General features: G+C 45.0%; 2 protein-coding genes and 1 pseudogene across 2 annotated transcripts; all 3 read left to right on the top strand.

The window, feature by feature from the left end:
• Positions 1 to 19,814: 19,814 nt before the first annotated feature.
• Positions 19,815 to 23,835, top strand: LOC146184253 (RING finger protein 151-like). The gene is made up of 2 exons (XM_084608521.1): positions 19,815 to 20,051; positions 23,584 to 23,835. Exons 1-2 carry the CDS (start codon positions 19,815 to 19,817, stop codon positions 23,833 to 23,835), a joined length of 489 nt encoding a protein of 162 aa, XP_084464647.1.
• A 23,253-nt stretch (positions 23,836 to 47,088) lies between these two features.
• Positions 47,089 to 51,324, top strand: LOC146184252 (RING finger protein 151-like). Its single transcript, XM_084608520.1, has 2 exons — positions 47,089 to 47,554; positions 51,103 to 51,324. The coding sequence occupies exons 1-2, from the start codon at positions 47,318 to 47,320 to the stop codon at positions 51,322 to 51,324; spliced, it is 459 nt and encodes a 152-aa protein (XP_084464646.1). The 5' UTR covers positions 47,089 to 47,317.
• Positions 51,325 to 62,852: 11,528 nt separating this feature from the next.
• On the top strand, positions 62,853 to 66,358 carry LOC146184251 (uncharacterized; annotated as a pseudogene).
• The last annotated feature ends 5,731 nt before the right edge of the window (positions 66,359 to 72,089 follow it).

The raw sequence follows: 72,089 nt of genomic DNA, 5'->3' as shown, positions 1-72,089 counted from the left end.
TAGTAATAGTTTGAACTCAGAAGTTCTCAAAAACTTGTTTCCAAAACCTATTACTTGACTTTATGTCGGGTGAAGAATGTGATTACTTAGAAAATAAAATAAAAAGACAACAGCAGCATGGAAATGTAAAATGTTTTTGGAATTTGTATAACAAAGGAATGCTAAATACATTTAATTTATTTAAAAGCTCTGCCCGACGTTGAGAAGTGAATTGTAAAGGGCACACAAGGAAGCAATTAAAACACCCTTCAGGTCTTTGCTGTAAGCTTAGATTGGCAGCTAATTTCTTTTGTTCTAATTTTGCCATTCTTCAAGCTTTTATCGGCGCCTCTACGTCACAGTGTATCTAGACTTGCACGTTTCTTCTGCTGTTGCTTTTTTATTTTCCATGTCACTCAACCACGGGTTCTCATTAATGAAATATCATCACCAAGAAAACATTCCTTCATTTTTTTGCCGTGCTCGTCTGCCCTCGACCATATTTCTTCCTTTTGAGGCAAAACGTACAAAAACCAAGCCAGTGATGGTTGTCATGCCCAGCTAAACAGGTATCATGTCTAATCGTTAGCTTGTGAACTGACGCTCACTTTGTAACATTGTTCGCTTTTCTTTGATACTGTGCACTAAATTCTACTGATCGTTCTACTTGATCAACATAATTCTAATTATTTCAATCTGCTATTCACAAAACCCGTGCACATTTGTTACCTCTCATTGTAAGTGCTTCAGCAGCCGCTAACAAAAGATAATTCTGAGCAGATGTGGGGGAGTGTAAACATTAAACACTATACCTCTCGCTATCCAAGTAATGTCGTCGGTGGAAACGTTTGTCTAGCATGTACAAGAGCTCTTGTAATGCAGTTTAATAATGCCTGAGACTGAATCAGTATTCTTGTCCCCAGCACAATAACCAACTGCAGGGTGATTGCAAACCTGAGCCAAGCACGTTTGGCTCTCTGTTAGGTGATGTCGAGCAGCAACCAAGAAAATCATCCCAGAAAGAAGCTGGGCACTCATACCGGGCAGCGACTTCGAGCAGTGCAGCCGTCAAATAGCTCAACCACCAGGCACATTGCACACCCCTTTTGAGACTCGCTGTCGAGGAGAAAAGCAATCAAATAGGTCGAAGCACGGTGAAGAATACGAGGAACGATGTTTCAGTTACATGTATGTTGAACATGAAACCTTTAGAATTTAACGGGAACGTTGTTACACATATTCAGTTTACTTTTATCTGAAACACTGCCTCACAAATATACGCGGAACGTTTAAAAAAATCCGCCTACTAACTGAAACGGTTTGTGGAACCTGATTAAGGATGTTCTCAAGTGAATTCAGTGGAACCACTCAAATCAAATAAAATTAAATTTTATTTTCCAACTAGTGGTATGGTCGCCTGGGCTAAAAGCTGTACAAACAGCTTGACAAAGGCCCAGCAAACCCGCACACAACATAGCAGGAGCAAACAGCAAATTTCAGAGGTTCATTAAAATACGATCATGACATACAAAATTGTTATACCAAGCATACGTCATTGCAGCACGATATGAAAACAAAAAAAAGTTGATCAATAATAAAATCAATGGAAAAAGCTAAACAAGATAAACAGTTCGTAAAGGCGAGTATAATATTTAAAGTAAAAATACATATACGGATAGTTCATATTTGCACTAAGTAGGTTCTAAACTGCTTAAGACTAAACCAACAGTATCTCTATTTGCTGAGAAAAACGGGAACATTATGAGCCAGGGATTGTAACTTGCAGTCTGTTCTAAAATGTCTTAGAAACCACGTGTCAGTGCATCTGGTGTGTACTATTGCAATGCGGTGTTCAAGAGATGCAAGTTTTACCAAGAAATTTCCCATACGTGTCGAACCGAAATATGTTAATTGCAACAAGCGATATTCATAAATATTATCCACTCGGATAATATTTCGTGATTAGTATGAACTTCCTACAAACCTCTCTCTTCGTCCCTGGGAAGTTTTGGGCATGGACCTCGTTCACCACAACTCTCAAACACTCTTGATGGTAGTGGACTACTACTCCCGGTTCCTAGAGGTGGTGACACTGAAAAGTAAAACAGCTGCAGTGATCACTGAGGTGCTCAAAAGCCTGTTCGCCCATCATGAGATACCGAAACAGGTATCCGCCCTTTGTTTAACGCGAATTAGAGACTTTCGCTGCATCTTATGTTTTCGACCCCATTGCCAGTAGCCCCCATTACCCACAGTCTAATGGAGAGGGATAACTAATATTCCGGACTGTGAAACACATCTTCCGTTAGGAAAACTATAATTTCAGGGCCCTTCTCAAATATAGGGATACACCAGGTGTGAGTGGCTTCAGCCCAGCTCAGCTCAGCATGGGGAGGCGACTGAGAACTCGAGTCCCAAAGCCGGATAAAAAGCTTCGTCCACACTGGCCCGAAAGTGAGGAGGTAGTCCCCAGACATGACTCTTTCAAGAAAAGGACTGAAAGGGAATTCAACCGACGTCATCACGTCAGCGATCGCCATTACATCATTACGGTGAACAGGTCTGGGTTCAAACCGACTAGGTGCGTGCTACAGTTCTGAGCAAGGCACAGCGTCCAATGTCCTTCGTTTTCGAAACGGAGCAAGGAATGATTTTGCAGCGGAATTGTTGACACCTTGTACCTTTGTGCTGAGGGTAGCAGATTCCGCACTTCTCCAGCCTCACCCTCGAACTCAAGAGGCTGCACACCTCATCTGCCGCCTGTTACAGCGGTACCTTCACATCCTGGTGATGGTGTTGTGTCTGCCCGTAGCGGCCGCCATGTAGTACCATCAGACCGCTGGAACTTGTGACTGAGGAAGATGATGTTGGGGTCGCCACCTATGAACCCAAAAGTGGCGCTCGTTAAGCTGAAGCCCAGCCAGGTTTGATTGGAATAAATCAGTTTTTGTTTGGTTCTGGAGCGGCGTGGTTGCCTGGTTCTCTCTCTCGGCCTCCCGGCACGACAGCACGGGAACGGCCACACCACAATTTCTGTGTCAGTCTTCCAAGCCCAACCATCTCTCTTGAGTGTTAATTATGAACTTAGAACTAGGCTGGTCTAAATACTCTAGCAGTTGAGATGTCGAGAGCACTTGAGGTTGTTTTAAAGATTTTTGCTTATTCCTTAAAACTGTTAACAAATATTTTTCTAAACTTTCCTAGACTTAAAAGGAATGGTTTCCTTGAACTGTTTATGAAGTCATCTCATCTCTCGCTTTACGTCAGCCGTTGTTTCTCCTCTCTGCATAGAATATCAATGTGCCTGGAAGCTTCGAAATATTTCTCAATGGCCCTCTTAAGCAATCGATCCCCCTAGCTGTCGGGTTTTTACTTTCTTTCCCCCTTTCTGTTGACTCATATATTAGCTAGCTGTAGATCAAACAGTCGTGTGAACTTCCTGTGAGTCCACACTATTATAGCAACCTCGAAAACGGCTGCCTGTTCCTACTTTATTGTTGCTTCAAGTAAAATATTTATTCTGGTTGTTCATTATCTCCCGTTCCTACATTAGTTACTTCTCTGGAACTGAATGTAATACGCTATTGATCACTGGTTAAAGTTCTGGAGCCATATTTATTTATTGTAAAGACTCATAAACTATACATACTATGTGGCTTTAGCGCACAGTATATCAACAAATGTAGACTCATTACCTTCCTCTCGAATTTGTCTTTACGCTTTAATTCTTTTTCATAACTCCTGTTTAAGTATTTGTCACTTCATAGGCTTAGGGATAAATACATCATCTTCTCTCACTTATGCTACCCTTAGTACTGTTGTAATATTGGCATACACACACTTACCACTGCGAGTTTGCTCCTTATCTCTAAGATCTGTGTTCACAAAATCATCATTAATAAAAATATGCCGTATTCAAGGAAGCCCGATCTTAAAAGAACAGCGATGGTCAAAATTGGTCCGATTTGCCAGTAACAAATTGAAACCACGCCAAGAGTGGCTTTCCTGTTTCCTGTACAGCGCTGATTAGTAGATACCAGGGGAAAGAGTGGACAGGATGAAGAAATAATGGACACGAATATGTTGTGTTCTGTCTGCTCTTGAACCTGTTATCTACTAGTCTTGCATCAATAAGGCCAACAATATATTCTTATTTACAGCGCTGATACCGATGAGATCGCATTGTTCATTACCGACTTCTTTTGTAGAGTCATCAGATCTTGTGGTACAGCTTCATATCAGTTAGTCGGTTATAGAAGAAAAGCTTGTTACGCGAATGTCATCAGCATTAATAAAGAAACACTCAAGGGCACAACTATAACACAGCGGTGATCTCCGAAATAGGCAGTCTGAGCCACAGTAGGCTACACACTGCACGAAGTAGCTAGAAGAAACACTCTATCGCTTCATACCGGCCAAATGTAATGAGCACTGCAATAGGTGTAACAGCTGGTGAAGCATGCAGTACGGAAATGATAAAAAGTTAGGTATTGTTCGATCGTAGCCGAACCTGTTTATACAGCGTTAGCTCTGTTTGTCGTCGCCGCAGGGGTCGAAGGCAATCGCATAGCGTACTTTCCTTGAAGCCCAGTATCATCCATAGCGAAGAAGGTACGATTCAATCGAGAGCAACAAGATCCAGCGATATTAACTGCTCGGTATAAACACCGTGTCAGCGTGCAATAGTTTCCATTTTCTCGTTCGGAGCTTAGTTAAGCCACATCAGGTGGGGGGCGTGCGCATTTCCATTTGCCTGGAATTGTACCCGTTTGCCAATTGTGTTGCTATGCGGCCTCTCACGGTCAAAGCAAGGCTAAGCATATGCACAACCTGAAGACCGACATGAAGACCGAGTAAAGCTTAAAAGCTGCTAAAGAAATGCAGCGTGTTCTGCACACTATGTTCCGTATTCTTCTCTGTGGCCGTTTTAGATGTGAACCAGAACATAAACGAAAACCGAACAAGGATTGAGGTGGAGCGTAGGTTGGCAGGCCAAAGCTTCGAGAAGAGGACTGCCTTTGACTGGCAAGATGAAGACAAGTTCTGTTCGCCCAACTCTGGCTTGCAAACGGAGGCTCTGCTTCTGCCTTGCCTCGTCTTTCGTTTACTGTGTGTACATATCTTCTTCGTCTCTTTGTACCATATCCGTTATAAAACTAGGCCAAAAATATGACGATTGATGAATTTGGATAATAATAAACGTTTCTCGCATAAAGGAATACGTAATAACGATGTGAGGCATTTAAGGCACGTTTTAGCCATCAAAATGGTTCAGCATGCTTAGAGGCCAATGGATTAACTAGGAACGGGATTTCTACAATTGTGAAAAGTATGCTGAGTGCGAAAGACCACTGGACAAGGAGACGTACGACATCGTCTCGGAATTCTTGACATAGGGCAGTTTTTGGCGCATTCCGATGGGCGTGCAGAAAATAGTGGTGTGAATTTCTGTGCGGACGCACTGCTTCTCCTTTATTCTTTTCTATTTTTCCTAAAAGTAGCCGTGTCATTTCTGAACTTGTTTCTAATCCGTATGCTTTTGAGCATATCGTCCTAAGCTGTGAAGTTATGTAAAAGTCCGCAAAATGTACATATAAAGACCCGCTTTACAAAGACGTACTAACGTGCCTGCGTCACCTAGAAGCAGTCGGTATAATTTGGAATTGATGGAAGGGTCCTGTAAGCTCGAATCCACTACCCCTTCATGCCCTTTGAGGTGAGGGACCACAGTTTGCAGCTCCTGCCAAATGGGCTGTGTTACGTGGGCGCTTGACGAAGCATCACCTTACGACGAATAGATGCATAGCCGTACGTGTCAGTTAGGTGCAAGCTACAATCCTGCCAGAGCCATGTCCGCGAGACTTCACTTGCAACACCGACAACGCGTTTCTGCAGAACGTGACTATTAGCTCTTCCACGGGAAAAACAGATTCCCAGAGTCGGCCTTTCCACCCCCTTTCATAGGAAAGATTGACGTCTTTATTCGAGGCAAGGCAAAATTATAGGCCACACCTTTCTTTTCCTGCAAGAAAAAATTCAACCATTAATAAACAATGAAGTGATAAAGATTTCCTAAGTAATAATATCGTTCTCTGGTCCCATAACATACCTAGACACAAGTTTTTTTCTGAAGTTTTATTTTTTTTCCGGTAAATTTCTTTCAGTATTAAACACTTGGGTTAAAATTGTTTCACGTTTCTTCGGCCTTTAACATTAATTTTATGCATTACCAAAAACAGCGAGAGAAATGTATTTAACAAAACAGACGATGGAGAGGACGGCGGGTGGCAAAGAGACCCCGACCTGCAACTGTTTTTCACAGAGCCATTTGGGCGCTCTACAATTGCTGCAATTGCTCGCTCCTGCGGACTCAAGCCACGATCATCACCACGTAAGCCGAGATTTTGAGAACTGTTCTTTGTTTTCTTCCACCTCCCTTATTGTCATCTGATCGGTGCTAGCTGGCGCTTCGCGTAGACGATGTAGCGCGCGCCGGAATGGTTGGTTGGTTGGTTTGTGGGGTTTAACGTCCCAAAGCAACTCAGGCTATGAGAGACGCCGTAGTGGAGGACTCCGGAAATTTCGACCACCTGGGGTTCTTTAACGTGCACTGCATCGCACAGCACACGTGCGCCTTGCTTTTCGCCTCTATCGAAAAGCGGCCGCCGAGGCCGGGATTCGATCCCGCGTCCTTGGGAACAGTAGTCGAGCGCCGTAACCACTGCGCCACCCCGGCGGTGTCGCGCGCCGGAATTCTTTCTCTCGATACAACTTTGCACTGATGGCTCATTACTCTCAGATAACTATGCACAGACAAGAGAGGTCCCCCAGGGCTCTGTGCTCTCTTCACTCCTTTTTAAAATAATAATGTGCGATGTTCCAGTTCATCCTGATGTCACTATATAAGTATATACAGATGACATAAAATTCGTCGCCTCCGCAAAACATATTAAAGCCCTCTATCGTCCACTACAGGCTTGCCTAAATGCACTTGAGGCCTGGTTTTGACAAAATTAAGTTGGCTTTAAATGAGTGCAAAAATAGTGTGCTGGTATTTAAAACCGTAGCCCCCTTAAATGTTTTGTTAAACTACATCTCGGACGTCACACCTCAAGAGGAATCTTTGAGGTATTTAAGCATTACGTATGATACTAGTATAGCTTTCAGGCCTCACGTCAAGTTTGATGTTCCGAAAGGTGAGCATGCACTTAGTAGGCTCATATTGGTAACAGGAAATTTCGAATGCATCGAGATACTTTTCGGCTTCTGCACAAAGCCTATGTGAGACGGATGCTGGAATTTGGCCGCATTATTTTTTCTGCTTGTCCGAAATATAAGCTGCATCCTTTGCTGCTTTTAGAGCGACGTGCTCTGCGCCTCTGCCAAGGGCTTCCACAAAAAGTCTCCAGCACTGTTCCATATTTGAGGCCCGCGTTCCGGACCTTATCTCCAGTTTCCGCCTCCTAGCTGTCAGAACATTCTTGCGGTCGAGCCTACTCCCAGGATGGCTATACCTATTTTTGCGTCAAACCCGGCCCCTTTACTCACTCACCAGTGGTCAAGGTTCCGCTTGCCCCAAGTTGTTTTCACGCAAAGCAGTTTAGCAAACAGAGTGCGTACATCGGTACTATAACTCCTATTGGTTGCTCAACGTCCATTGTCGATATCAATTTTTATTCTTTACTTTCATCTTATGTGAAGCGCTTACCTTCAAGTCTAATATACAGTCTCCTATCTGATCACCTTGAGAAGTTCGCTGAACACACTGTAATCGCCACTGATGCATCTGTGACTGCGTAAAAAGGAGCAATTGCAATCTTTTCAGGCTCTTTCCTGGAGATTTTCGCTGTGCGTCCCGGATTACACAGCGATCTTTTTAGCGGAGTTTATGGCAATCGGGCTTCCACTATTAAAAATTCCTCGCAAAACGTCAAACATAATATTTCTACCAGACTCTTTCTGTTTTATTGTCGCTGGTGTTAGCACGGGACGCTGTTTTCAGGCGCTCACTAAAGTATTTCATATAAGGATGGGTGAAACAGATACGCTGCATCTGGGTCATTGGTCGCTTCGGCATTTTTTCAAAACGAGGCGGCAGACTTTTTGGCTAAAGCAGCTCTTGATGCCCCTGCTCCAAGCACCATTCCTAATATCATTGTGTTTGTTATGTCCCATTTACCGCATTATCAATACATAGCCGGCTCATGCAATGATCCCTTGCTATCTACAGCAGAATACAAACATCTCACATACTTATGGAAAGTTCATTGAAATCACGGCCGTGTGACGTAACGCTGCCTCTCATGAGATGCAGGATTCCCCGTCTAAATCTTCACTTATGCAGATGCGGGTTCAGCCCCACAAACCTTTGTGGGACTAGCGGCGAGATTGAAAAAATTGAACATTTCTTTCTCGCTTGGAGAAGGATTTGACATGAGAGGAGGGCGCATTCAGAAATTCCAGTAGCCCCATTGGGATTTACGTTGTCGGTCCCGCTTCTACTCTCCTTCGGTGCGAGTGCGAACGGATTTGCGTTGCCTCAAATTTGTCAGTATTTAAATAACTACATTTTAGCTACGGACAGTTTCTTGCGTATTGTACTCCAAATTTTCAAACTTTCACATTTTTAGTTGCGTATTTTTGTTCCTTTATTTAAGTTTTGTGATCTCATTTCTTGGGTTTTTGTTTAGTTGATAATTAATTTATTACACTAAATCAGTATCTGTAGGACACTTGGAAGTCCACACGGAATACTGGTCAATCCCTGTTCGTGAGTATGGGCCATTTATCAAGGAAGAAGAAGAAGAACTCGCTGCCTACAGACTGTCGATCGTCAATGCTCTTGATCCGAAATCGGTTTTTGTCACGCTGATTATTCTCTCAAGCCTGGGTCACTCCAAGCAAGGTGCGTGTGCTGCCTCCGGGTACCGCTTTTATGATTTGGATTCGCACCTATATCAGAGACAGGCTACTGGCCGCGCTGACGTTCCCTTCGCGTAATGGCTCTGCTATGGTATCTGAGTATCTGATAGGACCTTCATGTCTTCGAATGATGAGTTGCAGTTCTTCGCATATCAGCAATGGTGGCAGCATCGGTATTGGCATGTGCGGTTCAATATGCTGAAGCGGCTCAGGCTATGAAGGGAGGAATGCGAGATAACTTGACTAGCTGTGTTGTTTAGCTTGGCCTGGCATCGCGCAGTAAATGGGAGGAACTTCAGGGTTTTGCCGCCATTGAAAAGCGACGTGACGGCCAAGTTCGAATGCAGATGTCTTGGCTCTGTAATCGAGCACTCAGCTACTGAGCCACCACGGCGCGTTCTCTTCGGAGCTACGGTCGCAGTGAATAAGCGCGGCAGTTTCCTAGAACGCGACTCCCTCAACACAATTTATGTATGGATGTGGGGCCTTATTATAATGTAGGCCCAAATTTTTCTCCGGAACCAGGTCCGCTGACCGGGATTCGATCCCGCGTCCTTGGGCACAGTAGTCGAGCGCCGTAACCACTGCACCACCCCGGCGGGGCCGGACGAAATGGGGCTGAACGATTGGCGTGCATGCCTACTACCCATATCGGTCTCCAATGTAATACTTGAAGGCACCTGCTACAGTAAGCTGTGCTCTAACTGCGAAAACATCATCGAGGTCAACGCAGGCTACTGACACACATTTGCTGAAGTTCCTATATCTGTTTAGCGCTCATGGAAGCACAGTCACGTGTCCGCACGCTGCCTATACGTAGGAATAGTTATGTATATGACGTCTGAAACAACCTGGATGCGGGTTCATTAAAGTAAACGTAGCACTGGAGAAAATGGAGCTGCATATTTATGCCACCTTTCGATTCTACACTAGGCATATCAGAGCTCAACACCCTGACAAGTGTATATAATGCTGTCCGTGCATTCTCGCTGTTGGTTATTTGTAATTGAAATTACTCTTAATTACTGTTATAATTGATTTGTGTTCCAATTGTGCGCAAGCTAAGTTTATTAAAAAAATTTCATTACTTTGGTCATCGCGCTCAAGTAAAGTTTGCAAATATTACCAGAACATCGAATGGCGTATACCTCCTTAATAGCTCGCCTTGAAAAGCATGTAACTTGATGTAAAACAACAGTACGAACAATTCCTTACGTCAAGTCTGTTAAACGAATAAATAAAGGTGATGTGTAGAAATATTTGCAGGATACGTTCTTTTCATGGCCGCGCAAAGACCGATTTATAACTCTTGCCATTCGTCTTGGTTTCCCACTGTGCCCTCTGTCTTTGTCCTGGCATTGCATTCTTCGAAGCATTTCTTCGTGAATGCAGATCTGCAAGGTATGCTGATGCCAGGCAGCGGCAGTGTGCGTGTCACTGCATATTCTGATGGCATCAAGCTGCAGGTTCGAGAAGAAAAGTCAGCTTAAAGTCTTTTTTATGTCCAGGATGTATACCTTTTTGCCTGGAGTTGCTGAGAATAGCTCTAAAAGCAGCTACTTCTCTTAGGGTTCAAGCTAAAGCGCATACCCGAAGATATTTTTTCTGTTTGGAAGGAATGAGCATTTTAGTTATAATTCTTGACTGCTTCTGTGTCTTGGAAGGAATGTGGACTTCATTTGCGGAGGGTATCGAGGCTGGCGCCCGATTGGCCCAATCTTGATTTAGTTTTGCGTTAGCGACGGTATTTTGGCTATTCAATTATGCTGGATACAATTTGGCACCTGTGCCGCATTTCAAACCACCATTAGGAGATATGAGTAATGTGGAGATCTGGTGGTCGCGTATTTTTGGCCCGGGGTAACAGAGTCGTTGTAAATGTGCTTGGAGAGCCAAGTTAATGCGGGAGGTATCCATTTCCAAACCTTTCATTCGCCTAATTTCTAGCGCTTTTCTGGGGGAATGGAATCAATGGAAAGCGGTAAACGTAATCCTAATACCAAAACCGAGCAAGCCCCTTAAACTGGAGAAACTAATACACATTCCTTAACCTTGCGTGTTGGAAATTAATGGAGCACGTGGCACAAACGAGTCAAGCACGTTTCATGGAGCAAAAGAACCTGTGGGCGGACGAGATGGTTGTTTTCCGGCCAGGCGTGGACACAGAGGACGTGATATTGTGATTAAAACACCACATATTAGACTAACGATCTAGGGACGTCAAAGTACTTTTGGGACTAGACCTAACGAAATCCTTCGACAACGTCAGGCGAGCGGCGATTCTCAGTGGTCTCCAGAAGATCGGAGTTGGATTCAGAATATATAACTACATAACAGACTTCTTAACAGATAGAACAGCCTGCGTTAATTTCCAAGACATTGAGTCTCCCACATTGCAGCTCGGAAGTAGGGGCACACCGCAGGCATCGGTTTTCTCGCAATTCCCCTTCAACGTGGCGATGAGGAGTCTCCCAAAAGCGCTGAGTAACATCGAGGGGCTCAAATTTAGAATGTAAACGGATGACATCAATCTTTGGAAAAACCAGGGGTGTAATTGGAGCATTGAGACTTGACTGAAGGCAGCGGCAGACACAGTAGTGGACAACGCGGCTAGTAGGGGGCTTTCGTGGTCACCGCAGAAATCGTAACTACTAGTCGACAACCCAAAATCATTGAGGTGGAAACTAATCGGAGAAATCGATATCAATGTGGAAGTAATGTACGTACCAAAGGTTAACTAAATACGAATCCTAAGGCTATACATTCAAGAGAATGAATACAACGACAGGATACTCAAGATATCAAGGAGAGTAGCCGGGCCGCTAGATACATGATCACTAAAGAAAGAACGCACTTTCGACAGGACTCAGGGAGTAAGACAGCACATCATTTGAAAATAAATAAAATATATTTCAAATATATTTTAGCACGTCAATACGCGAACGCTTTCTTAAAGTACAAAAATATTGCTGAAAAAAAAACTTTCCAGAAGTGGCAGTGTGAATGAAGCGCATAATAGTTTAATCACACCGCAAGAAATGCATACAGTGCTCTCTGCTGGAAAGCAGACTGCACCAGGGTGTGAGTCCCGATGCACTGGCTGAAAAACCTATGGTGGGATCGGGGATTGCTCGTGTTCTAGGCGTCTTCCGAGCCTTTTTGCTCCTGTTTTATTAGTGTCTTATCCTCCCTGAATACTCTTCCCTTCTTCTCATCTTCCGAAGCCCAGAGAAACTCGTTGAGATGTGTATGGCTTGTACATGCGTTGTAGTGACTAGCGACAATTACGCGAAATTCGCCGTTGACTATCCTCTTGTTGCTTTGGCTACAAAAAAGATAGGTGCCTCCACAAAGGGTTCTTGGTGCCGAGCAAGTTAGAGGGGCATGTAGAGAGCGCATTTGCTGCCTATGGCTTATTAACCTGTGTTTTAGATGTGCACTGATGTTACAGCAATAACGTTTTTGAAATAAATTTTACCTAAACAAGAAGAGTAAAAAAAATGATTTCGTACTGAAACATGGTGTTAAAGTTGACTAACGTCTGCTCTTAAGGCAAAACTTGAGCGTTTTTTAATTTTCATTTAGGAAATATTTTTTACTCCCAGAAAGAAGCGTCGAAAAATTTTATTATGATTTGAATCATTGGCACATAGTTGCGAGTAACAGAATCCACTGACTAGGCCATGAAGAGCGACCTTTTATTGGCCTGTTTCCTAACATTCATAGGTAGAAAATAAGAGGGGGTTTATGTAGATGCATGTTAGGTGTTCTTTCACGTAATGGGACACTTTATGTCCGCATGCTGCTGACAACTGTTTTTAATTTCAAACTGGCGATAGGCTGAAAACAAACTCTTTTATCAGAGCTTAAGTCTGATTGTTTCAAGCAATTTTGTATAAATATCAGACAGTAGTGTTGAAGGTCTACACATAAACATTCTTCTTGCTTGATTGTTCTAAATAAGCGTGAAAAAAGAAAATTATTGTGGAGGCCGCATCGTCTGCTGATATATCCAGTACCTATTGAGCTGCGACAAGTGCTGAAGGCGCTAACTGTACAGGGAATAGAAACAGAATACTGCAGATTTGCATATTTAATCAAATGCGAAGTAGGTGTGTAGCACTCCTTATCCCTGCTGTACTTTTCATGCATTTTACACTTTGTTATGAGGTTCTTGTGCCGTTTAATTAGTAGAATGACGTTCCCGCTTTATTCGTAACCGTTGTACTTCAGCCCGTCAAACCTGCACCGCAGTGGACGACGGACAGGCGTCATCCACTGCGACGCGAAGAAACGCGCGGCCCAGCCGCGTCCTGAACTTTTCCTGCGCCATCTTCAGAAATGAGCGAAAACAGGCAGCCCCGCCGCTGTGGTGCAGTGGTAAGACGCTCGGCTATTGGGCAGGTTTACCCGAATTCGATCCCGACCGCGGCGGCGGCGTTTCGATGGAGGCGAAACGAAGAGGAATCACGGGGCTGTGCGATGTCAGCGCATGTTAGATCCCCAGGTGATCGAAATTACTCCGCAGCCTTTCACTACGGCTCCTCTTTCTCTCATTTTACTTTCACTTCCCCCTGCCTCCCTCCCTTACGGCGCGGGTCAGGTGTCCACAGAGCAAGTGTGACAAATACTGTGCCTTTCCCTTCCTGTGAGCCGTTATTAATAATAATAATATTATTATTATTACAACCACAACGTATCTCTTTACAATATGGTGCCGAAAGGTCGGGGCTGGGATCATGGGGGGAGAGAAAGAGAGAGAGAAAGGCGCTTGAATGTGAGCTCCAGTTGACGCGCGGAGGTGATCACAAGCTTCTTCACGACGCCGCGAGCAACTCAGAGCTGATTTCCAGGGAGCACCGCGCGTGATCATCGGCTATCTGTGAAGGCTGGGGAGCAATTGATGTGAAAGGAGATGCCGAAGTTGAGGACGTGTAACACACGACTGCTCACTCCGGAGTAGAGTGAACTATACTCCGGAGCAACACACGCTTGTTCAACACTGTCCAGTTACGGTCGCCACGCCCTCAACAGACGCGTCACTCTCTCACTGTCTTACTCCCTCTATGGGGGCATCTATTCGGCCGCTCCGCTCAGTCAGTGTTAAGACGCGTGATGGAGGCGTCGCCACATTCCGTTCCTTCTTCTCTTTCTCCACTTCATGTTCACGAAAATAGAGAGAGTGAACGGCTTCGGACAGACAAAGGCGAAATCAGTGATTGCGGCTAGTAGTACTACGCACTAAAAGGATACTAAGTGTAAGAAAGATCTTCCCGCTTTGTTTGTAAATCGACACAGTTTTTTTTATATTGCATATTCAGGGCCTCCCGAAGACGAGTTTTTCAATATCCGCCCTTCCAGCGGAAAAGAGAAGGTGAAAACGCTTATGGACTCGTGCCTTGTTGCATTGTTGCTTGTAACACCTGCCCTTGCGAGATGATGGCTTTAGTTTGGCTATGCCACTGACTACTTTAGCAGGTAAGACTCCCCCTCCTTGTCCTTCTCGGAGAACACATGGATATTAGCTCCTATATCCCTCACCAGCGTTCTGCCCATTAGGCGACAGTAGTCTGCACTGCATTACAGGGTTTTGTCAGCAAGAGGTACGGAAGAGGAACCATCTGACGGAATTTGCCCACCCTGAGCGCATTCGGGTTGGCTGATTCTGCGAGCTAAAAAGCTCAGAAGAATGGCCCATCCGACTCCGTCTCCCTCAACATCACGTAAGCAGTGAAGCAATTTGTGGGGGTTATGCTTTTCGCAATGTCGGCATCTAGGCTGTTTTATGTGGTCGGTTATGTAATAAGCAATAAAGATACCTATTTATAACATCTTTGAAAATATGCATACACAAGAGTTTTCCGGAAGATAGATTATGTTGCAAATATATAACAATTTGTCAGAGCTTACATTATGAGTGATGTTTCCCGGTAGAGCTATTTGGTGTTGCATCTACGCTATTTCTCTCTAGCAATATTTCTTTTTTGCGATATCAGCACTGGATAGCTTTGCTCTCCTAAGGCATTGGTAGAGTTTCCTGGCTGATAACTAGGAAGTGCCTTTCAAATTGTGGAGAACACTTGAAGGCTAGTGTTAGGTAAAAGTGTTTTCCATTGCGTATTTTCGTGTTATTTAAATATGCCTAATGAGTTCGACGCTGGCAGTACAAATGGTACGCAATTTAGTCTTGCTGGACAACATTTCATGAATGCTTTTAAGCAATAGCTGTCGCAATCGACACGATTACCAGCAAATTTCGGGCTCACCTTACGATGAACACTGTTTCGGCTCGTAGACGAAATGTGCTCTTGAGTGTGATAGAGTTCAGCTTGTGCGTGCATGAAAACAGCGCTGCGTATGTCTAGTGCTGCAACATCCTGTTTCTTATTTTTCCTTCTACGCATGCCTTTAAAAAGCTTCCTTTTTATGTCACTAATCTGCCTTTGATTCCGCACAACCTAACCTCATACCTTCACCTTCCACGTGAGCTGCTATCTCAAACGACGATGTTAGGTGTGGTTGCCTCCATTTAAAGGTTATAACGTTACATATATTAGTACGGCTAAATATATTGTACATGACTTGAATATTCAATGGTTTTCTGAAAACAATTTTATATTCTAGCCGCACTACGTAATTTTTTTACTCATGTGCAGGGTATACTTGAGCCAAATGCTTCTTGTCTCCTTATAATAGATATTGATTATAACCTATCTTCTACATGAACAATGCCTTTCACCTTCCATATCAGCCAAAGATGCCAGAAGTGTGCAGTGTAAATTTGGCAAAAGTGGAATCAAGGCATTTCTTTCTTTGCATTCATATTTTAGGCTACAAAAATCGACTTCACTTGCCTTGAAGTATTCATAAAGAGTTTTGAAAAAATTTCTTTCTGCCTGTTTTTTCTTCAGAGCTTCTATTCAGAACAAGCAAGCTCACTCAGTAATGTCATGAGGATAGTCATAGTAAGAACTGTTGTATGAAGTCATGACAAGCCCAAATGTTTATAGGTAGAGAAAAAAGCGTGAAGATGCACCATAATATTTCAACCGGGGTGGTCGTGAAAAAAACAACAACGAGAGACTTTAAGTACTAAAGTTCTGAAAGCCGAAAGCATGATAAGTTTCATCTTGTCTAGCGTTCCTGCCACTTGCAATCCCACACTTGAACGCGCGCCAAAGAAAGCCACGCGAGAGCCGCCACAAGAGCGGGGCACACTCTGTCCACGACAGTATGAGCCATTGAAGGGTTTCGCCCTAATAATTAGCTTGGAGCTCTCATATTTTGTCTACATCTTATTTACTGAAGCACCTGAGCACCCAAGCCGACATTAATCATCCCGCATTTTTTTTGCTAACGCGTTTTTCGATTCGTTTTTAGTAAGGACACGTCTAATGGACAATGTATTTTCAGGAGTATTTTTTTCATACCAACTATACAATATACGCGCCAGTCTATTGAATACTGTCCTTTATGTCGGATTTCTGTATAGAATATAATTATCACGTTGTTACCTTACTTTCTGAACCCCACAGTTATTTTTAAGGAAAAACTATACTAAACCGGAAACATTTTGCCGAGGTACTTCAAATGAGTACTTTTTAAATATTCATGTCTTAAGCCTTTTCAGTTTCCCTGGGAATATGGCCAATGATGGTAATATTACCGAACCACTTCCCTACTCAAGATATTATGCCATTTCGCACTGGAAGAGCATAAAAGAGCATCAGTTGAAACTCCACATAATACAGCATTATCATACAGTATTGTCATTGTTAAGATTGAATAATAGGACGAGTTATATTATTGAAATATATGAATGACAGCCATGTAAATGCATTATAAAGGAGAGCAAGTACTTTTTCCTGATGACGTGAAGTATTTTGGAGTTAAAAATGGATTGCTTTCTCTCCTGACTCTCTAAACACTGCTCTTAGGAATGCGGTAATGTAAAGGCCCAATATCGCCTGGAATTTATTTTCCTGGAATGTACGATTAATCGTTTTATACAAGCATCATGAATTGAAAACGGTAACACATAGCTGCTTCGATCTGCTATATGTTCGCATATATGCTTGCGAAGGACCACATCGATTTTAATAAACCTCCATGTAATTACATCATCACACATGAAACTTTTCTGAGAAGTATTTTAATATTAAAATAAAACATAACATAGACATAATTTCAAGATGATATTCTAATTGATAAAACGTGAAACAAATTAAGATATTTCGTTACCTCCAAAGGCGCACAACACCTGATCAGCAATCATGCATTGCAGTTTATCCGAATCGTGATGTGAATTTTACTTTTCCTCTCCTTTTATGATAGACAAATCTGTAAATTTAGGTGGAACGGACATCACTAGTAGGAAACTGCGCCATGTTATTACAGGTTACAGACTAAAGCATTGCGTTAATACAAGCACAACATGAATAATTGCTTTAAGTGTGGAAAGGTGTTCAATCTTTCGTTGTACCTTTGGCAAATGGGCGGAAACCCTTGGCAAGTTTTAACGTTTTGTTGTAATAATTTTAAGCACACATTATAGCTGGAAGGCATGGTAATGATTTCAAGAGCGGCGGCTCATACAAGTGCAGGCTAATGTAAAACCTGTTGGTACATCCTATCTGAATAGATTGAGGCCACCCGTCATTTTGAACTCCTTATCATATTATTCTTCGGACTAAAGGTTACAAAACCGGTGCTTACGTATCTGCAGAACGGCAGCTAACGATGGTACACTTCAGGTAAAGAGAAAAGGTTGATTTAGCTTCAAGCCATCGTGGCAATATGTGCGATCCACAAGATTATGCGTAGTCTCTTTAATGACAAGGATCGGATTAGTGCGCACCCCTTTGGCGCCCGTTCTGACGTTTTGTGTCGTCACCGTCGGCGTTGCCTGGTCCCTAGTAAGCAGCGGTGTAAATAAATAAATAAAATAAATAAATAAATAAATCCTGTTTCCACCGGGCATCGATTCTCCATCCCTTGGAACCCCAAGTCGAGCAATTTTGCCGCACACGGAATTTTTAAAATCTTTATTGCCTTTGAGGCTGTAAGATACAATATAACAGAACGCTACAGTACAATACTAAACAATGTAGTATACAACAGAACATAGCACTATAATATACAATGAAATATAATACAATAGGTATATAGTAGTTTGCAATAATTGCCTGTAAAACAGCGTCATGCAACATACATCATAAATCTCCTTGTCCATCGTGAGGATGATAGCAGCGATGACAATGACGTTGCAATTAGTAAAAATGACAACCATGACATTAGCAATTACAATGACGCTGCACTTGCGATAATGAACATGAGAACAAGGGTGATGCACCTTATGCGCCAGCAACGTTTAACCTTTCGCATTTCTGCACTGTTGATTCCGCAGTGCTTTCGAAATTTTAGAGCTAAGCTCTTAGGCGCCCGTTCCTGTGTTTCGCAGTAAGCAGTAACATAATCGCCGGCGCAAATACTGTCTTTCGTAACAGCCCCCGCTCTGATCTATGGTACCACATGATAGAGCGTCAAAGAAAGATGTGCAAGTGACAAAAGCTCTGATGTGGTTTAAATAGGTAACAAATCAGGGGGAATAATAGTATAAATAGTTAACAGAACAAGAAAGGCGCAATATCCATCACACTCTGTGAACACTTTAACCACGCCGTAAAGGTAGGGAAATACTGGAAGTAGTAGGCGAATATGTCTACTTAGGACAGGTAGTAACCGCAGACCAGGACCACGAAAAGGAAATAACAAGAAGAATACGATTGGGATGGAGCGCATTTGGCAAGCACTCGCAGATTATGACTAGCAGCTTACCGGTATCGCTCAAGAGGAAAGTATACAACAGTTGCATCTTGCCTGTACTCACCTATGGGGCTGAAACGTGGAGGCTAACCAAGAGAGTTCTACTTAAGTTGAGGACAACCCAGAGGGCTATGGAACGAAAAATGGTAGGGGTAACATTAAGACATAGAAAGCGTGCAGAGTGGGTCAGAGAAATAACTCAAGTTACCCGCATTCTAGTAGAAATTAGGAAGAAGAAATGGACATGGGCAGGACATGTAGTGCGAAGAGAGGATAACCGATGGTCGCTGAGGGTAACAAACTGGATTCCAAGGGAAGGAAAGCGTAGCAGGGGGGGCGGCAGAAAGTTAGGTGGGCGGATGAGATTAAGAAGTTCGCAGGGGTCAAGTGGATGCAGCTAGCACAGAACCGGGTTAAGTGGAGAAATATGGGAGAGGCCTTCGCCCTGCAGTGGGTATAATCAGGCTGATTATGATGATGATGAAAGGTAGGGAGGCAGATGAGAGTGAAAGCGAGATGAGTGAAAGGGGTGCAGTAGCTGAGGGCTCCGTATTGCCCGTATGAGACGGACGTCCCATCGTTTTGCCCCTATCGAAACTTAGAGCCATTAAATTAGTTTACAGAAAAGGAAAGGCCCAATTTCGGTAACTCGCGGAAGAGAACGTAGTTGGCATAAAATATGTACGAAAAAAAAATGTCTGTAATTGGACATGCGTGACTTGCTCTAATTCTTTGCCTCGATCTATCGAAAAGCTCAAACAGCTAATGAGCTACGCTCAAATTTCGCATTAGAAATTATCGTAATCTCGGCATCTTTTTTTATGGTATGTCGTTTTCTGTTGTGTATATTCTCTTATAGACTTTGGTATATTTCGTATTCTTCCGTTTTAAGAAGCTGAGGTTTCAGCAAATGTGTTTTTCTGAATTTATTGAAGATGTTTCCGTTGTTTTCCCTTTTGTGTCTTCTTTATCGAGTGTGCTAAACCAAAGACTTGCTCTCCTTCTGGCATTTATAATGTGACAAGTTTTGTAGAAATATTTCATAACACTGCACCCGATTCTACTCACTAGCCTCTAACTGGACCCCAATGGCGGAACGGACTCTGGAAGATTACGACCCGATGCCCGACGACCACCTCATCTGCGCCATCTGCCGCTCGGTGCTGTGGGAGCCGGTGGAGCGCCACTGCCGGCATATCTTCTGCCGCCAGTGCATCGAGAAATGTGTTCGCACAGACAACAGCTGCCCCGTGTGCCGCGAGCGGGACATCGGAGTCTTCAATCCCGATCTTCCACTCATCCAGAATAGGCTGAACAACCTAAAGGTAAGTGCACCTGCTGCACCCAAGCTTGCTAAAGTACATTTTATTGTAAATATGTAGCTGGCTTAACACTGCAAGAATGGCGCAAATGCCGTTTTTAAAGCGGATATTTATCGGGCATTTATTCCTACTTAAGTATTCTAGATGTTTAGTTTAAAACAAATGCACAATAATGAAATGAATGCTCGGTACATGATTGGAAGCTGAGCGTATCATGCCAGATGAACATGAAACTTTTCTTTTATCGCTCTTGACCTTTCCAAACGATTTTCAAATGTCTCTGGATCTTCCTTTACATGTGCTTTGCGCTCCCGAGTTAAAAGAAGCAAAGCAATCAATGGCTACGTTTGTGCGTGAGCCAGATCCTCGAACGAGCGAAATAAATTACAATATGAGGTTAAACATTTTCAGGTCGCTCCAACTTTCCTGTGCCGAAGTGAAACTAATTCACCTGAATGAAATTTTGATTGCCATTGTTATGTGCTGGAGCATCTTTGTTTCTCGACCCCGCCGGGCCCTCGCCTACTGTGCCCAAGGAAGCGGGATCGAATCCCGGCCTCGGCTGTTGCGTTTAGAGGGACGCAAAAGGGAGTGGCGTCCGCGTGCTGTGCGATGTCAGCGCACGTTAAAGAACGCTAGGTGGTCGAAATTTCCGGAGTCCTCCACTACGGCGTCTCTCATAGCCTGAGTCTCTTTGGGAGGTTAAACCCCACAAACCAACCAGAAATTTTGATTGCCATTGTTGGAGTGGGAATTGAACGTGTGGCTGCAATACTTCCATGCATCCAATAGACCATTGGCGTCGGTTGACTTATAGGAATCAGTGTGAACCAAGTGAATCTATGATGCGAACTCAGTTGACCCACTAGAAGATTTGCGTGCAAATTGTGAACAAACATAGATATAGAGACAAGATATGGTACATGCACTTAGTTTGTAAAAGGGCGCAATATGCTCCTAAATGACAAATTAGAGGCTCCTTCAAATCTCTTATATCAATCAATTTACAACAAATGGGATGCCTTTTTTTGTGACGTATTCATCGTTCCTTTCGAGGAGGTGCTTGTAGCCTTCTTGAACCGTTTTCCTGTCTGCAGTTACCCTACTTGAATTGGAGGTGTTCGGTTTCTTGGTTTACGATTGCATTTTCGCCTTGTACACTCGCCCTGTGCAAAGAATAACCATATGTACGATTGCACGTTCAGATGTGGTTCTACTATAAAACGTGACTAAATTGAATGTTTAAAGAAAAAATAAGCAACTAATGCTGTCTGGAGACGGCGATTAGAGGGAGAATCGTATGCGCTATTTGATACCTGCTCACTGCTGCCCCGTGAGTGCTGATGAGAGTGGTAACAAGCATCGCATAAAGAGTTCTTTGCAGGCATATCTTTTCAGCGCCAGTTGCTTTCGTGTGCAAGCTGTCAAAATTATCGCAACTAATATGCACTACTGCCGTGGCTTAACATAAATGGGCCATTGATTAGATGAAACCTTTCTTGGCTATTAGTGAAAGCCGTCACTGCTGAAAAACAAATCAAAGAGTTAGTACTCTGATCTATTAAAGTTTTATTTTATATAACAGTCATGCATTATGGTGTACAGCCGTAATCAAGAGCGCGTTAATTTCTTGCGCTTTGATGCTTGTGAAAAACAATACGATATCTATACAATGGAGTAAAACTTAACTTGAGATCAGAAGGCTAAGCAAAATTTTAAGTCACCCAAGCAGCACTAATAAGCTGAAAAATATTGGTAGTGTGTTGACAATTTCTAGCCATACATGAGTCCAGTAAACTACCAGCTTAAACTAATATTTACGGGAAAGGCGTGCTGCAGGATGCAATGTTTCCAGCGGTTCCATGTTTTCGATATCTGCATGCTTTCGAATAACGTGTGTGTGTATATGCTTTATATATGCTTCAGTACTCATGATACCTATTTATATTGTAAATATGCGCGAGAGTAAAGTGCACAGAATTGTTAAGTGATAGTCGTTCGAAGACATAAATTGGAATGAAAAATTATAATAAATTATACAAACAAGATATTTATATATTTTAATAAAATGAAATTAGAATGAGGTCTTAGCGTTACTAGACACGGAACTATGTTCATATTCCCGCAAGGAAGCCTCATGTGCTCCGTTTGATTCTTTTTTTTGAGATATCAATGCAGACAATACGGCAGAGTATTTCGGCGCTGATTATGGCCTTCAGACACTCGAAAATAATATAGGTGAATATTTTTGGTCCACTAAACTAGACTAGTTCAGAAGTGTGGTTGGTGGCACCCCATTCTGGTACCCCGCACTCAGTGGGTAAGTAGGGCCGGGCTATCAAAAGGGTATATTATTTCCTAGGACCTGATGTTCTCCTCGGCTGAGGTTAAAGGCTTAGGAAATAACTGGCCTATTTGGTTTATGATGTTTTATGTCGCAAAGAGACTTAGGCTCTTAGAGATGCTGTAGTAGAGGGCTGCGGAAATTTCTACCGCACTGGTTCTTACCACCCACTGGCATCGCACACTATACGAGTGCCACTCTATTCGGCTCTGTCTAAAAGCTGCCGGCATTCTATCATGCGCCATTGGGTTGAGCAGTCCAGATGCCGAAGAACTGAGGCACTGCAGAGGGGACTTGGGAAAATTGTGTCGAATGAACTCGTTTTGCTTCCGGCTCAGTGATTCTTTTCATTCTAAGACACTCCTAAATACAGCTCGTGCGACAAAATGCACATATGTTGCCCTCTTTAAATCGAAGTGATGGCTATGTAGTATAGCATCCGCTTCGCATTCCGGAGTCACCAGCTTCCTACCTAGGCGCCGCTGGTTAGTTACCAGATCTCCAATCGGTTCAATATCCTTAGTCCTGATAATGTGCTTCTCAGAATGCTTGGTGAAAGGGTTCTGGACAAATTCGTCGCGATGAGGAATCCCGTAACGCGTTCCTTTATCAACTTCAAGTGTGTAAAATGCACAAGCAGCCATTTTGTGAACTGAAGCGTTGCCCCTGTATCGGCTAAAAAGGCACAAATATATGGTGGTCTGTGGATGGAGCGTACGCCTCGTATTCTGGATGTACCAGTTGTGGTTGCTTGTACTGCCGGAGATTCAACGTTCTTTCAATGACCACAAGATGTCCAGCAGCCTGTTGCGAGGCCTTTATAAGGTGAAACACTTGCGAACGAGCTCAGTACAAATCGCCAATATCTTGCTCTTGCAAACTTTGAGAGTTTGTTATATCTTTTAGATTTTGCTGATTGCAAACTAGGAGCAAACTATCAGTACTATTAAGCAAATTGTCAACATGTAATACACAAACAAACGACGGAATTTCATACCTTACATGGTTCAAACATGTGAACAAACGTCGACTGGTGGTGTCCGTTAACAAAGAAAGGCGAAGAGGTAGAAATTACGCTTAACTTTTCTGATTGGTTCTCGATTAAGGCCACCCTCCTTTTCGCTTTCAAATGAGAAACTAGTGCAGATGCACCACTGCACGCACTGAAATAATCTCTATCGATAATCGCAGGTCAAGTGCCGCAACGCCAGTTGCACTGCCCGCGTACCTGCGGACACCTACGCCAGCCATGCCAGGCTGTGCGAGTACCGCGAGCTGGGCTCTCCCAAAGAGGCACGTCAACTGAGGACCCCATCCGAGGCAGCCGACCCTGAAGCCTACGCTCGCGACTTGCTCGCGTGCGAAAAGGGCTTCGGGCTGATATCCACGTCCGAGCATCTTCAAAACACACAATTGTCTGGAGGAGCTCCGGCGCAAGCCTAATAGTGAATGTAACTCTTCGCCTTGCGTTTATGTTTTTTTTTTATAATTCAAGTAATCATTTATTTATTCGGTGACTTCTTGAAACGACAAATAATATCAATCGTATTTTGCACTAAAGGAACCTTGCAAACACATCCTTTCGCGAGAGATGTAGATTGTATCCTTGACGCAAGGTTTACCTTCAGCTCACGTAACTGGCACTGCTATGGTGCAGGAGTGAGTGGATAGATCCTCTGGTCCTCTTGGCACCTTAGATGTGATCCGAGCCGGGAGGTTTCAAGAAACTGCAACATACATAGCTGCTCATGTGGGACTCAGCAACAAGAAACCAACGAGAAAACAAACACGGATTATTGCCGTTATCAACTAACCAAATGAGTTTTATGCTATGCTTTCCCCTCCCTCCTTTCTGCTTTCTTGCTTTATGCGAAAATACGAGTGCCATCCGTCGTAAATTATTTAATTGGCGAACCATACGATGGAAAAGGCGTAGGAGGTGGTGGTCTTGCGGCAACCTCAGCATACGAGTGGAGTGTGTGCGGTCGTCGGGAAAGCGTCGCCATGAATGTCGGAGCTGTCAGTGGTGCGGCATGAAGAGTTGGTTGACGAGGGGGCGGAAGTGCTTCGTCAACTTGTTCCTGAATAACCTGGCGTATGTGGTGTGAGCTGCATTGCGGAACGTTTGAAATTAATTATAATTACCGGGCAACTTCTTCCGGTACGAAATCTTTAATTTCTTGAATAAGTGTGCAGATGACAGTGCCATCGGACATACCGCGATCGTGCCTTCAGGTTGTCGAGGGACGATGCGTTGGCGACGAAGGTCGTCGTAGCTTTGACACATCGTGACAACGTCATTACAGTGCGGGGCTCTTTGGCCATGAGAATGTTGAATACGCCTTCATGGATGCCCATCATGGTGCGGCGAATCTTCTGAGCTTCAGTCATCGATGCATTTACACGATGGCATAAATCTAAAACGCCTTCGATGTAGCTAACGGAGGTTTCTCCTTTCTGCTGCACCCGCTCGCGCAAACGGTGTTCGGCGCGAAGCTTGCGGACCGCAGGGCGACCGAAGACATCCACAAAGCGAGATCTGAACGAGGCCCAAGTTTGTGAATCACAACTTTGCGACTTGTGTGAGGTAGAATATCACGTTGCTAAGGTTCAAGATGTCATCCCACTTTTTGTGGGTGCGTACACGTTCATACGATGAAAGCCAGTCCTCCACGTCCTGATCGTCGGTACCCCTGAAGACCGGCGGGTCCCGCTGGCGAAGCACCCCGGAGCATGGAATAGAAGGGGCCGAGGTAGCGGGGCCGGTGGTGTTAGTGCTGGAGTCTGTCATTGAGGTAGGAATTCGGCCGCTGCGGAGCTCCAGGGCGAGGAAATGGAAGAGAAATCCCGCGACCTCCACCAAGTGTTAAGCGGGGATCCAGGCACTGGTAGCGGGCACTGGTAGCGAGCAGGACCGGAGCGGGGGTGGCCTAACTTGCAGTCAGTTGGTCCGCGAAATCACTTCCTCTTCCTCCTTCTCGGTGATCTACCCACTTAATCGGAACCTCTTCTTTACAGTTTACATGATTATATAAAGAGAAGTGTTGCAACCTGATGTATTTTTAATGGTTCATACGTGATGATTAACTTCCGACTCAGCACTGTTGTCACTGTTTCACATTCCCTCAATTTCTTCTGCTGGTATTATCTGCTATGCATGTTTTGTTTTTCAAATACTGGATTATACAATCATGGAAACCGCGAAAAATGTAGCGAGGTGAAGGTTTGTTTGCGTTAACAAAGTATTGCGCAGTGAACGTTGCAACAACAAATCGCATCGGACTAGCTCGGCTAGGCCAGGAGATACGCAACGAGAGGTGCGTTTCCGCGGCTGAGCTTGTCGGTCATGTATGTTTAGCAATAAGCAATAAGCATTTTTAGTCATATGACAAATGTTTCTGTCTGCATAGCTTCTATTAAATAGCAGCTTATATGTAGCTTTCGTTATTTCGAGCTCTAGTGCCTCACTACACTGAACGGTTCTGGTTCGTAATAGTTGTACGCTGTGGTCTTGCAAGATATAAGTCAAAGCTATAGAAATAGTAATAGTTTGAACTCAGAAGTTCTCAAAAACTTGTTTTCAAAACCTGTCACTTGACTTTATGTCGGGTGAAGAATGTGATTACTTAGAAAGGAAAATAAAAAGACAGCAGCAGCATGGAAATGAAAAATATTTTTGGAATTTGTATAACAAAGGAAAGCTAAATACATTTATTTTATTTCAAAGCTCTGCCCTACGTTTAGAGGTGAATTGTAAAGCGCACACAAGGAAGCAATTAAAACACCCTTCAGGTCTTTGCTGTAAGCTTAGATTGGCAGCTAATATATTTTGTTCTAATTTTGCCATTCTGTAAGCTTTTATCGGTGCCTCTACGCCACAGTGTATCTAGACTTGCACGTTTTCTTCTGCTGTTGCTTTTTTATTTTCCAAGTCACTCAACCACGGGTTCTCAGTAATGAAATATCATCCCCATGAAAACATTCTTTCATTTTTGTCGTGCTCGTCTGCCCTCGACCGCGTTTCTTCTTTTTGAGGAAAAACGTACAAGAGCCATGCCAGTGTAGGTTGTCATGCCCAGCAAAAGAAGTATCATGTCTAATCGTTAGCTTGCGAACTGACGCTCACTTTGTACCATTGTTCGCTTTTCTTTATAACTGTGCACTAAATTCTGATCTTTCTACTTGATCAACATAATTCTAAATATTTCAATCTGCTATTCACAAAACCCCTGCACATTTGTTACCTCTCATTGTAAGTGCTTCAGCAGCCGCTAACAAAAGATAATTCTGAGCAGATGGGGGGGGGGGGGGGCGAGTAAACATTAAACACTATACCTCTCGCTATCCAAGTAATGTCGACGGTGGAAAAGTTTGTCTAGCATGTACAAGAGCTCTTGTAATGCAGTTTAATAATGCCTGAGACTTAATCAGTATTCGTGTCCCCAGCACACCAGAAAACTGCAGTGTGATTGCAAACCTAAGCCAAGCCCGTTTGGCTCTCTGTTAGGTGATGTCGCGCAGCAATCAAGAAATTCAACCAAGAAAGAAGCTGGGCACTCTTGCCGGGCAGCGACTTTGAGCAGTGCAGCCATCAAATAGCTCAACCACCAAGAAAATTGGGCACCCCTGTTGAGCCGCGCTGTCGAGGAGAAAAGCCATAAAATAGGTTGAAGCACCGTGAAGAATACGTGGAACGATGTTTCAGTTACATGTATGTTCAACATTAAACATTTAGAATTTAACAGGAACGTTGTTACACATATTCAGTTTACTTTTATCTGAAAAACTGCCTCACACATATAAGCGGAACGTTTAAAAACATCCGCTTACTAACTGAAACTTTTTGTGGAACCTGATTAAGGATGTTCTCAAGTGAATTCATGGGAACCACTCAAATCAAATAAAATTAAATTTTATTTTCCAACAAGTGTATAGTCGCCTGGACTAAAAGCTTTACAAACAGCTTGACAAAGGCCCAGTAAACCCGGACACAACATAGCAGGAGCAAACAGCAAATTTTAGAAGTTCATTAATAATACGATCATGACATACAAAAGTGTTATACCAAGCATACGTCATTGCAGCACGATGTGAAAACAAAAAAATTCATCAATAATAAAATCAATGGAAAAAGCTAAACAAGATAGAAAGTTCGTGAAGGCGAGTATAATATTTAAAGTAAAAATCCTTATACGGATACTTTATATTTGCACTAAGTAGGTTCTAAACTGCTTAAGACTAAACCAACGGTATCTCAATTTGCTGAGAAAAACGGGAACATTATGAGCCAGGGATTGTAACTTGTAGTCTGTACTAAAATGTGTTAGAAACCACGTGTCAGTGGATCTGGTGTGTACTATTTCAGTGCGGTGTTCAAGAGATGCAAGTTTTACCAAGAAATTTCCCATACCTGTCGAACCGAAATATGTATTTGTAACAAGCGATATTCATAAATATTATGTGCTCGGATAATATTACGTGATTAGTATGAATTTCCTACAAACCTCCCTCTTCGTCCCTGCGAAGTTTTGGGCTTGGATCTCTTTCACCACAACTCTCAAACACTCTTGTTGGTAGTGGACTACTACTCCCGGTTCCTAGAGGTGGTGACACTGAAAAGTAAGACAGCTCCAGTGGTCAGTGAGGTGCTCAAAAGCCTCTTCGCCCGTCATGGGATACCGCAACAGGTATCCGCCCTTTGTTTAACGCGAATTAGATGCATTCGCTGCATCTTATGATTTCGACCCCATTGCCAGTAGCCCCCATTACCCACAGTCTTATGGAGAGGCAGAACTAATATTCCGGACTCTGAAACACATCTTCCGTAAGGAAAACGATCCTTACATGGCCCTTCTCAGCTATAGGGATGCACCAGGTGTGAGTGGCTTCAGCCGAGCTCAGCTCCCAATGCAAAGGCGACTGAGAACTCGAGTCCCAAAGCCGAATGAAAAGCTTCGTCCACACTGGCCCGAAAGTGACTTGGTAGCCCCCAGACATGACTCTTTCAAGAAAAGGACTGAAATGGAATTCAACCGACGTCATCACGTCAGCGATCGCCATTACATCATTACGGTGAACAGGTCTGGGTTCGAATCGACTAGGTGCCTGCTACAGTTCTGAGCAAGGCACAGCGTCCAATGTCCTTCGTTGTCGAAACGGAGCGAGGAATGATTTTGCAGCGGAATTGTTGACACCTTGTACCTTTGTGCTGAGGGTAGCAGATTCCGCACTTCTCCAGCCTCACCCTCGAACTCAAGAGGCTGAAACACCTGATCGGCCGCTTGTTACAGCGGTACCTTGATGTCCTGGTGATGGTGTTGTGCCTGCCCGTAGCGGCCGCCATGTAGTACCATCGGACCGCTGGAACTTGTGACTGAGGGGGAAGATGTTGCGGTCGCCACCTATGAACCTAAATGTGGCGCTCAATAAGCTGAAGCCCAGCCAGGGGTGATTGGAGTAAATCAGTTTGTGTTTGGTTCTGGAGCGGCGTGGTAGCCTGGCTCTCTCTCTCTCTCTCGGCCTCCCGGCACGACAGCACGGGAACGGCCTCACCGAAATTTCTGTTTCAGTCTTCCAAGCCCAACCATCTCTCTTGAGTGTTAATTATGAACTTAGAACTAGGCTGGTCTAATTACTCTAGCATTTGGGATGTCGAGAGCATTTGAGGCTGTTTTAAAGATTTTTGCTTATTCCTTAGAACTGTTAACAAAAATTTTTCTAAACTTTCCTAGACTTAAAAGGAATGGCTTCCTTAGCAGTTTATGAAGTCATCTCATCTCTCGCTTTACGTCAGCCGTTGTTTCTCTTCTCTGCATAGAATATCAATGTTCCTGGAAGCTTCCAAATATTTCTCAATGGCCCTCTTAAGCAATCTATCCCACTAGCGTTCGGGTTTTTATTTTCTTTCCCCCTTTCGGTTGACTCATATTGTCAGTCACCGCATTGACACCGGTGACGCCAGTCCTATTCACAGGCGGCCCTATCGTGTTTTGCTTGCCGAGCGACTCGTCATCCAAACAGAGGTCGACAAAATGTTGGCGAACGACATAATTGAGCCTTCCAGTAGCCCCTGGGCATCCCCTGTTGTGTTGGTCAAAAAGAAAGATAACAGTTGGAGATTCTGCGTTGACTATCGTCATTTAAATAAGATAACCAGAAAAGATGTGTATCCTCTTCCGCGTATAGACGCGCTTGATACTTTGCACGGAGCCAGCTACGTTTCGTCCATCGACCTTCGTTCTGGCTATTGGCAGATCTCTGTCGACGAGAGAGACCGTGAAAAAACAGCGTTCACAACCCCTGACGGCCTTTATCAATTCAAAGTCATGCCTTTTGGCCTTTGCAATGCCCCAGCAACCTTCGAACGTATGATGGACTCTTTGCTCCGAGGCTTCAGGTGGACCACTTGTTTGTGTTATCTTGATGATGTAATAGTTTTCTCGCCTACATTTGAAAGCCATCTCCGTCGCCTTTCTGCAATCCTAGCGCTTTTTCGCCGCGCGGGACTGCAATTAAACTCCAAAAAGTGCAGCTTTGGTCACCGACAAATTAAAGTCTTGGTCACTTGGTTAATGCTGCCGGCGTTCAGCCTGACCCCGACAAGATTCGTGCCGTCAAAGATTTTCCCACTCCACGTTCATCCTGCGAGGTTCGAAGCTTTATAGGTCTATGTTCTTATTTCCGACGATTCGTCCCGAATTTCGCCGCGCTAGCTCGTCCTCTCACCAATCTTCTAAAGAAAGACGTTTCATTCTCCTGGGGGCCTGAACAAGTTGCAGCTTTCTCTGAACTTATTGCTGCTCTCACAACTCCACCCGTCTTGGCCCATTTCAACCCATCTGCCAATACTGAACTCCGCACCGACGCAAGTGGCCAATGCATTGGAGCTATACTTGCCCAGAGACAACACGGCCGCACAAGAGGGATTGCGTATGCCAGCCGCCTCTTATCTACGTCCGAACAAAATTACTCTATCACAGAGCGAGAGTGCCTGGCACTTGCTTGGGCTATTACAAAATTCCGCCCTTATTTGTTTGGCCGGCATTTTACTGTTATAACAGACCTTGTATTGGCTTTCCTCCCTCAAAGATCCTACAGGCCGTTTTGGGCGCTGGGCTCTTCGATTACAAGAGTATACATTGTCCGTCGTGTGCAAGTCCGACCGGCTTCACCAAGATTCAGACTGCTTGTCCCGTCATCCCGTCAACTCCCCTAGTCCTACCGACTCTGACGATGACGCATGTGTCTTGTCTGTGTCGGCCTTTTCTAACATTGCCGAGATCCTTTGCTCCATTCCATTATCCTCCGTCTCACCTGCGACCGACCTGTTCCATCTCTTGCCTTATATGTACTCCACGAGAAAACCCTATTACGACGCAATATGCGGCCAGACGGCGCAGACCTTTTGCTCGTCGTTCCTCAACATCTGCGTTCCACCATCCTTGACCAGTTTCATGATGCTCCAACGGCTGGCCACCTGGGTGTCTCTCGCACATACGACAGCCTGCGCCGACGCTTCTACTGGCCGGGGCTCTACCGCTCCATCCAGCAATACATTGCCACATGTGAATTGTGTCAGCTTCAAAAGAAGCCCAAAATTTTACCTTCAGGCCATTTGCAGCTGATCCCCATACCCACTGACCCGTTTTCCCGTGTAGGTGTTGACCTCCTTGGGCCCTTTCCAGTTTCCGCCTCAGGGAACAAATGGATCGCCGTCGCCACCGATTATGTTACGGGGTATGCTATTACCAGAGCCATCCCGACCAGTTGCGCCACAGACGTCACTGACTTCCTCCTAGAAAACGTGATTCTACATCATGGTGCCCCTCGTGAACTACTAACTGACCGCGGCCGCTGCTTTCTGTCGCGAGTGTTTGACGAAATTCTCCGTTCGTGCTCCGTCCGTCACAAATTCACCACAGCCTATCAACCCCAGACCAACCGACTCACGGAACACCTAAACCGTACCCTCACAGACATGCTGTCCATGTATGCGTCTGACGACCACCGGGATTTTGATGTTCATCTACCCTTTGTGACATTCGCCTACAATTCATCTGTACATTCTACCGCTGGATACTCCCCATTTTATCTGTTATTTGGCCGCCACCCGTTACTGCCCTTCGACACCTCACTACCCGCGGCAGACGCCACCAGTACTTACGCCAGTGATGCCGTAGCCCGCGCTCATGATGTCCGCCGGATAGCTCATGCCAGGCTCTCTGCATCCCAAGACTCTCAAAAGTTCCGGTACGACCGTCACCACCGTGATGTCCACTACCCTCCTGGGTCACTCGTCTTGCTGTGGCTCCCGTGCCGTCGCGTGGGCTTGTGTGAAAACCTTTTGCCCCGTTACACAGGCCCTTACCGAGTTTTGAGCCCTGTGACAGACGTCACATACGAAGTTGAATCTGTGCCTCCGAAATACTCGTCCAGAGCGCCATCCTCTGAAATAGTGCATGTGTCCCTCCTGAAGCCCTATTATGCACGTTCTGTTTCACAAACGTAGAACGCACCGGTACTGTGCTTTTCCCGAGGGGGGGTAGTGTTACTGAGCGGTATTCTCTGGCCGTGCGGACGAAAAAGAAGTGCGACAGGCTCCCAGAAGAAGAAGACGCAGACGAGTGCTGTGCTGTGCGAGTGTTGTGCTGTGATCATCCTCAGTGGTGTGGACAACTGCCGTACTGTGAACATTTCACGTAGCAATATATTAGCTAGTTGTAGATCAAACAGTCGTGTGAACTTCCTGTGAGTCCATACTGCAATAGCAACCTCGAAAATGGCTGCTGTTCCAACTTTATTGATGCTTCAAGTAAAATATTTATTCTGGTTGTTCATTATCTCCCGTTCCTACATTAGTTACTTATTTGAAACTGAATGGAATACGTTATTGATCGCTGCTTAAAATTCTGGAGCCATATTTATTTATCGTAACGACTCATAACATATTCATACTATGTGGCTATAGCGCATAATATATCATTAAATGCAGGCCTATTACCTTCCTTGATATGAGCCTTTCATAGTTCTCACTACTTAAAAATCCAGCTACGATATATGTTCGAGACACACACAGCTGCATGTTACCGGTCGAGTTTATGCACCCATCCGGATTTTATCTGTGCACATTGATATCCCCTATTATAATTATCTCTACCTAGGTGGCGGATTTCAGTACCTATACATTCTACCATCCTTTTTTTGCTTTCCTCTTCCATTCTTGTTACGGCTACACAAATATAAAGAATGCTTGTTCCTCTCGAATTTGTCTTTACGCTTTAATTCTATTCATAACTCCTGTTTAAGTATTTGCCACTTCATAGACTGAGGGATGAATACATCATCTTCTCTCACTTATGCTACCCTTAACTGCTTCAATATTGGCATACATACACTTACCACTGCGAGGTTGCTCCTTGTCTCTAAGATGTGTGTTCACAAAATCATCCTTAATAAAAATAAGCCGTATTCAAGGAATCCCGATCTTAAAAGAACCGCTATGGTCAATGCTGGTCCTGTTTGCCGGTAAAAAATTGAAACCATGCCAGGAGTGGCTTGCCTGTTTCCTGTACAGCGCTGGTTAGTAGATACCAGGGGCAAGAGTGGACAGGATGAAGAAATAATGGACACGAATATGTTGTGTTCTGTCTGCTCTTGAACCTGTTATCTACTAGTCTTGCATCAATAAGGCCAACAATATATTCTTATTTACAGCGCTGATACCGATGAGATCGCATTGTTCATTACCGACTTCTTTTGTAGAGTCATCAGATCTTGTGATACAGCTTCATATCAGTTAGTCGGTTATAGAAGAAAAGCTTGTTACGCGAATGTCATCAGCATTAATAAAGAAACACTCAAAGGCACAACTATAACACAGCGGTGATCTCCGAAATAGGCAGTCTGAGCCACAGTAGGCTACAGACTGCACGAAGTAGCTAGGACAAACACACTATCGCTTTATACCGGCCAAATGTAATGAGCACTGCAAGAGGTGTAACAGCTGGTGAAGCATGCAGTACGGAAATGATAAAAAGTTAGGTATTGTTCAATCGTAGCCGAACCTGTTTATACAGCGTTAGCTTTGTTTGTCGTCGCCGCAGAGGTCGAAGGCAATCGCATAGCCTACTTTCCTGGAAGCCCAGTATCATCCATAGCGAAGAAGTTAGGATTCAATCGAGAGCAACAAGATCCAGCGATATTAACTGCTCGATATCAACACCGTGTCGGCGTGAAAGGTTCCATTTTCTCGTTCGGAGCTTAGTTAAGCAACATCAGGTGGTGGGCGTGCGCACTTCCATTAGCCTGGAATTGTACCCGTTTTGCAAGTGTGTTGCTATGCGGCATCTCACGGTCAAAGCAAGGCTAAGCTTATGCACAACCTGAAGACCGACATGAACACCGAGTAAAGCTTAAGAGCTGCTAAAAAAATGCAGCGTGTTCTGCACACTATGTTCCGTATTCTTCACTGTGGCCGTTTTAGGTGTGAACCAGACTAGCTGCAGTGCGTTCAACGATTGGTTCATATAGCTTACAACAGTGAAAGTATTGTCGGAGATGTATTATTGATATCATTGCTCTGGTGCCCCATGTGGAGCTAAAAGGCCAATCTGACATTCGTTAGCCTGCTAGATATACTTTTACGTAGTATAAATTACGCATGCGTTGGAACATAAACGAAAACAGGATCAGGGATAGAGGTGGAGCCTAGGCTGGCAGGCCAAAGCTTCGAGAAGAGGACTGCCTTTGACTGTCAAGACGAAGACAGGTTCTGTTCGCCCAACTCTGGCTTGCAAATGAAGGCTCTGCTTCTACCTTGTCTCGTTTTTCGTTTACTTTGTGTAGATATCTTCTTCGTCTCTTTGTACAATATCCGTAATAAATCTAGGACAAAAATATGACGATTGATTAAGTTGGATAATAGTAAACGTTTCTCGCATAAAGAAATACGTAATAACGATGTGGGTCATTTAAGGCATGTTTTAGCCATTAAAATAGTTCAGCATGCTTAGAGAGCAATGGATTAACTGGGAACGGGATTTCTACAATTGTGAAAAGTATGCTGAGTGCGAAAGACCGCTGGACAAGGAGACGTACGACATCGTCTCGGAGGTCTTGGCATAGGGCAGTGGTTGGCGCATTCCGATGGGCGTGCAGAAAATAGTGGTGTGAATTTCTGTGCGGACGCACTGCTTCTCCTTTATTCTTTTTTATTTTTCCTAAAAGTAGCCGTGTTATTTCTGAACTTTTTTCTAATCCGTTTGGTTTTGAGCATATCGTCCTAAGCTGTGACAAGACGCTTTACAAAGACGTACTAACGTGCCTGCTTGACCCAGAGGCAGTCGGTATAATTTGGAGTTGATGGAAGGGCCCTGTGAGCTTGAATCCACTAACCCTGCATGCCCTTTGAGGTGAGGGGCCACAGTTTGCAGCTCCTCCCAAATGGGCTGTGTTACATGGGCGCTTGACGAAGCATCACCTTACGACGAATAGATGCATAGCCGTGCGTGTCAGTTAGGTGCAAGCTACAATCCTGCCAGAGCCATGTCCGTGATACTTCACTTGTAACACCGACATCGGGGAATATATATTTTCTTCAGAACGTGACTATTAGCTCTGCCACGGGAAAAACAGATTCCCAGAGTCAGCCTTTCCACCCCCTATCTTAGGAGAGATTGATGTCTTTATTCGAGGCAAGGGAATATTACAGACCACACCTTCCTTTTCGTGCAAGAAATAATTCAACCATTAATGAACAATGAAGTGTTAAAAGATTTCCTAAGTAATAATATCGTTCGCTGGTCCCATAACATACCTAGACACAAGTTTTTTTTTCTGCAGTTTAATGTTTCTTTCCGTTAAATTTCTTTCAGTAAAACACTTCGGTTTAAATTGTTTCAAGTTTCTTTGGCTTTTGACATTAATTATGCATTACCAAAAACAGAAAGAGAAAGGTATTTAACAAAAGAGACGACGGACAGGACGGCGGGTGGTAAAGAGACCCCGATCTGCAACTGTTTCGTCGCCTCCGCAAAACATATTCATGCCCTCTATCGTTCACTACAGGCTTGCCTAAATGCACTTGAGGCTACTCGCAGGGTGGCTATACCTATTTTTGCGTCAAACCCGGCCCTTTTACTCACTCACCAGTGGTCAAGGTTTCGTTTTCCCTAAGTTGTTTTTACGCAAAGTATTTTAGCAAACATGGTGCGAACCTCGGTACTATAACTCCTATTGGTTGCTCAACGTCCATTGTCGATATCAATTTTTTTTCTTTACTTCCATCTTATGTGAAGTACTTACCTTCAAGTCTAATATACAGTCTCCTATCTGATCACCTTGAGAAGTTCGCTGAACACACTGTAATCGCCACTGATGCATCTGTGACTGCGTAAAAAGGAGCAATTGCAATCTTTTCAGGCTCTTTTCTGGAGACTTTCGGTGTGCGTCCCGGATTACACACCGATCTTTTTAGCGGAGTTTATGGCAATCGGGCTTCCACTATTAAAAATTCCTTTCAAAAAGTCAAACATAATTTTTCTACCACACTCTTTTTCTGTTTTATTGTCACTGGTGTCAGCGCGGAACGCTGTTTTCCGTCGCTCATTAAATTATTTCATATAAGGATGGGTGAAACAGATACGCTGCATCTGGGTCACCGGTAGCTTCGGCATTTTCCAGAAATAGGCGGCAGACTTTTTGGCTAAATCAACTCTTGATGCCCCTGCTCCAAGCACCATTCCTAATATCATTGTTTTTGTTATGTCCCATTTTCAGCGTTATCAATACATAGCCGGTTCATGCAATAATTCCTTGCTATCTACAAGAGAATACCAACATCTCACATACTTATGTAAAGTTCATTGAAATCACGGCCGTGTGAGGTAACGCTGCCACTCATGAGATGCTGGATTCTCCGTCTAAATTGTCACTCATGCGGATGCGGGTTCAGCCCCACCAACCTTTGTGAGGCTTGCGGTGAGATTGAAAACACCGAACATTTCTTTCTCGCTTGACAAAGGATTTGACATGAGAGGAAGGTGCATTCAGAAATTCCAATAGCACAATTGGGATTGATGTTATCGGTCCCGCTTCTACTCTCTGTAAAGAAGACAAAGAACGGAAAATGCTGCGGCATCGCCATCACCATCGCTTGGCTCCGGCGCCCATCTCTCGTGCTGAAGCTGTGCCCTGCGGCTGGCAATTCGACCCTGCTCTGCCCGAATTACTGGCAGCGCTAGACGTTCAAACGAACTATTAAATCCACATCGCACTTGGTGGAGGTCAATCTGAGGTTCCCTGTACCCATCTCGCCCTGGAACTTCGCAGCAGAACGTTGACTACACCAATGACGGAGCCGACTTCATTGCACCTACCTCCGCCCGTCACCTGCACAGGTGCGATTCGTCAACGGGACCCCGCTACCTTCAGTGGAAGCAGCGATGACGACGTCGACGATTGGCTGACCACTTACGAACGGGTCAGCCGTCACAATAACTGGGACGACAACCGTAAGCTCACCAATGTCATCTTTTACTTGAGCGACGTCGCTAATCTGTGGTTTAGAAACCACGAGTCGGACTTTACTACCTGGGCGAGTTTCAAGACGAAATTTTCTGATGTCTTTGGCCGCCCCGCCGTCCGAAAACTCCGCGCGGAACAGCGTCTTCGGTCGCGACTGCAGCTACCCGGTGAAACGTTCACCAGTTACATTGAGGACATTGTTGATATGTGTCGTCGCGTTGACCCGACCATGACCGAGGCCGTTAAGATACGTCATGTCCTCATAGGAATTGATGACGGCGCTTTCAACATGCTCGTCGCCAAAGGCCCCACGACGGTCAAGGAAATCTACGACCTATGTCAAAGCTACGACGAACTCCGCAAGGAGCGTGTTTTGATTCGCCAGCCTCAAGCATCACTTGCTGGACTAGCCGCGGAGAGGGAGTCATCTAGCCTCTCTGAAAACATCAAGGCTTTTGTACGTCAGGAGGTCGCACGACAACTGTCCCTGCAGCCATATGTTAAGGAGTCGTCACCAACTGGCCTTGTTCCGGAGCTTCGCCGTGCAATCCAACAGCATGTATCTGAAGTCCTCCCTAATTCTGTTTCTCAATCACCTCCGGTCGCACCCTCAATGCCGTTCCCCACGCCCACAATTTCATCGTCCGGCGTTGCGCCACTGAGCTATGCTCCAGCATTCGCGCCGGCTCCTCCCCAGGTATTGCGTCGCTCATATGCCGAAGTTACTTCAAGTCCACCTCCTGAGCCAGCATATGCCTATGCTTCGCCCCCTATGCGTTCGGCACCAACAGCGTTTGCTCCCCCCTTGCGTCAGACACCATCTCCATGGCGCACTGCAGACAACAGGCCTATTTGCTACCACTGCGGCATCCCTGGGCACACTACACGCTACTGCCGGCGCCGAATAAATATGGCCTTTGCTGCGCGGCCTGCGCCACCTTATTTGGCCCCCCAATTCCCCGTCCCATCGGGTCCTCCAACAGCATCCCCTGACCCTCCGGACTTCCTGCCTCGTCGTTCGCCATCACCACGTCGCCGCTCCATTTCGCCAATGCGCCGACGACCCGCTACTCAGCCGGAAAACTAACCGCCGCAGTTCGCGAGGCACGAACTGCGTATTCGACAGAATTTCAAAGTCCTCGTCTTAATCCCGCGAATGTTACTGCTGTCATCGTTGAAGGTGTTCATACTCTTGCGCTCGTCGACACCGGTGCCGCTGTATCAGTTATCAGCCAAAAACTCTGCCGCTCCCTCCGAAAAGTGACTACGCCTCTCGAGGGACTATCGCTTCGTACCGCATCCGCTCACAGTATACAGCCGACAGCTATCTGCACTGCTCGCGTCGTCATTGCTGCAGCCTTGTACATCATCGAATTCGTCGTTCTCCCCACATGTTCTCATGACGTCATTCTCGGCTGGGATTTCCTGTCCCAGCATCATGCTATCATTGACTGCGCCAGTCCTCAAGTAGAGCTCATTGAATCGAGTGATGCACCGTCTGATGCCCTGTTCCACGAGCCGTGTCCTCGTTTTGCGACCAAACTCCTCGTAGCTCATGACACAACCATCCCACCCGGAAGCGCTGTTCTGGTTCCCCTCACTGCCTCTTTTACCACCGCCGCGACAGTCCTCTTTGTGCCCTCTAACGTTGTCTGCCGCCGCCGCCACTTACCGCTGCCGTTTGCCGTCCTTGACATGAACAACGGCGCTAGCACACTTCTGGTAGCCAATCCTCTTGCGTCTCCCGCTATGTTGATCGAAGGGGAGTGCCTTGGCCGCATCGAGCCCGTGGACCTTCTGTTCGCCTTTGATGATGTGTCATTCCCTGTTTGCCAAGTTGACGCCTTGACCCCAACTCGTGTGGCTTCCGATCCGCTACAGCGGGACCTTTTTGACCATTCTGTGGACAGCGCTCTAGAGCCGCGCCACCGCGAGCAACTTCTTGACCTTCTACACCAATTCCGCTCCTCCTTCGACATCCCGCAATCTTCCTTGGGCCGCACGACGACCATTTCCCACCTCATCGACACTGGCGCTCATCCACCTCTCCATCAGCGGCCGTATCGTGTGTCGCCGACTGAGCGCCGTGTTATTGCCCAACAAGTCGATGACATGCTCCAACGCGGAATAATTAGAGAATCCTGTAGCCCATGGTCGTCTCCTGTGGTCCTAGTTAAAAAGAAGGATGGCTCCATACGATTTTGTGTTGATTATCGCCGTCTCAACAAAATCACTCGTCGTGATGTGTACCCCCTCCCACGAATCGACGATGCCCTAGACTGCTTGCAAGGCGCAGAATTCTTTTCCTCACTCGATTTACGCTCCGGGTATTGGCAGGTGCCCATGGCAGAGGCGGATCGTCCTAAGACCGCCTTTATTACTCCAGACGGACTATACGAATTTAATGTTATGCCATTCGGACTCTGTAACGCCCCAGCCACATTTGAAAGAATGATGGACACTGTACTGCGCGGCCTGAAATGGAACATCTGTTTATGCTACCTTGATGATATCGTCGTCTTTTCAACCGACTTCCCGACCCACCTGACTCGACTTCGCCAGGTCTTCACCTGCCTAACCCGCGCCGGTCTTCAACTGAACCTCAAAAAGTGCCGCTTTGGTGCCCGCCAGCTCACAATACTCGGACATGTGTGTAAAGATGGAGTTCTGCCTGATCCTGAGAAGCTGCGCGCCGTCGCTGACTTTCCGAAACCGACCACTTTGAAACAACTGCGAAGCTTCGTGGGCCTCTGCTCGTACTTTCGTCGTTTTGTTCGGAATTTCGCAACCATCATAGCCCCCCTTACACAGCTCTTGAAAGGCACCCCTAACCTCTCCTCTTGGTCGCCAGCCTGCGATGATGCATTCGCGACACTGCGCAATGTTCTAACGTCACCGCCAATCCTTCGCCATTACGACCCTACTGCACCTACAGAACTTCACACCGATGCCAGTGGTGTCGGCCTCGGCGCCGTCCTCGCCCAGCGCAAGCCTGGCTTGAAGTGCGATGTGGATTTAATAGTTCGTTTGAACGTCTAGCGCTGCCAGTAATTCGGGCAGAGCAGGGTCGAATTGCCAGCCGCAGGGCACAGCTTCAGCACGAGAGATGGGCGCCGGAGCCAAGCGATGGTGATGGCGATGCCGCAGCATTTTCCGTTCTTTGTCTTCTTTACATCTCTTTCGGTGCGAGTGCGAAAGGATTTGCGTTGCATGAAATTTGTCAGTGTTTACATAACTACATCACAGCTAAGGACAGTTTCTTGCTTATTGTATTCCAAATTTTAAAACTTTCAAATTTTTAGTTTTGTATTTTATTCCTTTAAATCAGTTTTGGGATATCATATCTTAGGTTTTTTTTAGTTGATAGTTAATTTATTACACTAAATCAGTATCTGTAGGACAATTGGAAGTCCACACGGAACACTGGTCAATCCTTGTTCGTGAGTATGGGCCATTTATCAATGAAGAAGAAGAAGAACTCGCTGGCAACAGACGGTCGATCGTCAAGGCTCTTGATCCGAAATCGGTTTTTCTCACGCTGATCATTCTCTGAAGCCTGGGTCACTCCAACCAAGGTGCGTGTGCTGCCTCCGGGTACCGCTTTTATGATTCGGATTCGCACCTATGTCAGAGACAGGCTACTGGCCGCGCTGACGTTCCCTTCGCGTTATGGCTCTGCTGTGGTATCTGAGTACCTGATAGGACCTTCATGTCTTCGAATGATGAGTTGCAGTTCTCCGCATATCAGCAATGGTGGCAGCATCGGTATTGGCATGTGCGGTTCAATATGCTGAAGCGGCTTAGGCTATGAAGGGAGGAATGCGAGTTAACTTGAATAACTGTGTTGTTTAGCTTGGGCTGACATCGCGCAGTAAATGGGAGGAACTTCAGGGTTTTGCCGCCATCGAAACGCGACGTGACGGCCAAGTTCGAATGCAGATGTCTTGGCTCTGTAATCGAGCACTCAGCTACTGAACCACCACGGCGCGTTCTCTTCGGAGCAGCGGTCGCAGTGAATAAGCGCGGCATTTTTCTGGAAAGCGACTCCCTTAACATAATTTATGTATGGATGTGGGGCCTTATTATAATGTAGTCCCACATTTTTCTCCGGAACCAGGTCCGCTGACATGTACAGCGAGGTCCCGCATGATAACTCGACCTGCGTTTTTATATCTGTATTCTGCACAATAAGTTCTAATACTTTATCGCGCATACATTTCATACTGGAGTTCTCGATACAATTATAGCGTTTATTCTTGCAGCCTTACCTCTCAATATTTTTCATTACATTTCAACCAACGTTGCATGTAAATATACATGGTGCTTAAAATTAGACCTCAAATTTAAAAAAAAAATGAAATGCATTATACAATTTATTTTCTTGTGGGATATGGCTCCAAATATCAGCAAACTGTTTGATTAGAATTGGATTATGGGGTCTCAGTCCCGAAACGCCTAACGCTATGTGATGTCGTGTGTGACCTACCATGTGTAGGTAGAAAAAGATTCCTTTTGCTAACGCTACTTTCAATTTATTCGTAGTGCATGCTTATATTCATCATACCTTTTCTAAAGACGTCTTTCCCTCTGAATATGTCTCTCAATATCGGCCGTGACACAGAAACTGTATTTCACTTAGTACCTTTCCTAAATTTTAAATCGTTTCTTAGCTGAAAATTTTGTGTTTGTCATCAAAATGCAGATTTGTGTTTAAAGCAACTGGTTGCGAACTTCCAAGAAAAATAAAATGTATAAATTCAACTTGACATGCGGGATTCGCTTCACTATGAGAGCCCAATAGGTGGCCTAAATGGTCGCAACGTAAGCAGGTGGAGCCACTGCCTTTGTTTTGTGATCTGCAGTATATTATGGAGAAAACTGAAACCAGTCAAAACGTATTTTCCGGTACATGTATAATTTTAACTAGTGAACAGATAACAAAATGCAAAATGTACATGAGGCCCACATGGCGACACTTATTTTCATTAGGCACATTTTGGCGCCTTACAACCTGTTTGCCCCTATCTAATTTCATAGATTCCCACCTATGATCCATAAAGCATAAAATGGGTGTAAAGTAAGGGAACCGGTAGTTCCATTATGGACAACGCGGGTGCGCCATGGTGTGTCAATGCAGTTTCTTCAACGGCGACCGGTAAAGGCCTTACGGGGGCGGCTGAAAAACGTCCGAATGAGTCCCATTTGACACAAATACAGGAAGCGCATGTTGGACTGACGACATTCCTTCCATTGCCAAAGGTGCTATTCTGACTATTTCCCTTGATGGTTTTACTTTGGACCAATGTGGGTCTCCACTCTGGATGAAGGTTTCCTTTTGAGTTCGATGGGCTACTCACATATTAATATGAACCGACGTGGGTTCCACCAGGATAGGTCAAATTATATTTGCAGAGATGGTTAGCATATCGTGCCTATGTGGACAATTGATGGGCTTTTGATAGGATGTGGACAAAAGCAATAAACAGGTAGGTTAATAGCATCTGAAACTCCTCTGCTCCTATAACAGTCTTCAGAAAGTTAGTCATCAGTTCATGACTTAGACGATCCAGTGTTGGTCGCACGACACGGCGACAAAACTCATTCGACACAGCTGCGCAACGCTTTCGCCATAAACTGAACGTTCCTGCCACTACTGAGAGGCGTGCGAGACTGTCATTGAGAAAAATCACGTGAAGCAAGTAAAGCTATTACTGTCCACGAATTTCATATGACCTGCGTGCCAAAAGAGAGGCGCATCACACAGGCGTTGACTGCGAGAAGGCTAGACTCCGCAACCTTTGTAGTTCGTGCATGAACTAAGTTATGGTACTAGGTTATGCTTTTCGCAATGTCCGCAATTATACTGTTTTATGTGGTCAGTTATGTAATAAGCAATAGAGATACATATTTATAACATCTTTGAAAATATGGATACACAAGAGCTTTCCGGAAGATAGATTATGCGGCAAATATAACAATTTGTGAGAGCTAACATTATAATTGATGTTTCCCGGTAGAGCTATTTGGTGTTGCATCTACGCTATTTCTCTCTAGCAATATTTCTTTTTTTGCGATATCAGCACTGGATAGCTTTGCTCTTCTAAGGCATTGGTAGAGTTTCCTGGCTGATAACTAGGAAGTGCCCTTCAAATTGTGCAGAACTCTTGATGGCTAGTGTTAGATAAAATTTTTTTATATTCTGTAATTTCGTGTTACTTAAATATGCCTAATGAGTTCGACGCTGACAGTCCAAATGGTGAGCTCCTCAGTCTTGCTGGACAACATTTAATGAATGCTCTTAAGCAATCTGTTGCCATCGACAAGTTTACCAGCAAATTTCGGGCTCACCTTACGATGAACACTGTTTCGGCTGGCAGAAGAAATGGGCCCTGGAGTGTGATAGAGTTCAGCTTGTGCGTGCATGAAAACAGCGCTGCGTATGTCTAGTGCTGCAACACCCTGTTTCTTATTTTTCCTTCTACGCATGCCTTTAAAAAGCTTCATTTTTATGTCAATAATCTGCCTTTGATTCCGCACAACCTAACCTCATACCTTTAACCTCCACGTGAGCTGCTAGCTCAAACGACAATGTTAGGTGTGGTTGCCTCCATTTAAATGTTATAACGTTACATATATTAGTACGTCTAAAGATATTCTACATGGCTTGAATATTCAATGGTTTTCTGAAAACAACTTTATCTTCTAGCCGCGCTACGTAATTTTTTTACTCATGTGCAGGGTATGCTTGAGCGAAATGCTTCTTGTCTCCTTATTATAGATATTGATTATAACATATCTTTTACACGAACAATGCCTTTCACCTTTTATTTCAGCCAAAGATGCCAGAAGTGTGCAGTGTAAAGTTGACAAAAGGGGGATCAAGAGATTTCTTTCTCTGCATTCATATTTTAGGCTAGAAAAAATCGACTTCACTTCCCTTGCAGTATTCATAAAGAGCTTTGAAAAAATTTCTTTCTGCCTGTTTTTCTTCAGACCTTCTTATACAGAAGGAGCAAGCTCACTCAGTAATGTCATGAGAATAGTCATAGTAGGAACTGTTGTATGTAGTCATGACAAGCCCAAATGTTTATAGGTAGAGAAAAAAAAGCGTGAAGATGCACCATAATATTTCAACCGGGGTGGTCGTGAAAAAAAAAAATAACGAGAGACTTTAGGTACTAATGTTCTGAAAGCCGAAAGCATGATAAGTTTCATCTTGTCTAGCGTTCCTGCCCCCTGCAATCCCACACTTGAACGCGCGCCAAAGAAAGCCACGCGAGAGCCGCCACAAGAGCGGGGCACACTTTGTCCACGACAGTATGATCCGTTAAATGCTTTTGCCTTAATAATTAGCTTGGAGCTCTCATATTTTGTCTACATCTTATTTACTTAAGCACCTGAGCACCCAAGCCGACATTAATCATCCCGTATTTTTTTTGCTAACGCGTTTTTCGATTTGTTTTTAGTGAGGACTCGTCTAATGGACAATGTATTTTCAGGAGTATTTTTTTCATACCAACTATACAATATACGCGTCAATCTATTGAATACTGTGCTTTATGTCGCATTTCTGTATAGAATATAATTATCACGTTGTTACCTTACTTTCTGAACCCCACAGTTATTTTTAAGGAAAAACTATACTAAACCGGAAACATTTTGCCGAGGTACTTCAAATGAGTACTTTTTAAATATTCATGTCTTAGGCCTTTTCAGTTTCCCTGGGAATATGGCCAATGATGGTAATATTACCGAACCACTTCCCTACTCAAGATATTATGCCATTTAGCACTGGAAGAGCATACAAGAGCATCAGTTGAAACTACACATAATACAGCATTATCATACAGTATTGTCATTGTTCGGATTGAATAATAGGACCTGCTATATTATTAAAATATATGAATGACAGCCATCTAAATGCATTATAAAAGAGAGCAATTAGTTTTTCCTGATGACGTGAAATATTTTGGCGTTAAAAATGGATTGCTTTCTCTCCCGACTCTCTAAACACTGCCCTTAGGAATGCGGTAATGTAAAGGGCCAATATCGCCTGGAATTTAATTTCTGGAATGTACGATTAATCCATCCGAGTTTAAACGAGCATCATGAATGGAAAACGGTAACATATAACTGCTGCAATCTGCTATAAGTTCGCATATACGCTTCCGAAGGACAACATCGATTTTAAAAAACCTCCAGGTAATTACTTCGTCACACATGAAACTTTTCTGAGAAGTACTTTAATGTTAAAATAAAACATAACATAGACATAATTTCAAGATGATATTCTAATTGATAAAACATGAAACAAATTAAGATATTTCGTTACCTCCAAAGGCGCACAACACCTGATCAGCAATCATGCATTGCAGTTTATCCGAATCGTGATGTGAATTTTACTTTTCCTCTCCTTTTATGATAGACAAATCTGTGAAATTTAGGTGGCACGGACATCACTAGTACGAAACTGCGCCATGTTTTTACAGGTTACAGACTAAAGCATTGCGTTAATACAAGCACCAACATGAATAGTTGCTTTAAGTGTGGAAAGGTGTTCAATCTTTCGTTGTACCTTTGGCAAATGGGCGGAAACCCTTGCCATGTTTTAACGTTTTGTTGTAATAATTTTAAGCACACATTATAGCTGGAAGGCATGGTAATGATTTCAACTGCTGCGGCTCATACAAGTGAAGGCTAATCTAAAACATGTTGGTACATCCTATCTGAATAGATTGAGGCCCCCGTCATTGTGAACGCCTTATCATATTATTCTTCGGACTAAAGGTTACAAAACCGGTGCTTACGTATCTGCAGAACGGCAGCTAGCGATGGTACACTTCAGGTAAAGAGAAAAGGTTGATTTAGCTTCACGCCATCGTGGCAATATGCGCGATCCACAAGATGATGCGTAGTCTCTTTAATGACAAAGATCGGATTATGGCGCACCTCTTTGGCACCCCTTCTGACGTTTTGTGGCGTCACCGTCGGCGTTGCCTTGTCCCTAGTAAGCAGCGGTGTAAATAAATAAATCAAATAAATAAATAAATCCTGTTTCCACCGGGCATCGATTCTCCATCCCTTGGAACCCCGAGTCGAGCAATTTTGCCGCACAAGGATTTTTTAAAATCTTTATTGCCTTTGAGGCTGTAGGATACAATATAACAGAACGCTACAGTACAATACTAAACAATGCAGTATACAATAGAATATAGCACTATAATATACAATGAAATATAGTACAATAGGTATATAGTAGTTTGCAATAATTGCTTGTAAAACAGCGTCATGCAACATACATCATAAGTCTCCTTGTCCATCGTGAGGATGATAGTAGCGATGACAATGACGTTGCAATTAGTGATAATGACAAATATGATATTAGCAACAATAATGTCGCTGCACTTGTGATAATGAACATGTGAACAAGGGTGATGCACCTTATGCGCCAGCAACGTTTAACCTTTCGCATTTCTGCACTGTTGATTCCGCAGTGCTTTCGAAATTTTAGAGCTAAGCTCTTTGGCGCCCGTTCCTGTGTTTCGCAGTAAGCAGTAACATAATCGCCGGCACAAATACTGTCTTTCGCAACCGCCTCCGCTCTATCCTATGGTACCACATGATAGAGCGTCAATGAAACATGTGGAAGTGACAAAAGCTCTGATGTGGTTTAATTAGGTAACTAATCATGGGCAATAATAGTATAAATGGTTAACAGAACAAGAAAGGCGCAATATCCATTACACTGTATGAACACCTTAACCACGCCGTAAAGGTAGGGAGGCAGATGAGAGTGAAAGCGAGATGAGTGAAAGGGGTGCAGTAGCTGAGGGCTCCGTACTGCCCGTATGAAACGTCCGTATGATACGGACGTCCCATCGTTTTGCCCCTATCGAAACTTAGAGCCATTAAATTAGTTTACAGAAAAGGAAAGGCCCAATTTCGGTAACTCGCGGAAGAGAACGTAGTTGGCATAAAATATGTACGAAAAAAACGTTGTCTGCAATTGGACATGCGTAACTTGCTCGAATTCTTTGCCTCGATCTATCGAAAAGTTCAAACCTAAAAGTTCAAAGCTAATGAGCTACGCTTAAATTTCGCATTAGAAATTACCGTAATCGTCGGCATCTTTTTTGATGGTATATCGTTTTCTGTTTTGTATATTCTCTTATAGACACTGGTATATTTCGTGTTCTTCCGTGTTAAGAAGCTGAGGTTTCAGCAAATGTGTTTTTCTTAATTTATTGAAGATGTTTCCGTTGTTTTTCCTTTTGTGTCTTCTTGATCGAGTGTGCTCCACCAAAGACTTGATCTCCTTCTGGCATTTATAATGCGAAGGTTTTGTAGAAATATTTTATAACACTGCACACGATTCTACTCACTAGCCTCAAACTGGACCCCAATGGCGGAACTGACTCTGGAAGATTACGACCCGATGCCCGACGACGACCTAATCTGCGCCATCTGCCGCTCGGTGCTGCGGGAGCCGGTGGAGCGCCACTGCCGGCATATCTTCTGCCGCCAATGCATCGAGAAATGGGTTTGCACCGACAAGAGCTGCCCCGTGTGCTGCGAGTGGGACATCGGAGTCTTCAATCCCGATCTTCCACTCGTTCAGAATAGGCAGAACAGCCTAAAGGTAAGTGCACCTGCTGCACCCAAGCTTACTAAAGTACATTTTATTGTAAATATGTAGCTGGCTTAACACTGCAAGAATGGCGCAAATGCCGTTTTTAAAGCGGATATTTATCGGGTATTTACTCCTGCTTAAGTATTCTAGATGTTTAGTTTAAAACAAATGCACAATAATGAAATTAATGCTCGGTACTTGATTGGAAGCTGAGCGTATCATGCCAGATGAACATGAAACTTTTCTTTTATCGCTCTTGACCTTTCCAAACGATTTTCAAATGTTTCTGGATCTTCTTTTACATGTGCTTTGCGCTCCCGAGTTAAAAGAAGCAAAGCAATCAATGGCTACGTTTGTGCCTGAGCCAGATCCTCCAAGGAGAGTAATAAATTACAATATGAGGTTAAACATTTTCAGGTCGCTCCAACTTTCCTGTGCCGAAGTGAAACTAATTCACCTGAATGAACTTTTGATTGCCATTGTTATGTGCTGGAGCCTCTTTGTTTCTGGACCCGCCGGGATGGCGCAGTGGTTACGGCCCTCGCCTACTGTGCCCAAGGAAGCGGGATCGAATCCAGGCCTCAGCTGTTGCGTTTCGAGGGACGCAAAAGGGAGTGGCGTCCGTGTGCTGTGCGATGTCAGCGGACGTTAAAGAACGCTAGGTGGTCGAAATTTCCGGAGTCCTCCACTACGGCGTTTCTCATGGCCTGAGTCGTTTTGGGAGGTTAAACCCCACAAATTAGCCAGAAATTTTTATTGCCATTGTTGGAGTGGGAATTGAACGTGTGGCTGCAATACTTCCATGCATCCAATAGACCATTGACGCCGGTTGGATTATAGGAATCAGTGTGAACCAAGTGAATCTATGATGCGAACTCAATTGACCCACTGGAAGATTTGCGTGCAAACTGTGAACAAACATAGATATAGAGACAAGATATGGTACATGAACTTAGTTTCTAAGAGGGCGCAATATGCTCCTAAATGACAAATTAGAGGCTCCTTCAAATCTCTTATATCAATCAATTTACAACAAATGGGATGCCTTTTTTTGTGACGTATTCATCGTTCCTTTCGAGGAGGTGCTTGTAGCCTTCTTGAACCGTTTTCCTGTCTGCAGTTACCCTACTTGAATTGGAGGTGTTCGGTTTCTTGGTTTACGATTGCATTTTCGCCTTGTACACTCGCCCTGTGCAAAGAATAACCATATGTACGATTGCACGTTCAGATGTGGTTCTACTATAAAACGTGACTAAATTGAATGTTTAAAGAAAAAATAAGCAACTAATGCTGTCTGGAGACGGCGATTAGAGGGAGAATCGTATGCGCTATTTGATACCTGCTCACTGCTGCCCCGTGAGTGCTGATGAGAGTGGTAACAAGCATCGCATAAAGAGTTCTTTGCAGGCATATCTTTTCAGCGCCAGTTGCTTTCGTGTGCAAGCTGTCAAAATTATCGCAACTAATATGCACTACTGCCGTGGCTTAACATAAATGGGCCATTGATTAGATGAAACCTTTCTTGGCTATTAGTGAAAGCCGTCACTGCTGAAAAACAAATCAAAGAGTTAGTACTCTGATCTATTAAAGTTTTATTTTATATAACAGTCATGCATTATGGTGTACAGCCGTAATCAAGAGCGCGTTAATTTCCTGCGCTTTGATGCTTGTGCAAAACAATACGATATCTATACCATGGAGTAAAACTTAACTTGAGATCAGAAGGCTAAGCAAAATGTTAAGTCACCCAAGCAGCACTAATAAGCTGAAAAATATTGGTAGTGTGTTGACAATTTCTAGCCATACATGAGTCCAGTAAACTACCAGCTTAAACTAATATTTACGGAAAATGTGTGCTGCAGGATGCAATGTTTCCAATGCTTCCATATTTTCCATATCTGCATGCTTTCGAATAACGTGTGTGTGTATATGCTTTATATATGCTTCAGTACTCATGAAACATATTTATATTGTAAATATGGGCGAGAGTTAAGTGGACAGAATTCTTAAGTAATAGTCATTCGAAGCCATAAATTGGAAAGAAAAATATAATAAATCATACAAAAAATATTGATATATTTTAATAAAATGAAATTAGAATGAGGTCTTAGCGTTACTAGACACGGAACTATGTTCATATTCCCGCAAGGGAGCCTCATGTGCTCCGTTGGATTATTTTTTTGAGATATCAATGCAGACAATACGGCAGAGTATTTCGGCACTGATTATGGCCTTCAGACACTCGAAAATAATATAGGTGAATATTTTTGGTCCACTAAACTAGACTAGTTCAGAAGTGTGGTTGGTGGCACCCCATTCTGGTACCCTGTACTCAGCGGGTAAGTAGGGACGGGCTATCAAAAGGGTATATTATTTCCTAGGACCTGATGTTCTCCTCGGCTGAGGTTAAAGGCTTAGGAAATAATTGGCCTATTTGGTTTATGATGTTTTATGCCCCAAAGAGACTCAGGCTCTCAGAGATGCTGTAGTAGAGGGCTGCGGAAATTTGTACCGCACTGGTTCTTACCACCCACTGGCATCGCACACTATACGAGTGCCACTCTATTCGCCTCTGTCTAAAAGCTGCCGGCATTCTATCATGCGCCATTGGGTTGAGCAGTCCAGATGCCGAAGAACTGAGGCACTGCAGAGGGGACTTGGGAAAATTGTGTCGAATGAACTCGTTTTGCTTCCGGCTCAGTGATTCTTTTCATTCTAAGACACTCCTAAATACAGCTCGTGCGACAAAATGCACATATGTTGCCCTCTTTAAATCGAAGTGATGGCTATGTAGTATAGCATCCGCTTCGCATTCCGGAGTCACCAGCTTCCTATCTAGGCGGAGCAGGTTACTTACCAGATCTCCAATCAGTTCAATATCCTTAGTCCTGATAATGTGCTTCTCAGAATGCTTGGTGATAGGGTTCTGGACAAATTCGTCGCGATGAGGGATCCCGTAACGAGTTCCTTTATCAACTTCAAGTGTGTAAATTGCACAAGCAGCTATTTTGTGAAATGAAGCGTTGCCCCTGTATCGGCTAAAAAGGAACAAATATATGGTGGTCTGTAGATGGAGCGTACGCCTGGTATATTCTGGAGGTAGCAGTTGTGGTTCCTTGTGCTGCCGGAGATTCAACGTTCTTTCAATGACCACAAGATGTCCAGCAGCCTGTTGCGAGGCCTTTATAAGGTGAAACACTTGCGATTGAGCTCAGTACAAATCGCCAATATCTTGCTCTTGCAAACTTTGAGAGTTTGTTATGTCTTTTAGATTTTGCTGATTGCAAGCTAGGAGCAAACTATCAGTACTATTAAGCAAATTGTCAACATGTAATACACAAACAAACGACGGAATTCCATAGCTTGCATGGTTCAAACATGTGAACAAACGTCGACTGGTGGTGCCCGTTAACAAAGAAAGGCGAAGAGGTAGAAATTACGCTTAACTTTTCTGATTGATTCTCGAATAAGGCCACCCTCCTTTTCGCTTTCAAAATGAGAAACTAGTGCAGATGCACTACTGCACGCACTGAAATAATCTCTATCGATAATCGCAGGTCAAGTGCCGCAACGCGAGTTGCACTGCCCGCGTACCTGCGGACAGCTACGCCAGCCATGCCAGGCTGTGCGAGTACCGCGAGCTGGGTTCTCCCGAAAAGGCACGTCAACTGAGGACCCCATCCGAGGCAGCCGACCATGAAGCCTACGCTCGCGACTTGCTCGCGTGCGAAAAGGGCTTCGGGCTGATATCCAAGTCCGAGCATCTTCAAAACACATAATTGTCTGGAGGAGCTCCGGCGCAAGCCTTATAATGAATGTAACTCTTCGCCTTGCGTTTATAATTTTTTTCTATAATTCAAGTAATCATTGATTTATTCGGTAACTTCTTGAAACGACAAATAATATCAATCGTATTTTGCACTAACGTAACCTTGCAACACACGCTTTCGCGGGAGATCTATTTTGTATCCTTGACGCACGCATTACCTGCAGCTCACAGAATTGGTACTGCAATGGTGAAGGAGTGAGTGGATAGATCCTCTGCTCCTCTTGGCACCTTAGATTTGTTCCGAGCCGGGAGGCTTCAAGAAACTGCAACATACATAGCTGCTCATGTGGGATTCAGCAACAAGAAACCAACGAGAAAACAAACACGGATTATTGCCGTTATCAACTAACCAACTGAGGTTTATGCTTTGCTTCCCCCTCCTTATTTTTCCGCTTTCTTGCTTTATGCGAAAATACGTGTGCCATCCATCGTAAATTATTTATTCAATTGGCGAACCATACGATGGAAAAGGCGTAGGAGGTGGTGGTCTTGCGGCAACCTCAGCATACGAGTGGAGTGTGTGCGGTCGTCGGGACAGCGTCAGCATGAATGAGCGGAGCTGTCAGTGGTGCGGCATGAAGAGTTGGTTGTCGAGGGAGCGGAAGTGCTTCGGCAACTTGTTCCTGAATAACCTGGCGTATGAGGTGTGAGCTGCATTGGGGAACGTTTGAAATTAATGATAATTACCGGGCAACTTCTTCCGGTACGAAATCTTTAATTTCTTGAATAAGTGCGGAGCTGAAAGTGCCATAGGATATACCGCGATTGTGCCTTCAGGTTGTCGAGGGACGATGCGTTGGCGACGAAGGTCGTCGTAGCTTTGACACATCGTGACAACGTCGTTACAGTGCGGGGCTCTTTGGCCATGAGAATGTTGAATACGCCTTCATGGATGCCCATCATGATGTGGCGAATCTTCTGAGCTTCAGTCATCGATGCATTTACACGATGGCGCAAATCTAAAACGTCTTCGATGTAGCTGGCGGAGGTTTCTCCTTTCAGCTGCACCCGCTCGCGCAAACGGTGTTCGGCGCGAAGCTTGCGGACCGCAGGGCGACCGAAGACATCCACAAAGCGAGATCTGAACGAGGCCCAAATTTGTGAACCACAACTTTGCGACTTGTGTGAGGTAGAATATCATGTTGTTAGGATTCAAGATGTCATCCCACTTATTGTGGGTGCGTACACGTTTATACGATGAAAGCCAGTCCTCCACGTCCTGATCGTCGATACCGCTGAAGACCAGCGGGTCCCGCTGGCGAAGCACCCCGGAGCATGGAACAGAAGGGGCCGAGGTAGCGGGGCCGGTGGTGTTAGTGCTGGAGTCTGTCATTGAGGTAGGAATTCGGCCGCTGCGGAGCTCCAGGGTGAGGAAATGGAAGAGAAATCCCGCGACCTCCACCAAGTGTCAAGCGGGGATCCAGGCACTGGTAGCGGGCACTGGTAGCGAGCAGGACCGGAGCGGGGGTGGCCTAACTTGCAGTCAGTTGGTCCGCGAAATCACTTCCTCTTCCTCCTTCTCGGTGATCTACCCACTTAATCGGAACCTCTTCTTTACAGTTTACATGATTATATAAAGAGAAGTGTTGCAACCTCATGCATATTTAATGGTTCATACGTGATGATGAACTTCCGAATCAGCACTGTTGTCACTGTTTCACATTCCCTCAATTTCTTCTGCTGGTATTATCTGCTATGCATGTTTTGTTTTTCAAATACTGGATTATACAATCATGGAAACCGCGACAAAAGTTGCGAAGTGAAGGTTTGTTTGCGTCAACAAAGTGTTGCGCAGTGAACGCGTCAACAACAAATCGCATCGGACTAGCTCGGCTATGTCAGGAGATACGCAACGAGAGGTGCGTTTCCCCGGCTGAGCTTGTTGCGGTCATGTATGTTTAGCTAAAAGAGCCCTTGGGTATACAGATCTTTTATTCATTTCGCTTGACAGAGACGAAGACTGCATGAGTCACATTACACTTTCGGAACCTCGATAGGAGTGATCAGCCACGCGAGGTGCCTTCAGATACCCTTCCCTTGGTTCCCGTTGACTGAACTCTTTCATAGGCCCCATCTAGCCGGTTATGCTCTCTATTAGGCTCGGCAGTCTGTCATCGCCGTTTGGCAAACCGTTCCTCTTTATGCGCGGGCATTTCCGCTGCTTGCTTAACCTTGCTACGCTGATTCTCCTTTTGCTGCAGCTTGCGCCTCCGTTTATGTTCTGCCGGCCACAGCGTTTCAATGGAGGAGGAACGGAAAGGCGCTCGTGTGTTGTTCCATGTCAGTGCACGTTAATGATCTCTACGAGGTCGAAACTGCTCCGTTGCCCTAGACTTCGGCTCCTCTTTTTTTTCTTTCCACTTTCTCTCCCGCCTTCCTCCTTTCCCTGAGAGTGCGTGTCAGGTGTCCACAGAGCAAGTGTGACAGATACTGCGCCTCTCCTTTCCTATGAACCAATTTTTATTGTAAATAATAATATTATTATTATTATTATTGTTAAGCCCTGCATCTTGACATCTGCTTCTGGCAAGGTGTTCTCTTTGTTCGGGCGTCTCTACAGCTCTGCATCTTATCGTCTCCGCTTGGCAAGATATCTTAAGATTCTGTTTTGCGCCAAACCTCACTCGCGATGCAGCTATCGTTTGGTGCATGACCACGTCCAGTCAAACTGACACACGACGAAATGCGCTTTTGACTAGCGTAGCGCAGCTCCCGCTCATAAAAATGATAAAACAAAGTTATAGAGTCATTGACAAGTCTTTTTGAAACGAAATATACAGTGGCCCCCAACTTTTCATTTCGCTACACTCCGAGGAGTCACAGATTCATTGCCTAGCAACCACCAGAACTAGAGGAAGCCACGGGCTCACAGCGACTCTGAAATAACGTCACACTGCTGGGACAATGTCGGCATGAAAAAAAATGACTACACCGGGAATCTAACTTCCATCTCTCGGATTTTCAGCAAACGTTGTGCGAACTGCGCCACACCCCGAATCTTGAGTACGGCATCTTAATTCCCTTCTCCAGCGAGTGGATAATTCGAGTGAGGATGATAGAGTTGACAGCAGCACATTTCGGACGAGCGTGTACTACGCTTTGGACAAGACAGGATTAGACTAAATTAAATTGACAGGATTAGATTGGACTCAATTGGGCTGGTTTGGATTGAATTGGGCAGTATTGGACTGGATTGTATTTGACTGGAATGAAGTGTACTTCATTGGACTGGATCGGATTACACTGAATTGGATGGGAACAGAAACTTTTGGTGAGGAGTGGGCAGCCCAGCACCGGACACACTTGCTTTTGATACGTATACTCTGACCTAGCTGAGCTAAGCTACGGCGAATTTTTTCTCCAGCAGTCACAAATAAGCTTTCAAAAGGCCGAGTTGTGCTGTATTTTTTTTAAACAATTGCGTGTATATGTTCCTTCTGTACAGATTCTCCTTATGGAAATGAACGGTGGAATGTTTGAGACGCTTTGTACATTCCTGCCAAATATTTTAGCTTGGAAAATGTGCACTGGCTGCTAGGCGCACTGATATTTACCAGCAGTACCTTCAATCTGCCATTGAAGCACCTGGTGCATCTACGGAAGGTACACGGGATAGGACACGAGATAAAGCGCGTTCTAATCAAGAAAAATAATCGTGTAATGACATAAAAGTGAACCTTTGGCCACGATTAGCATAGACCATTATCCAAGGCTTACACTGCAGAAAGAATATTGCACCAGGCTGTTTTTGTAGCGTGCGCTACACTGGCCAAATTCTCGCTGATTTCGCGTGGCTCTCCGGCGACCATACTGAGCATGCGCCAGGAGCGAGTAACGTCAATGCGCGTGGATGGTGAGCCTCGCCATGGCCGCAGGTGGTCGAAGATGATAGCAGTCAGGATAAGGTGAACAAACACAAAGAGAAGATAGCCTTGCCAAGCGGAGACGCCGAGATCAAAGCGAAACAATCATAGTATTAATAAAAAATTGTTTTTCAGGAAATAAAAGGAGCAGTATCTGTCGCACTTGCTGTGTATACATGACCCGCGCTCTAAAGGAAGGGAGGGAGGTGGGAAAGAAAATGGAAATAAAGAAAGAGGAGCCGTAGTGTAGTATACAGACTAATTTAAATCACCTGGACATAGTTAACGTGCAGAGACATCTACGTTGACTGACATCGCACAGGACATGGACTTCTTTTCATTTCGCCTGAATCGAAACGCAGCCGCCGGCAGAGCGTAAAAAGCGGCAGATGCAGCGACAAAGCGCGAATGAGAGCAAGAAGGCGACGAGAGCAGCGGGGACGTCCTAACAGAGAGAGGAACGGTTTGCCAAATAGAGATGCCAGAGTGCCGAGCGTAACATACGGAGACATAACCGCCGAGATGGGCCCATGGAAGAGTTCAGTCAACGGGAAACAACACAAGATCTGACTCTCATTGCTAAACTATGATGACCAGAAGAAGCTATGCCCGACAAAGCACTTCTGGCTACGTATATCCTGGCATAGCTGAGCCGGATGATATACAAGCGAAGTCAGCGAAAAAACTTAGTGGCTTAGCTCAGTTATGCCAGGAAAACATACCTCTCGCTACGTATATCCTGGCATCGCTGAGCTAAACCACTGCTCATTTTTTCGCCCACTTCTTTGCTTTTATATCATCGGTCTCTTTTAGTTCCTTTTGGCTAGTCGTTTTAGTACATAGGGTTAACCATGCAATATTTCCCCTACCTTAGATAATCCCTTTGTTGTTGCAGTGATGATGTACAGATGACCTACACAAATATTGATGGTTTTAGCGAAAGCTCTTCCAGAATAGTTTTGCACGCTTTCGCAAGACTACAAAAGCTATGATGGCTGTAATTATGGTTACAAATGAGATTGCTTTATAAGTACTCGCGATTGCGCATGTAATAGCCCCTTTTCTTTACGCACTTGTTTCATATTTTACTTTAGGCCAATTTTTGGGGAACGAAAGCACCCTAACCACTCACGTTCATTCACATTTGACAACACAAAATCTGAAGTTCCTCACAGAGTAGTAGACCCAACGCGATAAACCCCATTGTTTTCTCCCTATACCACCGGACAACTTCTGGCTATGCAGCCAGGGCTTAAGTCGAAAACGTCATCTCACTGCACAGTGTAATATAGTTCCTTTATAAATGCCGAGAATCTCTATCTATAGGATAGTTTTTCTTTACGGAATTATTCACGATTATATTATATCACTACTCTGCTTTGACGCAAGCGTTCACAACGTTATCGTGCGTGTTTTGAAATCAATGCTGTATGCCGAGCTATGTGGTGGCTTCGCCATCTGTCTGGAATCCCCCGAAGAGTACGTTGGCGGCTTCAGCTGCGTCTTCTCGCCGGTTTCTGTATGTTCTCGCAGTGCGCTTGTTTTAGCAACGTATACAGTGCGCCATATTTTTTAATGGCGTACTTAAGGATTGTAAAAAAAATCATTTTAGTTTATTAGCCGACTCAGCTCTTCTTCTGCACTACAAAAGCTACACTAGCTCAAATAGTATGCCATGTGTGGTGCTAAAATATTTTGCACGCTGTTCCTTATTATATGAAGTAGCCGCAGTTTAGAAAATTCTCCTCCTTACAAGGCTGTCTGCCAGGGCTTCAAACTCACTGTGCCCTGTCTTTTTTCTGTGAGCCTCGGAGCTGGTCTCCCGGAGCTATCGTTCTAGATGCCACCTGTGATGCCACCTAGATGCCACCGGTATCGCTCAAGAGGAAAGTATACAACTGTTGCATCTTGCCTGTACTCACCTATGGGGCTGAAACGTGGAGGCTAACCAAGAGAGTTCTACTTAAGTTGAGGACAACCCAGAGGGCTATGGAACGAAAAATGGTGGGGGTAACATTAAGAGATAGAAAGCGTGCAGAGTGGGTCAGAGAAATAACTCAAGTTACCGACATTCTAGTGGAAATTAAGAGGAAGAAATGGACATGGGCAGGACATGTAGTGCGAAGAGAGGATAACCGATGGTCGCTGATGGTAACAAACTGGATTTCAAGGGAAGGAAAGCGTAGCAGGGGGCGGCAGAAAGCAAGGTGGGCGGATGAGATTAAGAAGTTCGTAGGGGTCAAGTGGATGCAGCTAGCACAGAACCGGGTTAAGTGGAGAAATATAGGAGAGGCCTTCGCCCTGCAGTGTGTATAATCAGGCTGATGATGATGATGATAAAGCATGCATAGTAAATTAGCACAGGCCTGTGCATGCAATCAGATGTCGCCCATTCAGTGTAAAGCAATAGTAAAACCTATGTAGTAAATCTGCTTGGCCCAGGGTATCAAAGCAATCTCGGTGATCTCAGTGAGACTTTTCAGCACAAACCTCTCATAAAAGGTGTTTTCGGTCGTGGAGACCGCCGTGAGCATTTTGCACCTTTCCAGCCTTAGGAATGATAAGGACAGCACCCTAAACGCGGTGAATCATGGTCGCTTGTTATTTAGGATCACATTTATCAGCTGACCGTTTCACTCTGCTTCTGCTGTCTCCTCAACCGCAACTGAGGGTGGTGTTCCTTAACTTGTATAGCACGAGTTTTGCGATCAAGGACATCCCTAAATGGCGAACTGAGGACCGGAAATTGCGCGTGATCGACATCTGTGTCGAGTGGTTGCAGTACCGGCGCTGGCAGTGAGCGTCTTAGGTGAACATTTTTGAAAATGCGCTAAATTATTGACCCGGTAAGCGTCGTAAAGATCAGTATTGCTCTCACCTGAAAATAAATCCTTATCAACTTCTTCGTGTCAAGATTCGGGCGAGATGATTGCTTATTCCACGCCCATGGCAGGTGCGTTCGCGACGCATGATAGTGGCTTTAATATAAACAGCCAACGCAGCGGCGAGCTTACAGCAGCCTTCACGATTTTGATTTGCAGGTACAGGTGGCTTTCACGATCTTCCGAACATCTCCAAAAACATAAGGAACCACAATAAGAGATCACACACACTCTGCAATAGCTAAAGCAAGGTGCTTACCTCTAGCCGCCTTTCGTAGTCGACGCTCTTCATATCGATCACGAATTTTGCTATTACATCCGACAGCCCCACGGCTATGGAAATTTCTTCGCGAACGCCGTAAACGGGCTGAGAAGCATACATATCTTTGCCAAATTGCACACTGGTACCTTTGAAACACTCTCATAGAAGCTGCCTCATTTGAATCCTGGAAGCAAGTACTTCATAATGCGAGACCCGATATACAATTGGGCGCCGTAAACCGCACTGAAGAAGTCGCCGCAAGCCACCAGCTAAAGGCCACTTGGATCTTCCACTAAGACCCAGTAATACTGGTCCCAACAATAAAGTTTTTTCTCTCTCTCATCGACGTTTTCAATTCACCTGAATCCGCGAAATAGCACGCGACTGACGCTTCGCACTGCCATTCTCGAAATACGCGCTGGAGGCGGAACCGACATAATGCGACGGCTGTGTGGTAGGTGGCGCTAGAGCTCCAGCAATGATAGTGCCGTCATAACAGCGCACGTGGCGTATAGCATTAATAAAAGGGCATCGTAATTAGGCTTAATTAGGCGTAATTAAAGATTGTACAGGCCTACGCATCTACATGTGGTCATGATGACCAGGCAGTTGAAAGCTTCTACGAAATGCGGGACGGAAAGACGCCGTATACTTTACTAACAGGCGACTTCAATGCCAAGGTAGGGAAAAAGCAGACAGGAGACCAGGCAGTGTGTGACTTTGGTATTGGTCTACGAATAGCGGACGGCAGTTATTAAGTTTGCAGAGCGCAATAACTGACGAATGATGAACATTTTCTTCAGCAAACCAGAAGTGGACATGGAAAATTCCTAACGGGGAGATTAATAATAAAATTGATTTAGTGTGTTCTAACCCCGCCATTATGCAGGATGTAGATGTAATCGGGAAACTGCAATGCAGGGACCACAGGATGGTAAGGTCTGAACTTATTCTAAAGCTGAAGAAGGAACGGAACAGATTAGTAAGAAGTCCATCAATGCATTACTGGTGAGGGGGAGTGCAGAATAGTTCAGGATCTCGCTACAGAATAGATATTAAGCTCTAACCGAGGATGACAGCATTAGCCTAGAAGCAATGAACAATAATTGCACAGATATCATTACTGAGTGCGCTTTAGAAGTAGGCGGTAGGATAGTTAGAGAGGATACCGGTAAGCTGTCTAAGGAGACGAAAGAGTTATTTAGGCAGCACCAAAGTAAGAAAGCTTCAAATTCAACAGACCAGATACAACATGGTATAGATATCACTGCTAATCTATGAGCCCAAATTAGCCGATATAAGGAAGCATAACATGGAGAAAATTGATCATGCTGTAAAGAATAGGGGAAACCTAAAGGTGATGAAGAAGAAAAGAGGAATAGGCAAAAATCAGGTGTAGCCGCTGAGGGACAAGGCGGGCAATGTCAACATGAATACGGTCAAGATAGCCAAAGTTGCCAAGGGGTTCTATACTGTTCTCTGCCGTAGCCAGTGAGGTCAGGACAATAATGAGATTGGCGGTAGGGAAAACAAATCAAACTTACCCGCAGTGACGAAGGACGCATTTGATTCAGTAGAAAGCTCGGCGGTCATAAAGGCATTGCGAAATGAGGGTGTATACGAGTCGTACGGGAAAGTGCTTGACGATATATATACTGGCTGTACAGCAACCGTAGTCCTGTTTTAAGAAGTAACAAAATTTTTATAAAGAAATGTGTTAGGCAAGGAGACACAATCTCCTTAGTACGATTCATAGCTTGAATGGAAGAAGTATCCAGAGATTTTCAACGAGAGCAGTTAGGGGTAAGGGTAGATGGAAACTACTAGAGTAATTGTCGATTTGCTGATGACATTGCCTTGCTCAGTAACTCAGGAGAAATGCAAAGAATAATTCACGGCCTTGATACTAAAATTAGAAAAGTTGGCCTAAAAATCAATCTGCAGAAGACTAAGGTAAGGTTCAACAGCCTCGGGAAGAAACAGCAGTTTACGTTAGGTAGCGAAGCACTGGAAATATTAGGCGAATATGTCTACTTAAGACAGGTAGTAACCGCAGATCCGGACCATGAAAGGGAAATAACAAGGAGAATAAGATTGGGACGCAGAGTATTTGGCTAGCACTCGCAGTTTATGACTAGCAGCTTTTCGATATCGCTCAAGACGAAAGTTTACATAGTTGCATATACATGTACTCACCTATAGGGCTAAAACGTGGAGGTCAAGGGGGTTCTACTAAAGTTGAGGAATAAGCAGAGGGATATGAAATGTAAAATGGTCGGGGTAGTATTAAGAGATAGAAAATCTGCAGAGTGGGTCAAAGAAATACCTCAACTAACTGACATTTTAGTGCAAGTCAAGAAGAAATTTACATGAAAAGGACATGTAGTGCAAGGTGTGTCTCATCGATTGACATGTATAGCGGCTATTGGCAAATTGATTTCGACAAAAGATTGGTTGGTTGGTTGATTTGTGGGGTTTAAAGTCCCAAAGCGACTCAGGTTATGAGAGACGCCCTAGTGGAGGACTCAGGAAATTTCGACCACCAGGGGTTTTTAATGTGCACTGACATCGCACAGCACATGGGCGCCTTGCTTTTCGCCTCCATTGAAAAGCGGCCGCCGAGACCGGGATTTGGTCCCGCGTCTTTGGGAGCAGTAGTCGAGCGCCGTAACCACTGTGCCACCCCGGCGGGATGATTTCGATGAAAGAGATTTCCTAGATGACCGCATTCATCACACCGGACGGCCTATTCGGGTTCAATGTGATGCCATATGGCCTCTCACCAGCATCGTTTCAACGAGTAATGGGCATCAGCAGGACATGAATTGCAAGGTACTCTTCATCGATGGACCTTAAGAGGTGATGACTGAATGTGATGCCATTTGGCATGTGCTCCTCACCAGCGACGTTTCAACGAGTAAGGGACACTGTGCTGGCGGGCTTGAAGTGGCAGATTGGTCAGGTATACTTGGATGATGTCATTGTCCTCTCCTGTAGCTTCGACGACCACCAAAAAAGGCTTCGGACAGTGCTAGAAGCTGTCAAGTCATCAGGGCTAACTTTGAAAGCAGAGAAAGGCCACTTTGCCTACGAGGAACTGCGGTTCCTGGGTTTTATCATTAGCAAGGAAGGTGTTCGCCCACCCCGAGAAAACGGTTGCGATCGCGCACTTTCCACCTCCCGCCAACAAGAAAGCTTTGCGCAGGTTCTTTGGGCTGTGCGCTAACTATCAACAATTTTTCAGGCACTTTTAGCACATCGCCAAGCCGTTGACGCAGCTTACAAAGATTGACGTAGGTTTTCAATTGAAAGCGCAGCAAAAAGAAGCCTTCGTCAAGCTTGAGCGCCGTCTACAGTACCCTTCTGTAGACTGAAATTCACTCCGATGTAAGCGGTTCTGAAGAGTGCAGGAGAGGATTAAGTTATCGCCCATGCCAACCGTTCCCTGTCGAAAGCTGATGCCAATTATTCGACAACAGATATAGAATGTCTTCACATCATTTGGGTCACAACAAAATTTCGCCCCTATTTGTACGGACGACCATTCAGGGTTATGACCGATCACCATGCTCACTGCTGGCTCGCCAACCTAAAAGATCACTCCGAACGCCTTGCAGGATGGAGCCTAGCGTCTTCAAGAACTCAACGTCACAGTCGTCTACAAGTCCAGCTGCAAGCCCTTTGAAGAAGACTGCTTGTCACGAGCTCCCTTTGATGCGCTACCGAAGTAAGATGGCGAAGATGTCTTCTTGTGATCGGTAATGCCAGCAGCTTTGTAGAGCAGGAGCGCTTGGACCCTGAGTTAAAAGACCCTGCTGATTACCTCGAAGGAAAGATCGCTACCCCTCTTGCTGTGTTCCGGCGTCATTTATTGTCGCTCGCCCTGTACAACGACGTCGTCGTTTAGAACTGCACAACCAACATAAACGCGCAGCTTCTTGTAGTACCCAAAGTCCTCTTACATGAGATTCCGCAGGCGGTGCACGATGAACCGACAGCAGGGCATCTCGGATTGGCGCGCACGTTGCACAGGATACAAGAAAATTATTACTGGTCGCGGTTGCCTGCCAACCTTGCTAAATATGTGTGACCGTGCAGTGAATGCCAGCGGCGCAAAGCACCCCTGACGAGACCTGGTGGTTGGCTGAGCCCAATGCCGCCGCCGAGTAAACCCTTTCCACAAATTGAGATGGACCTTCTCGGCCCCTTCCCAGCTTGATCACCAGTTACGCCGAAGCCGAAGCCGTGCCTAACGGTACCGTAGCACCAGATGCTAAATTTTCCGTCGAACGAAGTTTTCTGCGAGAAGGCGCTCCTGAGGGGATCATCACGGACAGAGGAACTGCATTTACGGTTCACGCAGGTCATCTTGCACTATAGTCTAACGAGTCCGCTTAGGACAACTGCCTACCATCCCTTGGGCAATGGGCTTACGCAGCGCCCCAACAAAACGACCGCAGACATAATCATCATGTACGTGGACGCCGAACACAAGACCCTGGACCCCATCCTGCCGAACGAGATCTTCACGTATAAGAAGACAGTCCATGAGACGGCCAGAGCGACTCCGTTCAAGCTTGTGCACAGCAGGGAGCCCACGACGACGCTCTACGCGATGCTGCACGTCGTAACCAACGAGGACAACTTTGACATCGCCGCCTACCTGCCGCGTGTAGAGGAAGCCCGACGACTCCTACGGCTGCTTATCAAAGATCAACAGCGACATCGACACCTGATGATATAACTTACGACGATGCCGCGCAGAGTACAAGCCAGGAGACCAGTTATGTTTATGAACTCTAATTTGCCGCCGTGGGCTAAGCGAAAAGTGATTCGCCCGATGCTTTGGGCCATACAAAATACTTCGCTGCGTTGAATAACTCGACTATCAAGTCATTCCTGACGGTACGAGAGCATCACAAAGTCGGTACGCGCGCCCAGAAATTGTACATGTTGTTCGTCTGAAGCCTTATTACGCGCGTTGAAAATTTGTGGTGTTTAAACTTTGTAACTCTATGATTAAGTTGCTTTGTAAATTTTGGAACATCAAGGCGTTGTTTTTCAAGGGGGGAGTAATGGCGCGAAATCTTCAAAACTGTATTTGTTGTTCTTTAGCAGCCGTTGTCATGCGGCGTTATCACTCTGGTTCTGGCACGTATATCAATTCCGTATTTTTTGTTTGCTAAATCTCGATGTCGCGAGACGCATCTTATCAGTTTCTTTGTCGCGCAAGGTGCGCCGAGATCTGTCTCGACGATTTCGATGACTCGCGTATGTCTCTGCAATGTTCCAGGTTGTTGTGCTAGTAACAGTTTGGGGCGTTTTCTAGATGGTTCTGAGCAGCCTTTAAATTGAGCGTTGATGAGTGCGACAGGCATTGTTTGTTCAACGATCGACGAGCACGTTTGTTACTATCGCCGCCGAGTTGCTTAGTTCTTTTGCGGGCGCAGGCCAGGCCAATTTTAATTTCAGCACTATCACGCCTGTGTGCTCTTTTCTTGTATACGGCCTTGTCACCGCCACTACTTGCCAATAACCTGTATTTCTCGTCCTATTTATCAATAAAAATCCTTAGTGCTCATTGTTTATTGGTTAACTTGGGATCTACTCTGTCCTTGTACCACGGATGTCTGTTATCAGACGGAAAGATTTTTATTTATCAGTCATTAGGACTACATGATCAAGGTGCCTCAGTCCTAGTAATTACTGTTTAATTTATGCTTCTTTATTGAAAAAACGCTTGAAGAAGATTGCGGTGTTCTCTGGTTTGGAATGCAGTCCTTGCAGGTGTGCCAAAAAAAACAAAGATGACAAGAACATCCTTGTCTATAAGCCAATGCTGTCTCTTTCTACCTTTACAGATATTTTTTAAACGAATAGAAAGTAATTCCAGCCTCCGTCTCCAGTGTGCCCAGTATGTCCCACAAACTATCCAACTCCATTGCCGCATGCTTCTTTATGTTCAGGAAAACTACTCACAGGAACCGGCATTTGTTTTCTTCATTTGAGTACCCTGAGTAAGTGAGAACACATTGTCCTCTCACTTGCTTTGTTTTTTGGAATCCATTCTGTAGTTCTTCTATCACACTATCATTCTCCAAGCAAGCCGAGACTCTGTCCTTTATAAACTAGTTACCATCATTTTATAAGACTGTGGTTGTTTATGTAAGCTTTCTCCTCATTTTTTGTAAGCGAAGCTTACCCTTTTTAATGTCCATATAATGGGGCTTGGCCATTCGTTTTCAGTTGGCACACCCCCTTTCCTTAATGTTTACTTTCTATTTGGGCACAATTTCTTTATAACCTAATTGTGATACCACTCACGATCTTTCAAGTGATACATAAAACCCTCTTCTAACCCCTTCTGCACTTCCCACTCCACTGCTCCTGCAATACCATTGCACCAACGGATCTGTCTTTCTCCGACAAAAAACTTCGGACACTTCTTTTTTGTCATCCCTATTTCCGTTGGGGTCGCCACATATGAACTTCCGTCTTAACTGGAGCCCAGTCAGGGGGATTGGAATGAATCAGTTGTGTTTGGTTCTGGAGCGGCGTGGTTGCCTGGCTCTCTTTATCTGTCGGCCTCCCGGCACGACAGCACGGGAACGCCCACACAACATAGTGTCAGGAATGACAGCAGCATGAGAAACTCGTATTGAAGCAGCTCTCAACGACCCTCAACGGCAAAAAGATGCTCACGAACGAAAGCGCCCAGTAGGCATAGTTGCTAGGCCTCACTCTGCAACCGCCGCACGCGTTCGACGTCTGCAACTCTGCAAGTTGGTGTTTATGGAAGTCTTGCTTCGAGGACTATGCCACTTTCTCCGGTCTACGAAACACTCCGCAAGACATGCAAGTACATACGATTCTGTACTGTATGGGCAGGAAGCTCGCTCGCTGCTAGACACTTTTTCCTTCGACACTGCCACGTTAGCCGCCTACGACGCAGTTGTCAAACACTTCTCCGAGAACTTCGAGCATCTCTGTAATGAGCTCTATGAGTCGTCTCGGTTTCACAAGCGCGTTCAACAACCTAGTGAGAGTGTCGGCGTATTTTACGCTGAGCTGTTCTAGATAATAAAACGCTGCAACTACCAGGCACCGGCAGTGGAAGAACGTTTGGTCCGCGCCAGGTTTGTCATTGGATTGCTCGACACCCGTCTCTCCAATAATCTTTGCTGCTTCCAGAAGGTAACTCTGAAAGAAGCTTGGATGCAAGCTCGTCAGTCTGAAGACGAGGACAAGGAACGCTCACTCGCACAGGCTACCTCGCAAGGTATGGTCAACATTGATGCTGTGACTGAAAAGTTTTCGCGATGGCCGGTCGACGCCAAAGCGCGCTCAACGGGTGTGAAGTCGGAACGCTATCGTGATATTTCGGTCTGTTTCTTGAGCGGTCGCGCATATCATGGGCGCTCACACTCCCCGCCAAAGAGCTGTCTGCAACTGCTGCGGTAAGAGAGGTCACTTTGCTGAGATTTGCCGCTCCAGGAAGTCGAGGCAGGCCAAACTCAATGCTGTTCAGTTGCACACTCTCGAGAAGCCAGCTAAAGCCAAGAATGTGGATTTCACAGTCGACAACAACACAACTCACTTCAAAGTAGACTCAGGTGCCGAGGTTTCCGCAGTTCCTAGTGACTTCCCCAGTGCCCGGCTGAGCTCGCCAAGGTGGATGCTATTTTGACAGCGCCCTGTGGCCAACCTCTGCGTGTACGGAATTCGTATTTGACACATCTATCTCGGCAAAGGAAGACCTCCTGCCAGCGTCTTTACGCCATTGAGCCACTTTCAGTACGTTTACTGGGTCTACCAGCGATCCAAGCTCTCGAAGGTGTTACATTTTTGGGTACTGTCAACACTCTTGAACTGTTCTGCGTCCTCGGCACGCTCAGAGATGAGTACACCATTCGCTTGAAACAAGATGTGCTGTTCTCATTCAGTGCACCTCGACGGATACCAATCCCGCTGCGTTGAGTTGTTCGGCAAGAACTTGAAAAACTCGAAAGCCACGCCGTCATTTGCCGTATTGATAAACCAACTCCATGGTGCGCCGGACAGGTGATAGTGTAAAAAAATGTATTGTACCGTTTTTGTGTGGACCCGATTCGACTAAACAAAGTGGTTCTCAGGGAAATACATATTTGCCTACCGTTGCACAAGTTCTTGGTCTCATCGGTGACGCAGCCATTTTTTCGAAGCTGGATGCAACTGCAGGCTTCCACCAAGTCAAGTGGTCAGCAGACCCGCAAGCACTGACAACTTTCATCACTCCTTTCGGTCACGATTGTTTTGGCCGACTGCCCTTCGGCATCACTTCCGCTCTGGAGTATTTAAAAAAAATGGCCAGGATCCTTGGAGGTCAGGAGGGTGTTGTCAACAGGATTGACAATATTCTTGTTTTTGGACATAAAAGCAGGAACACGATTAAAGACTAGAGCAAGTGTTGACTCGTCTTGCTATTGCAGGTGTCACCTTGAACAAAGACAAGTTTTGGTTTCGGGTCTCCGAAGTCTCCTTCCTAGGTGTCGTCGGCTCAGCACAAGGCATCAAGCCAGACCCGGGCAAGATTGATGCAGTGTATGTAATGCGACCTCCCACAGACGTTGCAGGTGTCAGACGTTTACTCGGAATGTTAATTATTCCTTATTATTTAAACAGTGCGATCATGAAGACAAAGAACAAGATAAAAGAAAACCACAGTACAAGCACTTGTACTGTGGCTTCCTTTTATCTTGTCCTTTGTGTTCTTGTTCGCACTGTTTAAATTATTAACGAAAAAGTACCACCTCGCCCAACAAAGTATGAGTATGGTAAATCATCTTGCTAGGTTCTTGTCTCATATTTCGGAAATCACTTCTCCGAATCGCACCTTTCTCATCAAGAATGCTAGTTGGACTTGGAAGTATGAACATCAAATTGCATTCAAAAATGTCAAGGACTTTCTGAGGTCCGAATGATGCTTGGCCAAGTACCACCCATCACATGCCACAACAGTCTCTGCCGACGCTAGCTCGTTTGGAATCGGAGCAGCATTGCAACAAGCGCAACTGACTGGTGAGCGGAGGCCTTTGCCTCAAGGTCAATGACGACCACAGAACAAAGGTACAGTCAAACAGAAAAAGAAGCCTTGGCTACAGCGTGGACCATCCAGAAGTTCGACCAGCTTAGTCAGAGGCAATACCTTCACCATAGCGACTGATAATCTACCGCTCGTGTCATTGTTCGGAAAAATGGAACTTGACGTGCTTCCTCCGAGAGTGCAAAGACTCAGGCTTAAGGCAATGCCTTACCAGTTTGAGATCATATACGTGCCCGGAAAATTGTTGGCTACAGCGAATGCATTGTCTCGCATCCCTACCAAAGTGCATCCAGTAGACACAGTGGAACATTTTGCTACAGTAGTCATGGCTTCTGCTCCAAATGTGCTTCTTGTGAACATGCGGAAAATCAGGAATGCCCAAAGTTGTGATGAAGAATGCACCAAGCTCACCTCTTTCTGCCGGCACGGCAGGCCAAAGAATTCAAACATAGCTCTTCAAGTGTGAAAGTATGAATCAGTGAAGGATGAACTTTATGTTTGTGATGGTCTTCACCTCAAAGGCACTCGCCTCGTGATCCCTGCAGCAATGAGTCCAGTAGTCTGGACGCTTCTGCATGAAGGGCTCAGGCCATCAGTCGCTTCAAGGCCCTCGCTCGTGAATCTGTGTGGTGGTCTGGCATAACAGCGGAGATAATCTCCCTCCTAACCAGCTGTGAATGATGCGCCCTTAAACTCCTATTTCTCGTTCCACATAAACGCCGCCGGTTCCACATGAGTTCCAGATAAATCACTTCTTCCAGATAATTTATCTTTAACAAGACGCTATTAGTTTGCGCTAGGTGGAACGCTACACTTATGACGTATTTCAGTCTTTTTAACGGGAACGAGCTCGTATTAACTTGAACATATATATTCTTTAAATGAAACAGCCGTTTTTCCAACTTCCGCGTGTTCCACTTACCAACAACGTACAGTCGTGAGCAGCCTTGTCTAGAGCGCGCCGACAGTGTTCCGGGGAGCAAGTCAGCGCCATCTAACGTTAGGCTCTGAGTTCGAGTTATGTGTCCCATGCGCATGCGCGGCCAAAATAAAGCAGTGCCTGCTCGTGGGTTCCCGGCCACATTTCCATCCAGTGCTTGCGCTTCATGCCGCCAGGTACGCGCTTAATGATATGTAACAGCGGTCTGTAAACCAACGTGTTTCTCGCGAATCACGAAGCGGCTAGGCAAGTGGAATGTGATATCGGGTTATCGCTAGGTTCAAAAGCAATTGCAAGTGATAGCGGATAATCGCGCGCTTCTAACACCATAGCAAATAGTGCGAGAATTGGGCCTAGTTGGCTGTTAGGTGTTTGTTTTCGTCCTGTCCGTATACGGTTACGACCACGCACGTTCCAGGCGTCTCGTTTGATGGCGTGTTTTTGGGCCGAGTTATAAGCTATAAGGGACACAGCATTTTGCATCGCTATAGATATATGAACTTGATTTCCTCCACGATGAGGTACCGCGACGATGAGTGGTGCGTATACAGGAACGCGCATTATTCCGCTATCAGTCGCGCTTGCTTGCCTGGCCGTCTCGTTGCACTCGAGAAACACGGCGTCATCGCGACGCTCTGGGGACCGTCACAACCTCACAAATTATGGTGCCTCGATGCGGAGAGCGGGCGCGCATCGAGGCACCCTATCACAAATGCAGTCAATACGACCCTAGCGGCAAGAAAAGTGTTGGCAAGGCAGGGGATGGATGTTGAAGTGATGAGCAGGCATCCTTCCGATTTGCCGCGCATGCGCACGGGACGCATAGCTCAAACCCAGAGCCTAACGTTTTATGTCGCTGACTTGCTCCACAGAGCCCTGTCGGCGCGCTCTAGACAAGGCTGCTCACGACTGTACTCGAAAGAAACATTGTGGCGTTCTAGATAAAACCCGGCACTGTCCAAAAAGAAACAAAAATATTGCATGGGGCAATTTCCAGTTGTGGGTTTCGTCAGAGCAGTTGGCACCCTTTGGAATTAGGACCAAATGCCAATTAATGGCCACTAGTCCAACTAAAAACCATTTGGAATCAGCTGTCGTTTTTCGACTGGGTTGTTACTGCAGAACGCATATTATGGTTACCATTACACAGCGTACTGCATAGATTTGATTGCTAATTTCAAAATGTTTTATTACATGCTTCACAATTAGAGCAAAGATTAATGTTGCATTTCTTAAATTTGCTTAATATTACACACTAGCGAGGGCTTACCAAAGCAGATGGATATATTAGGCTTGGTTATGGTTTATTTTTTTTCTCGTGATTATTGGTGCAAGCTTCCAATCCCGTGCACTGATGTCGCGTGTGTCTTGTATATTCTGGGCTGAGTTTTTACCACATTTTTTTTATTTTGTGCTGGCTGTGCGCAATAGAAAAATAAACTGTGCGTTTCGAGAAGCCGCGTCGACAGGTGAATTTAGAAATGTTTGTCGTCTTCCGATATTATTGCCAGACGACATGAAATTCTGTGATGATTGCTTGTCTCAGAAGGCCAAGTAAATATATATGATTCAAAAAGAATTCAGGGAAGAAACATTCCTGTACATAATTGCATGCCTGTATGCACTAGCGAAATGGTGTTAGAAGTTTGGAGCTGAGATGACTAAATGGAAAAGAGAGCTTAGCGTATGACTTAATCGCGCTTGGAATTGGTCTTGTCGAAAAACAAAATTATCGTTTATCATTTTTTCCCAACTAAACTATTTTTACTTCGGAGCACAATAACCGCTGCCAAGATGACCAATATACATATTACACAAAATAGCAATGCGCGTACGTTTACATGTTGAGTGTGACGCACGCAGGAGGACAGTATTTCAGAACCTGACCTAGGGCCCATCTACATGATTAGGTTCATGCATCATGCTATCAAACAGTGAAAAAAACGGCCCTCAACTCAAGGAAATTGGTGCTGTGAAATTACGTCACATCGCTGATAACGCAAGGAAAAGAAAACCGTGGTAGGTACCATACATACGAATAATATCGTCGTCTGATGATACGGTACCCTTTACCAAATGTCCTATATTATGACCCTTACACCTCTTAACGTGCATCTGTATTTCTAATCAGCCTAGATTGATCTTTTTTATTTGTGTATTATTTCATTTTCAAGCCAGCACTCTACAAGGCATAAACAAAACATGTACCTCGTAACTGCATTTTCTATACTCCTTTCTGATGGTTTACCTACACTGCACAATGGATTCGTGCTTTATTATCTCTTTTCTTTTGGTGGTGAACTTGTCCTGTGCATGCGTTCATCAAATTTGGGTGAGGTGAAATTTTTGGGTCGAAGTGGCCAAGCTTTAGGGGAGGGCCAACCACATTTAGAGGCCACCATTGAGTTGCTGATATTAAACTCAAATTGAACACTATTTTGGTTAGGTACGGACGAGGTCAGATTTCGGGTGTCCAGGCGGTTGAATTTAGAGGGTGCAGGCAAGTACTCAGATGACACGTTCCGCTTATAGATTCTGCATACATGGTGTGTTAAACTCACGAATTAAAATAATGAAACCGTCATGATTGCATGCGGGCCGCTCATTTCACCGCCTGGGGTCGGCATATATGCGCGAGGACAATGTAGAGCCATGGCATCTGCGGTCAGCGCCGAGCGCGCTGCCAGAGCTAACCGCGGATTAAACGGCTCAGCACACCGACTCCCTTTACACTTCACCTCTATATGCAAACGTGACTGGCTCGATTGGGTTCGAACAATAATTGGTACTCCGGCTGAGGCACTCCGATAGTTGTGTACGAGGCCATGATTATCACATTCGTAGCGGCGGCGGTCTTTGTACACATTGGTGAAGGCTAAAGCATGCCGCCGCGTGCGTGGGTGCATGTAAATGGAGCCGTACTTTTATACAGACCAAGCTGCTTTATTGCAAACCCTCATAATCCAAACCAAATAAACATAATTGGCGCAAACACGCCCGCGAGAACACGCAAGGTCTCTATTGCACAAGTTCCTGGTCACAACGCTGCGCGAACGAACGCTTGCGAACAAGTTTTCGCAACAATGTGTGTGGTTCACGCTACGAGAAAGCGCCAGCCACATTACCGATAGCATGTGTATATCAGCGTTCGCTCCAAACAAGGTCGGCACGACGCTTGCGCTTGTATCATGCGCCACGTAGCCACAGAAAGTTATTTCTCGCTAAATAAGCTAAACTTGCAGCTTATCTGCCGCCATCAGGCAGACATGACGGCACGCTTTGTTCCATGACGCCGAGCCCGAGCGTCGTCGAAGATAGCAGTATAGCCAATGAAACTCGAGCTTAATTTTTCGCACTCAACAGGCGTCACCAAGAGTGCACGGCCACGCGCAGCACAACGAAAGCGGCGCGAAGCGCGTCGTCACGGTAAGCCGTGGACGCGTTGACCGATGGTCACGAATCAGAACGCCTTATCAGCCCTACGATGGTACGACTTCATTTTGTTGCGCTCCTCAGTGCTCCTCCTTTCTTGCCGCAACAAAAACAGACCAAAGCTAACTGATGTCGAAGCTCAGTTAAAATGGACTATGGCGACTGCGACACCTAGTTTTTGCAGTCCAGAACGCCGCGGATAATTGATGTCAGTTAGAAGCGAATCAAGAGCACGCAATGCTTTTGGCGCCACG

This window comes from Amblyomma maculatum, chromosome 7 (assembly GCF_055883805.1).
Source record: "Amblyomma maculatum isolate TAMU_Amacu chromosome 7, ASM5588380v1, whole genome shotgun sequence".
NCBI lineage: Eukaryota > Metazoa > Arthropoda > Arachnida > Ixodida > Ixodidae > Amblyomma > Amblyomma maculatum.
The sequence above is the reverse complement of the archived record's forward strand: the minus strand, read 5'-3'. Positions and strand labels throughout refer to the sequence as shown.

Excerpts from the sequence above, each read along its gene's own strand:
- LOC146184253 (XM_084608521.1), top strand. The coding sequence starts at position 19,815 with ATGGCGGAACGGACTCTGGAAGATTACGACCCGATGCCCGACGACCAC. Across the intron at positions 20,052-23,583 it reads ATAGGCTGAACAACCTAAAG|GTCAAGTGCCGCAACGCCAG; the intron begins GTAAGTGCACCT and ends CGATAATCGCAG.
- LOC146184252 (XM_084608520.1), top strand. The coding sequence starts at position 47,318 with ATGGCGGAACTGACTCTGGAAGATTACGACCCGATGCCCGACGACGAC. Across the intron at positions 47,555-51,102 it reads ATAGGCAGAACAGCCTAAAG|GTCAAGTGCCGCAACGCGAG; the intron begins GTAAGTGCACCT and ends CGATAATCGCAG.